This window comes from Stegostoma tigrinum, chromosome 41 (genome assembly GCF_030684315.1).
Source record: "Stegostoma tigrinum isolate sSteTig4 chromosome 41, sSteTig4.hap1, whole genome shotgun sequence".
In the NCBI taxonomy this organism is placed as follows: Eukaryota; Metazoa; Chordata; class Chondrichthyes; order Orectolobiformes; family Stegostomatidae; genus Stegostoma; species Stegostoma tigrinum.
Window position 1 is genome coordinate 1,807,465 of NC_081394.1, and position 61,843 is coordinate 1,869,307.

At 47.8% G+C, this 61,843-nt stretch overlaps 1 protein-coding gene across 1 annotated transcript; it reads left to right on the plus strand.

Annotated features, from left to right (window-relative positions):
- Positions 1 to 11,330: 11,330 nt before the first annotated feature.
- Positions 11,331 to 60,270, plus strand: LOC125448425 (transcobalamin-1-like). The gene is made up of 9 exons (XM_048523749.2): positions 11,331 to 11,621; positions 15,529 to 15,720; positions 17,304 to 17,453; positions 19,272 to 19,427; positions 22,301 to 22,461; positions 53,817 to 54,003; positions 56,536 to 56,728; positions 57,941 to 58,059; positions 58,642 to 60,270. Exons 1-9 carry the CDS (start codon positions 11,558 to 11,560, stop codon positions 58,701 to 58,703), a joined length of 1,284 nt encoding a protein of 427 aa, XP_048379706.1. The 5' UTR covers positions 11,331 to 11,557; the 3' UTR covers positions 58,704 to 60,270.
- The last annotated feature ends 1,573 nt before the right edge of the window (positions 60,271 to 61,843 follow it).

Here is a 61,843-nt window from a genome sequence, read left to right on the forward strand (position 1 = left end):
GTCACCCTCTCCAGCCCCTTCACCTTCTCCCTATCTGTGTAACCTCCTCCAGCTCCTACACCACTCCCTCTTTCTGTATCCCTCTCCAGCCCCTACATGCCCTCCCCATCTTTGTAACCCCCTCCAGCTCCTACTCTCCCTCCCTATCCCTGTAAACCCCTGCAGCCCCTAGACCCCCTTCCTATCTATGTAGACCCCTCCAGCCCCTACACCCCCTCCCTATCTCTGTAACTCCCTCCAGCCCCTCCACCCCCTCCCTATCTCTGTAAACCCCTCCAGCCCCTACACCCCCTCCCTACCTCTGTAACCTCCTCCAGCCCCTACACCCTCTCCCTATCTCTGTCACCCCTCCAGCTCCTTCACCCCCTCCCTAATTCTCTTACGCCCTCCAGCCCCTACAACACCTCCCGATCTCTGTAATCTCCTCCAGCCCCTACACCCCCTCCCTATCTCTGTAACCTCTTCCATACCCTGCACCCCCTTCCTATCTCTGTAACCTCCTCCAGTCCCTCCACTCCCCCATCTCTGTCTTCACCTTCAGCCCCTACCCCCTCTGTACCTCTGTGACCTCCATCAGCCTCTAACCCCTTGTTACCTCTGTCACTCCCTCTAGCCCCTTCCCCCTTCCCTATCTCTGTCACCACCTCCAATTATAGCATCTTACTCATTCCCTGGTTCCCACCGCTGCCCGATTAGTGGCCATGATCTGTGGTTTTCTGTCCCTCAACCTCTCTACCTCTCTCTCCCTGTCTCTCTTTCTCCTCTTTAAAAGCCAAACTCTTTCAATGACCATTCATCCATCTGCCCCTCCCGTGTCTCTGCGGATGTGTGACCCATTTTCCTGAGATTTCTCCCCATCGCTAAGTCTCACTGAGTGAGTGATGCCGGAGAAATGCTGTCTCTAACTGAGGGTCTTGTCCTTTCTCTCAGATGCCCCTCGCAATATGAAGGTGTTGATCGCTCCATTGAATAGTAGGATGCACGAAGGTGACAACATCACCCTGAGCTGCACCGGTGACAGCAACCCCCCACCCACCTGGTACAAGTGGACACGGAGACAGGGAGAGGAGACTGAGGCTCTGGAATCGCCCGAGAGAGACCTGACCTTGTACGGAATCACTCACAAACAGGAGGGTGTGTATTCCTGCCAAGTGGGGAACACTGTCGGTGCCAACAGGTCAGAGGGTCACAGGATAGAGATTGGGAGTAAGTACACAGCCCCTAATATTCACCTCTGACCCCATGCCCTCACCCTGAGCATTCAGCGCAGATCTCCCTGCTAACACTGCAGTACTCCCAGGGCAGCCTGGTTCCTGATATGACCCAATGTGGGCAGAATGAATGGGGTCTCGGGAAGAGCTTCGTTTTTTGGCCATTTCTCAGTTGCCAAGCACCCAAAGTGATGGATGAGAGGTTGTGGATGGGGTACACTTGACACACAGTCTGCTGCTCTGACCTCCTTAGGTGAGGAAGGATTTCCTTATCTTCTAGTCAGCACAATGAAGGTTCACCAAACTCTATCCTGGAATATGGGGCTGAGCGGAGATGCTGTCAGTCATAGCATCATAGAATCTCTGCAGTGTGAAAACAGGCCATTCAGCCCATTGTGTCCAATCCTCCAAGGAGCAGCCAAGACACAGCCTCCCAGCATATCCCCATAACTTACCTTTCCCCTGGCTAACCTACCCAGCCCTCACATTCCTGCACAGTATGGAATAAGATGTGATCCCACTGCATTGCAGAGAATTCTGAAATAACCAAGGGGAGGAAATAATTACAATAACCCTGCTTCGAGGAAATGTACCAGGGTTACTCGTGGGCCAATAAGTCCCCTGGATCTGATGGGATGCATCCTCAGATATTAGAGAAGTAGTTACTGTTAGAACTCGCACTGATTTTTTATCTATTTTGTTTCTATTCTTTTATCAGTTTTGGTAGGAATTGTGACCTGGGAAGTATGAGCTGAATATGACCTGTGGAATTTGGGACAGCTTGTGGTAAAAGGAAGAGAACAGTCCAGCAAGGTTCTGTTTGTTTGTGAGGTCAGGCCTGGAGGCTAATTGCAGACTGATTCTTGATTAAAGAATTTTCAGCCGATACAATGACCCCAGGAAGAGCATTGTATTTAAACAGATAGCAGATGGTGGCTATTAACGAGGTCCTAAGCTGGGAATTGGTTCCAGCAAGTTTGGAAGAGGTCCAGTCAGACTATCAGGGCAGAAGCAAAACTGAAGCTGTTTTTGTTGATAATAAAATGTGAGGCTGGATGAACACAGCAGGCCAAGCAGCATCTCAGGAGCACAAAAGCTGACGTTTCGGGCCTAGACCCTTCATCAGAGAGGGGGATGGGGGGAGGGAACTGGAATAAATAGGGAGAGAGGGGGAGGCGGACCGAAGATGGAGAGTAAAGAAGATAGGTGGAGAGGGTGTAGGTGGGGAGGTAGGGAGGGGATAGGTCAGTCCAGGGAAGACGGACAGGTCAAGGAGGTGGGATGAGGTTTTTGTTGAACTGTGTTTTCTGTGGAGAGGGTCAGGGGTGAGCTTGGCTGCTAAAAAGGCAGCATGAAGCTGGAGAGCTCTCTGCCAAATCTGCAATGCCAGCTTTTGGAAGGCCAAAGCGTAAAAAACTGAGTTAGAAGTGTTGCTGCATTTGCCTGGGTGAACTGAGAAGGTCGTCCTGACTAGTGCTTTGAAACAGCAGCCTGTGAGCAGCACAACATGAGAATCATTTCAGTAATCTCACCAGTTTTAGTATCTTCTTACATCCATGAAACACATTCGTTTGTCTGTCTTTTGTATGAATAGGGTGTGAAAATAAATGTTTCACTGTTTGAAGCATAAATATTAATGAGATTACTGGGAGATAATTTGCTCTCTGCTAAAGTTATCATATACTTAATAAATAGTTAAGTCTTTTGGTTATGATATAAAATTTGTTTCTGAAAATTCATTATTTGCAAAGTCTGGGAATAGTTATTCAATTGTTTGGTTAGGAAACATTTCTAGCTGTAATCAACAGTTTAATTTTATCGTGTTGTGATTTCACTGGGAGAATGGCTGATGTCATTTGACTGTCACTGTGTCACACACCACAGAGATATTGGATACACTGGCAGTGCAGTGAAAAGTGTACAAACTCATCACTTCCAACAACTTCTCAGGATCAAAGACAGATCAGTACACAATCTGGTACAAATTAGGAAAATGAAAAAAAGAAGCTCTCGTAAAATCGGGATTCTAGTCCATATCAAGCCAGGTAGAAAGTCAGCTTAGGTAGAGATACTGTTCTTGCTCTTAATATACTTACAAAAAGCCTTGGGATTTTCCTTGAACCTGTCAGCCAGAAATATTTCTCTTTCATCCATTACCTAATTCTCTCAAACCTTATTGCAGGACCTCATCTCTTTTTCTTTCCCCCGAGTCAGTGGGAGTGAGCTGTACCACGAATGCTGGCTCTACACCCACCCCTTTCAGAATTCCCTGCAGCTACGCAACATACCATTCGAGAGTCCCATTTGTGGTCACAGAACCACCTGTCAGTTTCTCTCACAATCCTGTTCCGTCTCACTAAAGCTCACCCGGATATTTTCCTCCCGCACTGTGCAGCAGAGCCAACTGTGACACTATGAACATTGCTGTCACCGCTTTCCCGAGAGGCCGAACCCACACAACATTATCCAACACGGTCTATCTGTTTGAGAGGGAATGGTCACAGGGAACTCCTGCACTGCCTGACCATAGTCTTCCCGGTGATCACACAGCACTTTGCTGCCTGTCACATTCTCACTGCACCCCACCATCAACATTGCAGGAAATGTTACAGAGAAATGAAGCTTGAGTGTTCACCCACAGCGAGAAATTGAAAATGGACACAAATGATTCATTCCTTCTCTGTATTTTCTAGAGAGCCTGCATGCGAGCCTGATCCTGGGAATTCGAGCTGGGATATTCATTGTGGCTGCTGTTCTCACTGTTGCTGGTGTTTGGGTCTGTGAGCAACAAATGGTTAAAGGAAACTGAAAGGCCGTTTCAAGCTTTGTCACTGCGACCAAATCACATGCCCCCTTCGGCTAAGATACACTGAATCCAGTTCATGATGCTGCTTAGGATCATCTGAGAGCCAGAGAGTTATTACAGCACAGGCATAGGCCATTCAGCCCACTTAGGCCATGCCAGTTCTCTCTCTGTACAGCAATGCAGTCAGTCCCATTTCCCCAATCTCTCCACATTGTTCGAGGAGTTTATTTCCCTCAAATGTCCATCCAATTTCTGTTTGAAATCACTGAGCATCTCTCCTTCCACCTCGCCTCGTAGGCAGTGAGTTCCATTGTATAACAGTCCTTCCTCACAATCCCACTCTGTATATCTGACCCAGAATGTTCACTCTGCCTCTCCTGGACCTTGTATTACCGTGTGTGGGAACAACTTTCCTTTGTCTCCCTGATTAAACCTGTCGCTATTTCGTCCGCATCGGTCAGGCTCCCCTACCGATCTCCCTCGCCCTGAGGGGAACAGCCCCAGCCTCTCCACCTGAACCCTGTCCCTAAAATCCCTGCTCCCAGGAGCCATTCTGGTCAATCTCCTCCTTCCCCTTGAAGATTCTCACATCCTTCCTTAGGTGTGGTGACCAGAACTGGAATCTATCGTCTCTTTGTGAACGAACTCGAGCTTTATAAATGTTCAGCATAACTTCCCTGTTTTCTGAATGTTGTATGTTGTTCATGCAGTGAGGGATAGCAAGAAGCATGGCAGTTCAGAACAAGTTCACATCTATTAACAAAATGGGATCGAATACTCAGGCTGATCTGTAAATAAAAATCAAATAAACTCTACACTGATTCACAATTGTTGGCTCAAGGATTGCTTCACATGTTCTCACATTTCCCACTTTGTTTGAATTCCTGGGGAATATGCGGAATGGAAATTTCCAATGTAAACATGTCACATTGTAGTTACAACCTCCTGCCAGAGGTGGTGATGTAACAGTCCTGTCCTTCTCCTCAGATATAAGAGGAAATATTCCAGCTGAGTACATGAAATTGCTGAGACAGGTTTTAGAGGAATTTTCACACAGTGTTAAAGGTGTTCTCAAGATAGATCTCATTGAGCACATTCGCACTGGCAATACCATCACTCACTCAATATCACCCTCTGACAAAGTGGCGCATCCTCAATGCTGACTCTCCAATAGGTCGGCCCTCTCTCAGGACTGACACTCTGACAAAGTCTCATACTCCCTCCCCATCGCTTTGTAATGATTTTATGGCTTTATGAGGTATTTATTTTCTGTTTCCTTTTGAAGAGAGGTTTTAAGACAGAGGCCCTGAGCTGGCTTTTTAAACTCACAGCTTGTGAGGCCAATGGTTTTATTTTTAAAAGTTGGAACAATAGAAGCAGCCTGAATGGGTGAGACCAGGCTGTCACAAAAACGAGAATTTCAGTTTTATATTTCAGCAGTCATTGCTGGTGTCTCAGCAGGGTTTGGAAGGCACAATACATCTCTCCCTGCTACACTCACTCTCAGAGTTTTCTCTTGAAGCATTTTCCCTCCTCCCCGGCTGGAAATGCATGTGAGACAATCTGTTTTTTAGAACTGGTCTTTTGTTAAGCTTGAGTTTATGGGGTGTCAGTGTATTAGAGTGGTTACTGTTTAGTCGTAACTGAGGAAGGGTCACTCCAAATGAAACGTAAACTCTGATTTCTGATGCTACCAGACCTGCTGAGCTTTTCCAGTAAAATAAAATTAAATTATTCCAAGTTTCTCTTTCCTTTGCTTTATTTTGACTGGAGTGTTTGAATAAATTGTACTTCGCATCACACGTGGAACCCAGCACCTCACATTTATCTCTGAAATAAAAAAAAGTTAGGTTCTCGGCTACTACCTTAATATATTCATAATAAGCATGTCAGTTGCACAACATCCGGTTAAATAGCGAATGAAACATGAAATGTTCTTCATCATCCACTGAAAAATGGATCAGTCTGCTAGATTGGTACAAACCCTGATGAGGTTTAATTGTAATATATGTGTGGGAGTCCTCATTGAACTGAAATTGCAGGAATGCATGGTTCATGCCCAGCTTTGTGAAGGACAGCTCCGTTTGCCAACTTTGCATGTAAATCCTCGATGCAAGGGATTGAATATTTATCCAGCTTCGAGAAGCAGTTTACTGTTCATTTGAAATCCCCACAAAGATGAATTGACCTGCCGGGGCCTCACAGTCGGACTGGTGTTGCCCATTCGGCAAGCTGCACATCACTTCCCAGCTTCTTCATTTCTGTCCCTGTTTTCACCCAAAAGGCAAATGGCACAGGGAAGGGCTTGCAGAATCATGGAATTGCTTCCTGGTCAATAAGATAGGTGCCTTAGCTCCTTTTATCGTCCCTAGACTTGAAACTTCTAGGTATTTAATGAAGATTTCACGCGGACAGCCATTTTCTAATTGGAAAATGTTGCTCCAATCAAGGTGAATCATTCTCAACCAATTTTGCCCACCAGGCTCGGGCCCAATTATTTTACTACAATCAGTGGAAACTGAACCAGCTGCTTCTCATATGAGACATGATCCAAAGCTGTATCCTTAACCTGTAAAGGCTCCCCGATGTAGGTTCTCAGCCTGGCCAAGGTCTTACACTAACTTAAGGTTTGAAGCCCGGAGTGGATTTTGCTACAGACTGGTTCAGCGATCACTGACACAGCCCGGTCAGTATCAACCTCCATTAGAACCTGGTGACCATTTAACCTGATGTTCATTTTGATTGGCTCTGATTTGGATGTTGCTGAGCAATGTAACTGCTTCAAGCCGGGTATAGGTGGGTTTTTCAGGGTGTGCACTTTCCTGGATGCCAGCCTATGAGCTCTCTTACACAATTAAGGGCTAGTGGGACTCTATTACCGTCTCGATCCGCATTCCAGCAGCAACTACGATGACTTGCTGGCCCGGATCCTGAAGAAAGTTATAACCGTGTGGCCAAGGCTTGGTTTTGTTTCGGTGTTTTGCTGTGGACTGATCTAGAGTTCCTCTGTGAAGGATATGTCCTGAGTGAGGCTGTGCAATTGCCTTCACTCAAGTGGTGTTCCCGAAGCTCAGGTGGCCTGGCGAGGGTGTTCACTTCCATTGAATACCCTGTAACTCATATTCCCCAATTGCTGCATTTCCTCATGACAAAGCCAGTTGTTGAGCCTGTTTGAAGTCCAGTTGGGATTCTGCTGGCAGGTGCTTTTGCATGGTTACCTCATTAACCCCACAGATCAAACAGTCTCTCAGCATCTCATTAAGGGCTAAGACAGATGCCTCTGCGTGGAGCTGGATGAACACAGCAGGCCAAGCAGCATCTTAGGAGCCCATCTGTGGCATCTTATGCACCTAAGGTGCTGCTTGGCCTGCTGCGTTCATCCAGTTCCACACTTCATTATCTCCAGCATCTGCAGTTCCCATTATCTCAAATGCCTCTGCCAATCACATTAACCTCATCAAAAATCCCAACAGGTATTCCCCTGATTCTCAAACTGCCAAGTAAAAGCAATAATATCTCAGAAGTGGAAGAGACTTGTGGTTGTAATGGCCCTTGACCTAATCCATCAACTATTGAAAGATTTTAGTATCTGATGCCTCAGGAAACATCAGGCTCTGAATCACCAAAAAAGCTGCGGCTCCACAAACTGTCAGAATTACTCCCTGCTTTGCATTTTCCCCAATGTCACTAACCTAGAAAAAATGCATTCTTTCCACAAACTGCGCTCAAGTTTCTGACGACAGGATCAAATGAGTAATTCTTCCCAAATTACAGCATGATGCCAGAAATGCTTAACCCATCTCAAAGTTGAGAGTGAATTTCTTCAGGAGTGTGCTTTTCTCATGATGCCACTAGAATAACTCCACAGAGGCTGGTACCCTGTCACCAGGTCCCCCTTTTATTTACACGTGGAGAATCCTTGACACTGACCCAGCTCCCTCAGAGCCAGCTCTCAGAGTGAGCAGAAACTCGGACTCTCCTGTTTCTATCTCTCAGCCAGGGCTCCCTGATTGGACCAGATTAACATCCCCAACCAGGGAACTCATATTCTACAAGGCCCACCTGGTGGACCTTGTTGCAATCACTATATTTCTTCTCATGGAAATTTCCCCTGTAAACACGCTGTAATGACATCCTCCCACCAGTAGTGACACCCTCTGGTCATTGTTTTGGTTTTCTCAGACACTGGAAGTAAAACTATCCTGCTGTTTTCTATCAGGACCATTGTGGGATGGATGGTCCTCATGACCCCAACTGAGTGAAGTTCCCATCTTCTCCACCTCCCTTGAGGTGTGATGGCCTACGGGTTCAACTCATCCCCAGTCACCTCACCCTCAAACGAGAGAGCAGCCCTCTGCTCCTCGAAGTCTGTGACAATGTTACCATCCCCTTACAATGTTGTGAAGATGCAAGAAGTGGCTGAGTGAATGTTTCTGTGATCCTGCAAAGTGAGGATTCTGACCAAAGGTTTTGCTTGTCAATAGAGATCCCAATGTGACTGGGTGTCAAATGGTGTCTGATGTATGGTCCCTATGAGCTGACTTCAGAAGGGCAGGGGGTAACTTTTACGATATTGTAATCTTTTATAATCTGTTAGAATCTTTGTTGTTGTCCTATTGTTGCCCCCCGCAGTGCTCATAGTGGGGAGATTGGGAGTGTGTTGATGAACAACATGCTCAGTGCCCACTCCCTTTTAGGGAGAGTTGCAGTGGAGGTGTTGCCATGAAGCTCTGAGTTTGAGGACCTCCTCAGGCTTTCATGCCCACAGGAGGTGCCTGTATTGCGTGGCCAACCAATCAGATGCCAATTTGGAACTGCTCGATATACAGCGTGGTCACAACTCCACTGGGGCGGCACAGTGGCTGAGTGGTTCACACTGCAGCCTCACAGCTCCAGGGACCCAGGTTCGATTCCAGCCTCGGGTGACTGTCTGTGTGCAGTTTGAACATTCTCCCTGTGTCTGCGTGGGTTTCCTCCCACAGTCCAAAGATGTGCAGGCTAGGTGGATCGGCCATGCTAAATTGCCTGTAGTGTTCAGGGGTGTGTGGGTTATAGGGAGATGGGTCTGGGTGGGATGCTTCAAGGGGCAACGTGGACTTGTTGGGCCAAAGGGCCTGTTTCCACACTGTAAGGAATCTAAATATCTAAACATGCACCATCACAATTGTGCCCCATGGTTCCATAAACTGTCACAACCTGCCCAGAATCACACTGAGACTTGTCTGGTTGGCTGCAACTGCAGAAAATCTGAATTCACACGGTTTCATCACAAACAGAATATCATGCTACATTCTAACACCAGTAACTTTAACAAGAGAAAACAAAGGATTTGTAATTTACTTCTATGAAACTATAATTGTTTAAAAGCTTGAGGTATGCATAGACTCGTTCATAATTATCAGAGGCAGAAAGAAACGGTTGAACACATTTACAACAGGTGGAAAAATAACATTGACCGGAAAAAACCAAATTCTGAGCATCGAAAGAATGGGCAATAAGTTGGACAGTTATTTTCTCACAGTCCTTTAGATTTTAGCAAGGGTGACATTGTTGTCCATTGGTGACGGTCAATCTTCGATTCAGTGGTTGATCAGCTGGTCTTTTCTAGTCTTAGAATACTTTTAATTTTTAGATTGTATTGTTTTTCCTCCAGAGGAATGGAGGGAGAGATCACAGCCTTCTGTCTGCAGTCTCTGGAAGTTTCTCTCTCACAAACTCTTTCTGACACTGTTTAACAAATCAGAAGGCTGTGTCAACATCTTATTTGCTTTGAAAGTTTCTGTGAGCGGGTCCTATTTTGACACAGGCAAGCAAGCATCATTCCAATATGTCAGAGCATTAATAATGAGGGAACGTCACACCGTCGCAGGGCCTGTACTGACGGAATGCCGCACTGTTAGATGATCAACGCTAAGGGAGCGGGCACTGTTGGAGGATCAGTGCTGAGGGAGTGGGCACTGTCGGAGGGTCAGTGCTGAGGGAGTGGGCACTGTCGGAGGGTCAGTGCTGAGGGAGCAGGCACTGTCAGAGGGTCAGTGCTGAGGGAGTGGGCACTGTCAGAGGGACAGTGCTGAGGGAGCAGGCACTGTCGGAGGGTCAGTGAGGAGGAAGCAGGCAATGTCGGAGGGTCAGTGCTGAGGGAGTGGGCACTGTCGGAGGGTCAGTGCTGAGGGAGTGGGCACTGTTCGAGGGTCAGTGCTGAAGGAGCGCTGCACTGTCGGTGGGTCAGTGCTGAGGGAGCACCGCACTGTTGGAGGGTCAGTGCTGAGGGAGCCATACTGTCAGTGGGTCAGTGCTGAGGTAGTGGGCACTGTCAGAGGGTCACTGTTGAGGGAGCGCCGCACTGTCGGAGGGTCAGTGCTGAGGGAGTGGGCACTGTCGGAGGGTCAGTGCTGAGGGAGCGCCGCACTGTCGGAGGGTCAGTGCTGAGGGAGTGGGCACTGTTGGAGGGTCAGTGCTGAGGGAGTGGGCACTGTTGGAGGGTCAGTGCTGAGGGAGCGTTGCACTGTCGGTGGGTCAGTGCTGAGGGAGCACCGCACTGTTGGAGGGTCAGTGCTAAGGGAGTGGGCACTGTCAGTGGGTCAGTGCTGAGGTAGCGGGCACTGTCGGAGGGTCAGTGCTGAGGGAGTGGGCACTGTCAGAGGGTCAGTGCTGAGGTAGTGGGCACTGTCGGAGGATCAGTGCTGATTACATGCTGCATTTGCCAGAGTTTCTTCTTTCAGGATGAGATTTTGAACTTAAACCCAGTCTGTTTCATAAACCCTGGGCAGGCAGCGACGCCCACGTCCCACATGTGGATATTGAAGGGGAGAAGCAAACCTCTCGTGATCCCATCTCAAAGAAAACTGGCAGTGCATTTACACTGTCTGTGTCCAACGGTTTCTTCCCTGAAGGCGTACCGTGAGTCAAGGTGTCAGTGTCACTTTGGTGATTTGTTGGATCTTGCTTTGCACAAGTGAGCTGGATTACAGCAGTAAAAGCCCCGTTTGAAAAGCTGGGGATGTGGACCTCGATGCTGAAACAAAGCAGATCCTTTGTTCATAAATGCGTGTAAGGCTATTGCTGACTGTGAACCAAGGCTGGATGGTTACTTAGTCCCTCCTCTCTCTGTCTCTGGGCTCCATTCCGGTAAATCCACTGACACCTCTGTTAATTATTTCCTGAAGTGCCCTTGCCAAGTTGCGCTTCTGGTTTTGGGTGAATCGATTCATTCTTGCCCAACATTTGAACAAGACCTTCATTTTTTTTCTTTCATGTTCCACCTTTCACTAAGCAAACACATTGAGCAACGCTTCGGATCCGGTTTCACCAGGAGTTCAGCTCTCCCACCCTCCCTATCTCTCTCTCTCTGTCACTCGTTGCATTGACAACAGGTATTTGATTCACTTCGGGCTCTGCGCAGCAACATCTGGGACAAATCGTGTGGAATCGTACTGCGACCCCACCCCCCCCAACCCACCCCGTGCTTGTGGGAGGGAAAGATCCAACAGTAGACCCTGCACTTTTTCTGTTTTAGGGGACTGGCACCTGTCCCTGTACAATGCCCAGCCTGATGCCCTCGTTGCTGCTCCCCGGGTTGTTGCTGGCCTCTTTCGTTCATGGATGTAAGTCAAATGCTCTATGGTTCTCTCTCTCTCTCTCTCTCTGTTACTGTGTCACCCTTTCCTGCCTGTGACTGCTTGTGTCCTATCTCTCTGCCACCATCTCTCCCCCTCTGTTACCCCTCGGGCGGTTCCCTTTGCTCCGCCTGTCTCAGTCCCTTTCTCTGCTGCTTTCTCTGGACCTCTTGCTCACCCTCTGCGTTGCTCGCTCGCCTTGTCCTCGCTTCCTGTCACTTTGCCGCTCTCTTTGCCTCAGTCGGTTTCTCTGTGACTGACTCTCAACAATCTGTATCTCGCTCTGTCTTGCTCCGGATCTTTAGGGATATGTGTGAAAGGATGAGTGTACGTGAGTGTGCATGTCCAAGCAGCTGATGGCGTTGTGCAAACACACAGGCCATTTTTAACTATTGTGCGCATCATGCTCCTAGTGGATATTGAGGCTGTCTTCCTGTCCCACAGGCCCGACCAGTCCCCCTCCACCGACACCCTCATCCGCCTAGCCGAACTCGTCCTCACCCTCAACAACTTCTCTTTTGACTCCTCCCACTTCCTACAGACTAAGAGGGTGGCCATGGGCAACCGCATGGGCCCCAGCTATGCCTGCCTCTTTGTAGGTTACGTGGAACAGTCCCTCTTCTGCACCTACACAGGCCCCAAACCCCACCTCTTCCTCCGTTACATTGATGACTGTATCGGAGCCGCCTCTTGCTCCCCAGAGGAGCTCGAACAGTTCATCCACTTCACCAACACCTTCCACCCCAACCTTCAGTTCACCTGGGCCATCTCCAGCACATCCCTCACCTTCCTGGACCTCTCAGTCTCCATCTCAGGCAACCAGCTTGTAACTGATGTCCATTTCAAGCCCACCGACTCCCACAGCTACCTAGAATACACCTCCTCCCACCCACCCTCCTGCAAAAATTCCATCCCCTATTCCCAATTCCTCCGCCTCCGCCGCATCTGCTCCCACGACAAGACATTCCACTCCCGCACATCCCAGATGTCCAAGTTCTTCAAGGACCGCAACTTTCCCCCCACAGTGATCGAGAACGCCCTCGACCGCGTCTCCCGTATTTCCCGCTACACGTCCCTCACACCCCGCCCCCGCCACAACCGCCCAAAGAGGATCCCCCTCGTTCTCACACACCAGCCCACCAACCTCCGGATACAACGTATCATCCTCCAACACTTCCGCCATCTACAATCCGACCCCACCACCCAAGACATTTTTCCATCCCCACCCCTGTCGGCTTTCCAGAGAGACCACTCTCTCTTCCTGACTCCCTTGTTCGCTCCACACTGCCCTCCAACCCCACCACACCCGGCACCTTCCCCTGCAACCGCAGGAAGTGCTACACTTGCCCCCACACCTCCTCCCTCACCCCTATCCCAGGCCCCAAGATGACATTCCACATTTATCAGAGGTTCACCTGCACATCTGCCAATGTGGTATACTGCATCCACTGTACCCGGTGTGGCTTCCTCTACATTGGGGAAACCAAGCGGAGGCTTGGAGACCGCTTTGCAGAACACCTCCGCTCAGTTCGCAATCAACTACTGCACCTCCCAGTCGCAAACCATTTCCACTCCCCCTCCCATTCTTTAGATGACATGTCCATCATGGGCCTCCTGCAGTGCCACAATGATGCCACCCGAAGGTTGCAGGAACAGCAACTCATATTCCGCCTGGGAACCCTGCAGCTTAATGGTATCAATGTGGACTTCACCAGTTTCAAAATCTCCCCTTCCCCAACTGCATCCCTAAACCACCCCAGTTCGTCCCCTCCCCCCACTGCACCACACAACCAGCCCAGCTCTTCCCCTCCACCCACTGCATCCCAAAACCAGTCCAACCAGTCTCTGCTTCCCTAACCTGTTCTTCCTCTCACCCATCCCTTCCTCCCACCCCAAGCCGCACCCCCATCCACCTACTAACCTCATCCCACCTCCTTGACCTGTCCGTCTTCCCTGGACTGACCTATCCCCTCCCTACCTCCCCACCTATACTCTCCTCTCCACCTATTTTCTTTTCTCTCCATCTTCGGTCCGCCTCCCCCTCTCTCCCTATTTATTCCAGAACCCTCACCCCATCCCCCTCTCTGATGAAGGGTCTAGGTCCGAAACGTCAGCTTTTGTGCTCCTGAGATGCTGCTTGGCCTGCTGTGTTCATCCAGCCTCACATTTTGTTGTCTTGGATTCTCCAGCATCTGCAGTTCCCATTATCTCGGATATTGAGGCTGGGTGTTTTTGGATAGCAAGGTGAGCAACTGGCATTTGCTGCCACGAGGGGGCATCATTGTGCTGCCTTCTTCAACTGCTACGGTTCATGTAGGTCAACAGTACCCTTCGGGATGGAATTCCAGGATTTTGTGGAGGGGAACTTGCAGGGGGTGGTGTTCCCATGTCTCTGCTTGATGAAAGTTGTTTGGAGGTGCTGCCTGAGGATCTTTGGTGAATTCCTGCAGAGCATCTTGTCGATGGTACACACTGCTGTGACCGAGCGTGGGTGGGGGGGAGGGAGTGGGCTGTTTCTGGGTGTGGGGCCAATTGAGCAGGGGCTGCTCTGTCTTGGATGGTGTCGAGCTTCTTGAGTGTTGTTGGAGCTGCCCCCATCCAGGGCAAGTGGGGAATATTCCATCCACCCCCTGGCTTGTGTATTGTCGATGGTGGGACAGGCTTTGGGCTGGGGGGGGTGGTCAGGACGGGAGTTACTTGCTGCAGGATTCCCAGCCTCTGACCTGCTCTTGTAGCCGCTGTGTTTATGTGGTGGGTCAAGTTGAGTTTCTGGTCAACGGTAACCCCCAGGATGTGGATAGTGGGGGATTCAGCAGAAAGAGTGATATTTTGTTACCAGTCGAGCTATTTAATTGTCATTGGTTATAACCATTGTGAGAAAAAAGTGTGTGTGTTGAGCAAATTTTTTCATTTATCAGCCAATCCTGTCTGGCTGTATGCAATTATGGAGTGCACCAGGATTCGAGGAGTCACAAATCAAATGCCAAAGACTGGATAGACACTGATGAAGCAGCTGAACAAGGTTGTGAATAGAATGTTTTTCAGATCCCTGAGGAAATTCCGCACAGACATCCACAGACAGAAATAGGTGCCCTTCATCGGTATATGTGTGTGAGTGTGTTTGTCTCACAATCTATCCATACTTTTATCCAGGATTGGTTTCACTTATTGCACGGCTATGGGAAGGGAGGTAAGGGTTTGGTACAGAACTGTGGGGAGAGATTGGAGCAGTGAGATTAGTTTGGGGATTGATACAGGGCTGTGGGGAGAGTGTGGGGCAGTGGGACTAGTTTGGGGATAGATACAGGGCTATGGGGAGAGAGTGGGACAGTGGGATTAGTTTGGGGATTGATACAGGGCTGTGGGGAGAGTGTGGGGCAATGGATTAGTTTGGGATGATACAGGGCTATGGGGAGAGGGTGGGGCACTGGGACTAGTTTGAGGATTGACGCAGGGTTTTAGGGAGAGAGTGGGGCAGTGAGACTAGACTGGGGATAGATACAGGGCTACAGAGAGAGTGTGGGGCAGTGGGATTAGTTTGGGGATTGATACAGGGCTATGGGGAGAGAGTGGGGCAGTGGGACTAATTTGGGGATTGATACAGGGCTATGGGGAGAGTGTGGGGCAGTGAGACTGGATTGGGGATTGATACAGGACTATGGGGAGAGAGTGGGGCAGTAGGACTAGACTGGGATTAGATTCAGGGCTATGAGGAGAGAGTGGTGGGCAGTGCGGTGACTCCAGTGAGTCAGTGGTGCCGTCCCCATTGGTCAGGTGACCTCCTCGCACGCCACCCACACCACCCAACACCCAATGCTGACCCTTCTGCTCTCCACACTGTGAACGCTGAGGAATGATGTCCCTTCTCTCTCTCACTTTGTCTTTCCTTATTCAGACCCGCCCGAGTCTGAGAGGGAATCTATCAACTTCTTGCTGACTCTCATGCTTCACTCAGTGAACGCCAGCCAGGGGCCCCCAAACCCCAGTGTGGGCATTGCCTTACGACTGGCAAGAGACCACCACCTGCCCACAGAAGAACTGCTCCTGGAGCAGCTGAAGATGGCTGCAGTCAAGAAACTGAAGCACGGTATGTACTGGGGAGCATGGGAATGGGAGGGTGGGGCATTGGGTGGGGGGGGTGTGCAACTTCACTGTGCACTGCTCTATGGGAATCGTCCAGTCCACTGGGCCCATCTGCTCTAGGCTCGTGTTTGTTCTCCCTACCAACACGCCTCCTACGCCCTCTTCATCCCACCCTGCCACCGAATCAGCCTTGTCCATTCTCCCCTTTGAGCATTTATTGCCCATCCCTAATTGGCCAGAGAGCAGTTAAGAGTCAAACACTTTGCTGTGGGTGTGGAGTCACGTGTAGGCCAGACCAGGTAAGGATCCTTCCCTAAAGGGGAGTAGTGAACCAGGTGGGCTTTTCCCCTGACAATGGTTTCATGGTCATCACTAGATTCTTAAATCCAGGGGTTTTTTTAGGCTGAATTCAAATGGCCCTGATCAGATTCAAACCCAGACTCTCAGAACGCTGCTTAGCTTTCTAAATTAATGGGTTGGCAACATTACCACCAGCCCATCACCTCACAAGGGTGTTGAAGGGTAGATCATAGAATACAGTGCAGAAAGAGGCCATTGGGCCCAATGAGTCTGTGCTGACCCGCCAAAGGACATCCCACACAAGCCCTAGCATTGTGAGGCAGCAGTACTAACCACTGAGACTCCCCACAGTATCCTCAGAATCCCACATTTCCCACAACTAACCCACCCTAACCCGCATATCCCTCAGCACTATGGGTAATTTAGCACAGACAATCCACCCAAACCTGCCCATCCCTGGGCATTATGGGTAATTTAGCACGGCCAACCCACCCTAACCTGCACATCCCAGTGCACTATGGGTAATTTAGCACGGCCAACCCACCCTAACCTGCACATCCCAGTGCACTATGGGTAATTTACCATGGCCAATCCACCTTAACCTGCACATCCCAGTGCACTATGGGTAATTTAGCACGGCCAATGCACCCTAACCTGCACATCTTTGGACTGTGGGAGGAAACTGGCGCACGCGGAGGAAACCCACGCAGACACAGGGAGAATGTGCAAACTCCACACAGACAGTCGCCCAAGGACGGAATTGAACCTGAACCCCTGGTGCTGTGAGGCAGCTGCACTGATCACTGAGCCACCGTGTTGCGATTGCTATACATCCTGAGTAAGACCACAACTCAGAGCAGGAAGAAATCCAACTGGCGAGTCAGCAGTGACGGGTCTATCCCCAGGAGAGGAGGGGAATGGGGAGAGGTATGTGGACCTGCCTCCCACAGACAATGTTCCAGGTCAGCCATATTGATGTATGTAGAAGGGGAGGGCGAAATTGGATGGGCAGTGAGAAGCAAATGGATCTGGTGATGGGTGAGATGAAGAACGTAGAGAAGAGGCACGGGGATATAGGATGGGCCGTAAGACCGTAAGACATAGGGGTGGAAGTAAGGACATTTGGCCCATCGAGTCCACTCCGCCATTTAATCATGGCTGACGAACATTTCAACTCCACTCCCCTGCACTCTCCCCATATCCCTTAATTCGTTGTGAGATCGAGAATTTATCAACCTCTGCCTTGAAGACATTTAACTCATATGTTTACTCTCCTTTACCAAACAGGTGATGATTTATCCTCGGGTTTGGTTGCTCTTTACACCTTGGCCATTGCTGCATCTTGCAACGATCCCACGGACATCTCCTACGAAGGGGACAAGGTTAACCTGTTGGAGACACTGCAGGAGAAATTAACCAAGGAAATCGAACACATCAGTAAATATCACTGAGTATTGACAGGCTGAGAGCCTACACACTTCAACTTCCTACACAAAATTAGCATTGAGCGCTTTCTCTCTATAAGACCATAAGACATAGGAGTGGAAGTAAGGCCATTCGGCCCATCACGTCCTCTCCGCCATTTAAATCACGGCTGATGGGCATTTCAACACCTCTTCTCTGCACTCTCCCCATAGCCCTTGATTCCTTGTGAGATTAAGAATTTATCGATCTCTGCCTTGAAGACATTTAATGTCCCAGCCTCCACTGCACTCTGCGGCAATGAATTCCACAAGCCCACCACTCTCTGGCTGAAGAAATGTCTCCTCATTTCCGTTCTAAATTTACCCCCTCTGATTCTAAGGCTGTGCCCACGGGTCCTAGCCTCCCCGCCTAACAGAAACAACTTCCTAGCGTCCACCCTTTCTAAGCCATACATTATCTTATAAGTTTCTATTAGATCTCCCCTCAACCTTCTAAACTTTAATGAATACAATCCCAGGATCCTCAGCCATTCATCGTACGTTAAATCTACCATTCCAGGGATCATCCATGTGAATCTCCGCTGGACATGCTCCAGGGCTAGTATGTCCTTCCTGAGATGCGGGGCTCAGAATTGGACACAGTATTCTAAATGGGCCCTGACTAGAGCTTCATAAAGTCTCAGAAGCACATCGCTACTTTTATATTCCAACCCTCTTGAGATAAACGACAACATTACATTCACTTTCTTAATTATGGACTCTACCTGCAAGTTAACTTTTAGAGAATCCTGGACCAACACTCGCAGATCCCTTTCTACTTCTGCTTTATGAATTTTCTCACCATTTACAAAATAGTCCATGCCTGTATTCTTTTTTCCAAAGTGCAAAACTTAGCATTTGCCCACGTTGAATTTTATCAGCCATTTCCTGGACCACTCTGCTAAACTGTCTAAATCTTTCTGCAGCTTCCCCACCTCCTCACTACTACCTGCCTGCCCACCTATCTTTGTATTATCAGCAAACTGTCCCCACTACCACTCCCAGGAAAGGGACAGCACAGGATTAGATGCTACACTGTTAATGGTGACCCCTGCTACAAGCTTGTAAACTATCCTGAGCTCCTCCTACATTATTGAATCCCTGCAGCACAGAAAGAGCCTGTTCACTCCATTGGGTCAACACTGACCCTCCTAACAGCATCCCATGTGGGTATAGTCCCCCACCTTATCCCTGTAATCCTGCGTTTCCTGTGGCTAATCCATACAGCCTGCATATCCCTAGGTATTACGTAGAGTTTAGCATGACCAATCTACCCTAACATGCATATCTTTGGACTGTGGGAGGAAACTGGAACACTGGTGGAAATTCACACAGACACAGGGAGAACATGCAAATGGCAATCAGTCAAGGGTAGAATTGAACCCAGGGACTCAGCATTGTGAGGCTACCACATCTCTCTGATTTTCCAGTTAATCATTCCCTAAATTGTACCCAATACAAGCACTTTCAGGGTTGGATGGAGTGTTGTGAACTATCTCTGTCCCTTTCATGCTTGCTCTCTGCCTCTCCCTCTTTCTTTTTCTGTCAGTGTCTCCATCTAAATACCCATCTTCTGCTCTGCAACTGTCTGCCCATCTCTGTTTTCTTGTCTTTCTATCCTTCTCTTTTTGTCTCACAATTTGCATCTCTCTGTCTCCTCCTCTCACTCACTCTCTGTCTTTCCCTCCGTCTGTCTCTGTCACTGTCTCTTTGTTCTCTCTGCCTGTCTCTTTCTGTCTCTCTCTCTCGCTATCTCTACATCAGTAACTATTGCTCATATTGTGTTGTTTAGGAAGCACTACATTCCCTCTCACTAACTATTACCAAGTTAGCCTGGACGTGCTCACTCTCTGCGTGATGAACAGAAATGTTTCGCAATGTTCGGTCCAGGCCCTCACTGATGCAGTATTGAACGACAAATTCACACACGCCTCTGAATTCTCAGTTGGTAAGAATACTCCCTGTTGACCCCAGTCTCTGATTATCTCCTGATATCACTTGAGGCCCGTCTCTGATTGTGTCTCGTTTGCAGACAAAGGGACAACAGGTAAGTTGGAGGCAAGGAGTATTCCAGGACTTTATGGGAGGCTATGGAATAAATTACAGGGCTCATAACAGAGATATTTGTATCATCGATACCCATGGGTTGAGTTCCTGAAGATTGGAGGGAGGTTAATATTATGACAATATTTAAGAAAGGTTGGAGGGAAATGCCCAGAAATGATAGACCACTGAGTCCACCATATACGGTAGGTACGTTGTTAGGGGGAATTCTGAGATGCAGGATCTATAGGCATTTGGAGAAGCAAGGACTCATTTGGGATAGTCAGCGTGGTTTTGTGTGTGGGAAGTTATGTCTCACGAGTTTGTTGGAATTTTTTGAACGGGTGACCAAGAAAGTTGATGAGGGCAGTGTGGTAGGTATCGTTTACATGGACTTTAGCAAGGCCTTTGACAAGGTACTGTAGAGTGGGATGTTAAGTAGGGTTAAATCTCACAGTATCCAGGGAGAGCTAGCCAACTGGATGCAAAACTGGCTTGATGGTAGAAGACAGAGGGTAGCTGTGTGCTCCTGAGATGCTGCTTTTGTGCTCCTGAGATGCTGCTTGGCCTGCTGTGTTCATCCAGCTCCACACTTTGTTATGCTGGAAAAGCTCAGCAGGTTCGGCAGCATCTGTGAAGGAACAAACAAAGTTAACGTTTCTGTCCAGTGACCCTTCAGGGTCGCCGGACCTAAAACATTAACTCTGACATTTTCTTCACAGATGCTGCCGAACCTGCTGAGCTTTTCCAGCAACTTTGTTTTTGTTCCTGATTTATAGCATCCGCAGTTCTTTCGGTTTTTATTAAGAGTGCAGGAAAGATTTATTAGGATGTTATCTGAACTGGAAGGTTTGAGGTATATGCAGAGATTGGATTGGCTGGAACCTTTCTCTCTGGAGTGTAGGAGACTGAGTGCTGACCTTATAGAGATCTATAAAATCATGTGGGACATGGACATGGTAGATAGCCAACGGCTTTTCCCCATGGTAGGGAAGTCTGAAACCAGAGGGCATCGGTTTAAGGTTTGAGTGGAGAGATAGAAAAGGGGCCAAAGGGGCAGTGTCCAGGCAAATGGGACTTGGTTAATTGTGAAAACTGGGTAGCATGGACGTGTTGGGCCGAAGGGCCTGTTTCCATGCTCTCAACTTTATGAAAAAAAAGACCGAAGGAACTGCGGATGCTGTAAATCAGGAACTATAAAAAACATTCAGCAGGCCTGGCAGCATCCGTGAAGAGAAAATCAGAGTTAACATTTCGGGTCTGGTGACCCTTCGTCAGAACTGATGGTAGCTGGGAAAACACCAGTTTATATGCAGAAAATAGGGAGGGGTGTGAGATAGGGAGTAAATGATAGGATAGAGCCCAAAGAGAGAGAAGAGCAGTGGGTACATAAGGGAGTGGATAACAATCTGACTAGGAAGGTGAGTAGTTGTTAATGGGGATTGTTAGTGGTGAACATTAGGTACTAACAAATTACAGGCTACGTGATAACAAGGCCTGGCGTGTGTCATGTAGAGGGTTGGGACTTGGGAGAGTTTAGGTCCCAAAATTATTGAACTTGGTATTGAACCCGGAGGGCTGTAGGGCGTCCAAGTGGAAAATGAGGTGCTGTTCCTCCAGCTTGTGCTGAGCTTCGCAGGAACACTCTAGCAAGCCAGAGACGGAGATATTGGCAGGGAGCAGGGTGGTGCATTGAAGTGGCAGGCAACAGGTAGTTCAGGGCCATTTTTGCGAGCAGAATGTAGATGTTCTGCAAAGCGGTCACCAAGTCTACGCTTCATTTCCCCAACGTAGAGGAGACCAGATTCTGGGAAGTGCAGGCGAAGTGTTGCTTCATATGGAAGGTATGGTTGGGCCCTTGGATACTGGGGAGGGAGGAGGTAAATGGGCAGGTGTTGCACCTTCGCTGGTTACAGGGCAAGGCGCCATGGGGATATTGGGGCGACGGGGGGGGTGTTTGGAAGTTGGGCGTGAAGTAAGAGTGCTACAGGGTGCTCCAGAGGGAATGGTCCCTGTGGAAGGTGGGCAACAGAGGGGAGGGGAATATGTCTGGTGGTGGCATCTTGTTGGAGGTGGCGGAAATGGCATCTGATGATCTTCTGGATGTGGATGCTGGTGGGATGGCAGGTGGACGAGGGGATCCTTATCGCTGCTGTGGGAGGAAAGGGAATGAGTGAAGGAGGAAATGCAGGAGATGGGTTGGAACAGGTTGAGGGCCTCATTGACAATGGAGCTGGAGAATCCTTGGGTGATGAAGAAGGCGGCCATGTCGGAGGTTTCCTTGTCGAAGTTAGCCTCATCGGAACATATGTGACTGAGACTCAGGGTCTGAGAGAACAGGATGGAGTCTTTACAGGAAGTTGTTCCTGTAAACTTTATGACTCTGTGGCTCCAATTGTCTCGCGCTCCTGGTTTCACACACGCAAATGCAGACAGGTAAACATACAATTACATATGAACTTGCCTGGACATGAATACAGGCGTACAAAGAACAATACAGAGATATTCAGCCATGCCTGTGTCAATACATTTGGATCCACATTCAGATACAAACATACAAACGCACTTACAAATGTGCACGAACAAAGTCACATGTAAATATACATTTATACAGTCACAGAACTGATATAGAGACACTTGCACAGAAATGTATGCAAGCATCCAAACCAATAGATACAGACAGCGAGGCATGCAAAGGACCCTACCTGTAAGGGTTCAGGAGACTGGCAATGAGAGTGGATGGAGCTGGATGTGATTTCTCTCTCACTTCCTTTGTAGATACGGGAGCTGTAGCTGCACTGGGTTTCAGGTGTTTGAAAGACAAGCTGAACGGAATGGGCACCGAAAAAGCACTGCACAAGGTCCTCGATCAGATACTGAACCGAACAACGGATGATGGTCTCATCGGCAACCTGTACAGTACAGGCCTGGCAATGCAGGTAAATTACACAAACACTAACACAGATGCACACTATCTGACACACTCTCTCTCTCACTCACACACACACACACACACACACAGTTGTTCTGTGTGTTACTGTACACTGTTCCAATCCCGATACACACTGGGAGTTACTGTACACTGTTCCTATCCCGATACACACTGGGAGTTACTGTACACTGTTCAAATCCCGATATACACTGGGAGTTACTGTACACTGTTCCTATCCCGATACACACTGGGAGTTACTGTACACTGTTCCAATCCCGATACACACTGGAAGTTACTGTACACTGTTCCAATCCCGATACACTCTGGGAGTTACTGTACACTGTTCCAATCCCGATACACACTGGGAGTTACTGTACACTGTTCCTATCCCGATACACACTGGGAGTTACTGTACACTGTTCCAATCCCGATACACACTGGAAGTTACTGTACACTGTTCCAATCCCGATACACTCTGGGAGTTACTGTACACTGTTCCAATCCCGATACACACTGGGAGTTACTGTACACTGTTCCAATCCTGATACACACTGCGAGTTACTGTACACTGTTCCAATCCCGATATACACTGGGAGTTACTGTACACTGTTCCAATCCTGATATACACTGGGAGTTACTGTACACTGTTCCAATCCCGATACACACTGGGAGTTACTGTACACTGTTCCAATCCTGATATACACTGGGAGTTACTGTACACTGTTCCAATCCCAATACACACTGGGAGTTACTGTACACTGTTCCAATCCCGATACACACTGGAAGTTACTGTACACTGTTCCAATCCCGATATACACTGGGAGTTACTGTACACTGTTCCAATCCCGATACACACTGGGAGTTACTGTACACTGTTCCAATCCTGATACACACTGGGAGTTACTGTACACTGTTCCAATCCCGATATACACTGGGAGTTACTGTACACTGTTCCAATCCCGATACACACTGGGAGTTACTGTACACTGTTCCAATCCCGATATACACTGGGAGTTACTGTAAACTGTTTCAATCCCGATACACACTGGGAGTTACTGTACACTGTTCCAATCCCGATACACACTGGGAGTTACTGTACACTGTTCCAATCCTGATATACACTGGGAGTTACTGTACACTGTTCCAATCCCGATACACACTGGGAGTTACTGTACACTGTTCCAATCCCGATATACACTGGGAGTTACTGTACACTGTTCCAATCCCGATACACACTGGGAGTTACTTTACACTGTTCCAATCCTGATATACACTGGGAGTTACTGTACACTGTTCCAATCCCGATACACACTGGGAGTTACTGTACACTGTTCCAATCCCGATACACTCTGGGAGTTACTGTACACTGTTCCAATCCCCATATACACTGGGAGTTACTGTACACTGTTCCAATCCCGATACACACTGGGAGTTACTGTACACTGTTCCAATCCCGATACACACTGGGAGTTACTGTACACTGTTCCAATCCCGATACACACTGGGAGTTACTGTACACTGTTCCAATCCCGATACACACTGGGAGTTACTGTACACTGTTCCAATCCCGATACACACTGGGAGTTACTGTACACTGTTCCAATCCCGATATACACTGGGAGTTACTGTACACTGTTCCAATCCTGATACACACTGGGAGTTACTGTACACTGTTCCAATCCCGATACACACTGTGAGTTACTGTACACTGTTCCAATCCCGATACACACTGGGAGTTACTGTACACTGTTCCAATCCTGATACACACTGGGAGTTACTGTACACTGTTCCAATCCTGATATACACTGGGAGTTACTGTACACTGTTCAAATCCCGATATACACTGGGAGTTACTGTACACTGTTCCAATCCCGATATACACTGGGAGTTACTGTACACTGTTCCAATCCTGATACACACTGGGAGTTACTGTACACTGTTCCAATCCCGATACACACTGGGAGTTATTGTACACTGTTCCAATCCCGATACACACTGGGAGTTACTGTACACTGTTCCAATCCCGATACACACTGGGAGTTACTGTACACTGTTCCAATCCCGATATACACTGGGAGTTACTGTACACTGTTCCAATCCCGATACACACTGGGAGTTACTGTACACTGTTCGAATCCCGATACACACTGGGAGTTACTGTACACTGTTCCAATCCCGATACACACTGGGAGTTACTGTACACTGTTCCAATCCTGATATACACTGGGAGTTACTGTACACTGTTCCAATCCCGATATACACTGGGAGATACTGTACACTGTTCCAATCCCGATACACACTGGGAGTTACTGTACACTGTTCCAATCCCGATACACACTGGGAGTTACTGTACACTGTTCCAATCCTGATACACTCTGGGAGTTACTGTACACTGTTCCAATCCCGATACACACTGGGAGTTACTGAACACTGTTCCAATCCCGATATTCACTGGGAGTTACTGAACACTGTTCCAATCCCGATATACACTGGGAGTTACTGAACACTGTTCCAATCCCGATACACACTGGGAGTTACTGTACACTGTTCAAATCCCGATACACACTGGGAGTTACTGTACACTGTTCCAATCCTGATACACACTGGGAGTTACTGTACACTGTTCCAATCCCGATACACACTGGGAGTTACTGTACACTGTTCCAATCCTGATATACACTGGGAGTTACTGTACACTGTTCCAATCCCGATACACTCTGGGAGTTACTGTACACTGTTCCAATCCCGATACACACTGGGAGTTACTGTACACTGTTCCAATCCTGATACACACTGGGAGTTACTGTACACTGTTCCAATCCCGATGCACACTGGGAGTTACTGTACACTGTTCCAATCCTGATATACACTGGGAGTTACTGTACACTGTTCCAATCCCGATACACACTGGGAGTTACTGTACACTGTTCCAATCCGGATACACACTGCGAGTTACTGTACACTGTTCCAATCCTGATACACACTGGGAGTTACTGTACACTGTTCCAATCCCGGTACGCACTGGGAGTTACTGTACACTGTTCCAATCCTGATACGCACTGGGAGTTACTGTACACTGTTCCAATCCCGATACGCACTGGGAGTTACTGTACACTGTTCCAATCCCGATATACACTGGGAGTTACTGTACACTGTTCCAATCCCGATACACACTGGGAGTTACTGTACACTGTTCCAATCCCGATACACACTGGGAGTTACTGTACACTGTTCCAATCCCGATACACACTGGGAGTTACTGTACACTGTTCCAATCCCGATACACACTGGGAGTTACTGCACACTGTTCCAATCCCGATACACACTGGGAGTTACTGTACACTGTTCCAATCCCGATACACACTGGGAGTTACTGTACACTGTTCCAATCCTGATACACACTGGGAGTTACTGTACACTGTTCCAATCCCGATACACACTGGGAGTTACTGTACACTGTTCCAATCCCGATACACACTGGGAGTTACTGTACACTGTTCCAATCTTGATACACACTGGGAGTTACTGTACACTGTTCCAATCTTGATACACACTGGGAGTTACTGTACACTGTTCCAATCCCGATACACACTGGGAGTTACTGTACACTGTTCCAATCCCGATACACACTGGGAGTTACTGTACACTGTTCCAATCCCGATACACACTGGGAGTTACTGTACACTGTTCCAATCCCGATACACACTGGGAGTTACTGTACACTGTTCCAATCCCGATACACACTGGGAGTTACTGTACACTGTTCCAATCCCGATATGCACTGGGAGTTACTGTACACTGTTCCAATCCCCATATACACTGGGAGTTACTGTACACTGTTCCAATCCCGATACACACTGGGAGTTACTGTACACTGTTCCAATCCTGATACACACTGGGAGTTACTGTACACTGTTCCAATCCCGATACGCACTGGGAGTTACTGTACTCTGTTCCAATCCCGATACGCACTGGGAGTTACTGTACACTGTTCAAATCCCGATATGCACTGGGAGTTACTGTACACTGTTCCAATCCCGATATACACTGGGAGTTACTGTACACTGTTCAAATCGCGATACGCACTGGGTGTTACTGTACACTGTTCCAATCCCGATACGCACTGGGAGTTACTGTACACTGTTCCAATCCTGATACGCACTGGGAGTTACTGTACACTGTTCCAATCCTGATACGCACTGGGAGTTACTGTACACTGTTCCAATCCCGATACGCACTGGGAGTTACTGCACACTGTTCCAATCCCGATATGCACTGGGAGTTACTGTACACTGTTCCAATCCCGATATACACTGGGAGTTACTGTACACTGTTCCAATCCCGATATACACTGGGAGTTACTGTACTCTGTTCCAATCCCGATACACACTGGGAGTTACTGTACACTGTTCCAATCCCGATATACACTGGGAGTTACTGTACACTGTTCCAATCTCGATACACACTGGGAGTTACTGTACACTGTTCCAATCCCGATACACACTGGGAGTTACTGTACACTGTTCCAATCCCGATACACACTGGGAGTTACTGTACACTGTTCCAATCCCGATAGACACTGGGAGTTACTGTACACTGTTCCAATCCCGATACACACTGGGAGTTACTGAACACTGTTCCAATCCCGATACACACTGGGTGTTACTGTACACTGTTCAAATCCCGATACACACTGGGAGTTACTGTACACTGTTCCAATCCCCATATACATTGGGAGTTACTGTACACTGTTCCAATCCTGATATACACTGGGAGTTACTGTACACTGTTCCAATCCCGATATACACTGGGAGTTACTGTACACTGTTGAAATCCCGATATACACTGGGAGTTACTGTACACTGTTCCAATCCCGATACACACTGGGAGTTACTGTACACTGTTCCAATCCCGATACACACAGGGAGTTACTGTACACTGTTCCAATCCCGATACACACTGGGAGTTACTGTACACTGTTCCAATCCCGATACACACTGGGAGTTACTGTACACTGTTCAAATCCCGATATACACTGGGAGTTACTGTACACTGTTCCAATCCGGATACACACTGGGAGTTACTGTACACTGTTCCAATCCTGATATACACTGGGAGTTACTGTACACTGTTCAAATCCCGATATACACTGGGAGTTACTGTACACTGTTCCAATCCCGATACACACTGGGAGTTACTGTACACTGTTCAAATCCCGATACACACTGGGAGTTACTGTACACTGTTCCAATCCCGATACACACTGGGAGTTACTGTACACTGTTCCAATCCCGATACACACTGGGAGTTACTGTACACTGTTCCAATCCCGATACACTCTGGGAGTTACTGTACACTGTTCCAATCCCGATATACTCTGGGAGTTACTGTACACTGTTCCAATCCCGATACACACTGGGAGTTACTGTACACTGTTCCAATCCCGATACACACTGGGAGTTATTGTACACTGTTCCAATCCTAATATACACTGGGAGTTACTGTACACTGTTCCAATCCCGATACACACTGGGAGTTACTGTACACTGTTCCAATCCCGATATACTCTGGGAGTTACTGTACACTGTTCCAATCCAGATATACACTGGGTGTTACTGTACACTGTTCAAATCCCTATACACACTGGGAGTTACTGTACACTGTTCCAATCCCGATACACACTGGGAGTTACTGTACACTGTTCCAATCTTGATACACACTGGGAGTTACTGTACACTGTTCCAATCCCGATACACACTGGGAGTTACTGTACACTGTTCCAATCCCGATACACACTGGGAGTTACTGTACACTGTTCCAATCCCGATACACACTGGGAGTTACTGTACACTGTTCCAATGCCGATACACACTGGGAGTTACTGAACACTGTTCCAATCCCGATACACACTGGGAGTTACTGTACACTGTTCCAATCCTGATACACACTGGGAGTTACTGTACACTGTTCCAATCCTGATATACACTGGGAGTTACTGTACACTGTTCGAATCCCGATACACACTGGGAGTTACTGTACACTGTTCCAATCCCGATACACAGTGGGAGTTACTGTACACTGTTCCAATCCTGATACACACTGGGAGTTACTGTACACTGTTCCAATCCTGATACACACTGGGAGTTACTGTACACTGTTCCAATCCCGATACACTCTGGGAGTTACTGTACACTGTTCCAATCCCGATACACACTGGGAGTTACTGTACACTGTTCAAATCCCGATATACACTGGGAGTTACTGTACACTGTTCCAATCCTGATACACACTGGGAGTTACTGTACACTGTTCAAATCCCGATATACACTGGGAGTTACTGTACACTGTTCCAATCCCGATACACACTGGGAGTTACTGTACACTGTTCCAATCCCGATACACACTGGGAGTTACTGTACACTGTTCCAATCCCGATATACACTGGGAGTTACTGTACACTGTTCCAATCCCGATACACACTGGGAGTTGCTGTACACTGTTCCAATCCCGATATACACTGGGAGTTACTATACGCTGTTCCAATCCCGATACACACTGGGGGTTACTGTACGCTGTTCCAATCCCGATACACACTGGGAGTTACTGTACACTGTTCCAATCCCGATACACACTGGGAGTTACTGAACACTGTTCCAATCCCGATACACACTGGGTGTTACTGTACACTGTTCAAATCCCGATACACACTGGGAGTTACTGTACACTGTTCCAATCCCCATATACATTGGGAGTTACTGTACACTGTTCCAACCCTGATATACACTGGGAGTTACTGTACACTGTTCCAATCCCGATATACACTGGGAGTTACTGTACACTGTTCCAATCCCGATACACACTGGGAGTTACTGTACACTGTTCCAATCCCGATACACACTGGGAGTTACTGTACACTGTTCCAATCCCGATATACACTGGGAGTTACTGTACACTGTTCCAATCCCGATACACACTGGGAGTTACTGAACACTGTTCCAATCCCGATACACACTGGGTGTTACTGTACACTGTTCAAATCCCGATACACACTGGGAGTTACTGTACACTGTTCCAATCCCCATATACATTGGGAGTTACTGTACACTGTTCCAATCCTGATATACACTGGGAGTTACTGTACACTGTTCCAATCCCGATATACACTGGGAGTTACTGTACACTGTTGAAATCCCGATATACACTGGGAGTTACTGTACACTGTTCCAATCCCGATACACACTGGGAGTTACTGTACACTGTTCCAATCCCGATACACACTGGGAGTTACTGTACACTGTTCCAATCCCGATACACACTGGGAGTTACTGTACACTGTTCAAATCCCGATATACACTGGGAGTTACTGTACACTGTTCCAATCCGGATACACACTGGGAGTTACTGTACACTGTTCCAATCCTGATATACACTGGGAGTTACTGTACACTGTTCAAATCCCGATATACACTGGGAGTTACTGTACACTGTTCCAATCCCGATACACACTGGGAGTTACTGTACACTGTTCCAATCCCGATACACAGTGGGAGTTACTGTACACTGTTCCAATCCCGATACACTCTGGGAGTTACTGTACACTGTTCCAATCCCGATACACTCTGGGAGTTACTGTACACTGTTCCAATCCCGATATACACTGGGAGTTACTGTACACTGTTCAAATCCCGATACACACTGGGAGTTACTGTACACTGTTCCACTCCCGATACACACTGGGAGTTACTGTACACTGTTCCAATCCCGATACACACTGGGAGTTACTGTACACTGTTCCAATCCCGACACACACTGGGAGTTACTGTACACTGTTCCAATCCCGATACACACTGGGAGTTACTGTACACTGTTCCAATCCTGATACACACTGGGAGTTACTGTACACTGTTCCAATCCTAATATACACTGGGAGTTACTGTACACTGTTCCAATCCAGATATACACTGGGAGTTACTGTACACTGTTCCAATCCCGATACACACTGGGAGTTACTGTACACTGTTCCAATCCCGATATACACTGGGAGTTACTGTACACTGTTCCAATCTCGATACACACTGGGAGTTACTGTACACTGTTCCAATCCCGATACACACTGGGAGTTACTGTACACTGTTCCAATCCCGATACACACTGGGAGTTACTGTACACTGTTCCAATCCCGATAGACACTGGGAGTTACTGTACACTGTTCCAATCCCGATACACACTGGGAGTTACTGAACACTGTTCCAATCCCGATACACACTGGGTGTTACTGTACACTGTTCAAATCCCGATACACACTGGGAGTTACTGTACACTGTTCCAATCCCCATATACATTGGGAGTTACTGTACACTGTTCCAATCCTGATATACACTGGGAGTTACTGTACACTGTTCCAATCCCGATATACACTGGGAGTTACTGTACACTGTTGAAATCCCGATATACACTGGGAGTTACTGTACACTGTTCCAATCCCGATACACACTGGGAGTTACTGTACACTGTTCCAATCCCGATACACACAGGGAGTTACTGTACACTGTTCCAATCCCGATACACACTGGGAGTTACTGTACACTGTTCCAATCCCGATACACACTGGGAGTTACTGTACACTGTTCAAATCCCGATATACACTGGGAGTTACTGTACACTGTTCCAATCCGGATACACACTGGGAGTTACTGTACACTGTTCCAATCCTGATATACACTGGGAGTTACTGTACACTGTTCAAATCCCGATATACACTGGGAGTTACTGTACACTGTTCCAATCCCGATACACACTGGGAGTTACTGTACACTGTTCAAATCCCGATACACACTGGGAGTTACTGTACACTGTTCCAATCCCGATACACACTGGGAGTTACTGTACACTGTTCCAATCCCGATACACACTGGGAGTTACTGTACACTGTTCCAATCCCGATACACTCTGGGAGTTACTGTACACTGTTCCAATCCCGATATACTCTGGGAGTTACTGTACACTGTTCCAATCCCGATACACACTGGGAGTTACTGTACACTGTTCCAATCCCGATACACACTGGGAGTTATTGTACACTGTTCCAATCCTAATATACACTGGGAGTTACTGTACACTGTTCCAATCCCGATACACACTGGGAGTTACTGTACACTGTTCCAATCCCGATATACTCTGGGAGTTACTGTACACTGTTCCAATCCAGATATACACTGGGTGTTACTGTACACTGTTCAAATCCCGATACACACTGGGAGTTACTGTACACTGTTCCAATCCCGATACACACTGGGAGTTACTGTACACTGTTCCAATCTTGATACACACTGGGAGTTACTGTACACTGTTCCAATCCCGATACACACTGGGAGTTACTGTACACTGTTCCAATCCCGATACACACTGGGAGTTACTGTACACTGTTCCAATCCCGATACACACTGGGAGTTACTGTACACTGTTCCAATGCCGATACACACTGGGAGTTACTGAACACTGTTCCAATCCCGATACACACTGGGAGTTACTGTACACTGTTCCAATCCTGATACACACTGGGAGTTACTGTACACTGTTCCAATCCTGATATACACTGGGAGTTACTGTACACTGTTCGAATCCCGATACACACTGGGAGTTACTGTACACTGTTCCAATCCCGATACACAGTGGGAGTTACTGTACACTGTTCCAATCCTGATACACACTGGGAGTTACTGTACACTGTTCCAATCCTGATACACACTGGGAGTTACTGTACACTGTTCCAATCCCGATACACTCTGGGAGTTACTGTACACTGTTCCAATCCCGATACACACTGGGAGTTACTGCACACTGTTCAAATCCCGATATACACTGGGAGTTACTGTACACTGTTCCAATCCTGATACACACTGGGAGTTACTGTACACTGTTCAAATCCCGATATACACTGGGAGTTACTGTACACTGTTCCAATCCCGATACACACTGGGAGTTACTGTACACTGTTCCAATCCCGATACACACTGGGAGTTACTGTACACTGTTCCAATCCCGATATACACTGGGAGTTACTGTACACTGTTCCAATCCCGATACACACTGGGAGTTGCTGTACACTGTTCCAATCCCGATATACACTGGGAGTTACTATACGCTGTTCCAATCCCGATACACACTGGGGGTTACTGTACGCTGTTCCAATCCCGATACACACTGGGAGTTACTGTACACTGTTCCAATCCCGATACACACTGGGAGTTACTGAACACTGTTCCAATCCCGATACACACTGGGTGTTACTGTACACTGTTCAAATCCCGATACACACTGGGAGTTACTGTACACTGTTCCAATCCCCATATACATTGGGAGTTACTGTACACTGTTCCAATCCTGATATACACTGGGAGTTACTGTACACTGTTCCAATCCCGATATACACTGGGAGTTACTGTACACTGTTCCAATCCCGATACACACTGGGAGTTACTGTACACTGTTCCAATCCCGATACACACTGGGAGTTACTGTACACTGTTCCAATCCCGATATACACTGGGAGTTACTGTACACTGTTCCAATCCCGATACACACTGGGAGTTACTGAACACTGTTCCAATCCCGATACACACTGGGTGTTACTGTACACTGTTCAAATCCCGATACACACTGGGAGTTACTGTACACTGTTCCAATCCCCATATACATTGGGAGTTACTGTACACTGTTCCAATCCTGATATACACTGGGAGTTACTGTACACTGTTCCAATCCCGATATACACTGGGAGTTACTGTACACTGTTGAAATCCCGATATACACTGGGAGTTACTGTACACTGTTCCAATCCCGATACACACTGGGAGTTACTGTACACTGTTCCAATCCCGATACACACTGGGAGTTACTGTACACTGTTCCAATCCCGATACACACTGGGAGTTACTGTACACTGTTCAAATCCCGATATACACTGGGAGTTACTGTACACTGTTCCAATCCGGATACACACTGGGAGTTACTGTACACTGTTCCAATCCTGATATACACTGGGAGTTACTGTACACTGTTCAAATCCCGATATACACTGGGAGTTACTGTACACTGTTCCAATCCCGATACACACTGGGAGTTACTGTACACTGTTCCAATCCCGATACACAGTGGGAGTTACTGTACACTGTTCCAATCCCGATACACTCTGGGAGTTACTGTACACTGTTCCAATCCCGATACACTCTGGGAGTTACTGTACACTGTTCCAATCCCGATATACACTGGGAGTTACTGTACACTGTTCAAATCCCGATACACACTGGGAGTTACTGTACACTGTTCCACTCCCGATACACACTGGGAGTTACTGTACACTGTTCCAATCCCGATACACACTGGGAGTTACTGTACACTGTTCCAATCCCGACACACACTGGGAGTTACTGTACACTGTTCCAATCCCGATACACACTGGGAGTTACTGTACACTGTTCCAATCCTGATACACACTGGGAGTTACTGTACACTGTTCCAATCCTAATATACACTGGGAGTTACTGTACACTGTTCCAATCCAGATATACACTGGGAGTTACTGTACACTGTTCCAATCCCGATACACACTGGGAGTTACTGTACACTGTTCCAATCCCGATATACACTGGGAGTTACTGTACACTGTTCCAATCCCGATACACACTGGGAGTTACTGTACACTGTTCCAATCCTAATATACACTGGGAGTTACTGTACACTGTTCCAATCCAGATATACACTGGGAGTTACTGTACACTGTTCCAATCCCGATACACACTGGGAGTTACTGTACACTGTTCCAATCCCGATACAAACTGGGAGTTATTGTACACTGTTCCAATCCTAATATACACTGGGAGTTACTGTACACTGTTCCAACCTCGATATACTCTGGGAGTTACTGTACACTGTTCAAATCCCGATATACTCTGGGAGTTACTGTACACTGTTCCAATCCCGATACACACTGGGAGTTACTGTACACTGTTCCAATCCCGATACACACTGGACGTTATTGTACACTGTTCCAATCCTAATATACACTGGGAGTTACTGTACACTGTTCCAATCCCGATACACACTGGGAGTTACTGTACACTGTTCCAATCCCGATATTCTCTGGGAGTTACTGTACACTGTTCCAATCCAGATATACACTGGGTGTTACTGTACACTGTTCAAATCCCGATACACACTGGGAGTTACTGTACACTGTTCCAATCCCGATACACACTGGGAGTTACTGTACACTGTTCCAATCCCGATATACACTGGGAGTTACTGTACACTGTTCCAATCCCGATATACACTGGGAGTTACTGTACTCTGTTCCAATCCCGATACACACTGGGAGTTACTGTTCACTGTTCCAATCCCGATATACACTGGGAGTTACTGTACACTGTTCCAATCCCGATACACACTGGGAGTTACTGTACACTGTTCCAATCCTGATACACACTGGGAGTTACTGTACACTGTTCCAATCCCGATACACACTGGGAGTTACTGTACACTGTTCCAATCCCGATATACACTGGGAGTTACTGTTCACTGTTCCAATCCCGATACACACTGGGAGTTACTGAACACTGTTCCAATCCCGATACACACTGGGAGTTACTGTACACTGTTCCAATCCCGATACACACTGGGAGTTACTGTACACTGTTCCAATCCCGATATACACTGGGAGTTACTGTACACTGTTCCAATCCCGATACACACTGGGAGTTACTGTACTCTGTTCCAATCCCGATACTCACTGGGAGTTACTGTACACTGTTCCAATCCCGATATACACTGGGAGTTACTGTACACTGTTCCAATCCTGATATACTCTGGGAGTTACTGTACACTGTTCCACTCCGGATACACACTGGGAGTTACTGTACACTGTTCCAATCCCGATACACACTGGGAGTTATGTACACTGTTCCAATCCCGATACACACTGGGAGTTACTGTACACTGTTCCAATCCCGATACACTCTGGGAGTTACTGTACACTGTTCCAATCCCGATACACACTGGGAGTTACTGTACACTGTTCCAATCCCGATACACACTGGGAGTTACTCTACACTGTTCCAATCCCGATACACACTGGGAGTTACTGTACACTGTTCCAATCCCGATACACACTGGGAGTTACTGTACACTGTTCCAATCCCGATACACACTGGGAGTTACTCTACACTGTTCCAATCCCAATACACACTGGGAGTTACTGTACACTGTTCCAATCCCGATACACACTGGGAGTTACTGTACACTGTTCCAATCCCGATACACACTGGGAGTTACTGTACACTGTTCCAATCCCGATACACACTGGGAGTTACTGTACACTGTTCCAATCCTGATACACACTGGGAGTTACTGTACACTGTTCCAATCCCGATACACACTGGGAGTTACTGTACACTGTTCCAATCCCGATATACACTGGGAGTTACTGTACACTGTTCCAATCCCGATACACACTGGGAGTTACTGTACACTGTTCCAATCCCGATACACACTGGGAGTTACTGTACACTGTTCCAATCCCGATATACACTGGGAGTTACTGTACACTGTTCCAATCCCGATATACACTGGGAGTTACTGTACACTGTTCCAATCCCGATATACACTAGGAGTTACTGTACACTGTTCCAATCCCGATATACATTGGGAGTTACTGTACACTGTTCCAATCCCGATATACACTGGGAGTTACTGTACACTTCCAATCCCGATACACACTGGGAGTTACTGTACACTGTTCCAATCCCGATATACACTGGGAGTTAATGTACACTGTTCCAATCCCGATACACACTGGGAGTTACTGTACACTGTTCCAATCCCGATACACACCGGGAGTTACTGTACACTGTTCCAATCCCGATATACACCGGGAGTTACTGTACACTGTTCCAATCCCGATATACACTGGGAGTTAATGTACACTGTTCCAATCCCGATACACACTGGGAGTTACTGTACACTGTTCCAATCCCGATACACACTGGGAGTTACTGTACACTGTTCCAATCCCGATATACACTGGGAGTTACTGTACACTGTTCCAATCCCGATACACACTGGGAGTTACTGTACACTGTTCCTATCCGGATATACACTGGGAGTTACTGTACACTGTTCCAATCCCGATACACACTGGGAGTTACTGTACACTGTTCCAATCCTGATACACACTGGGAGTTACTGTACACTGTTCCAATCCCGATATACACTGGGAGTTACTGTACACTGCTCCAATCCCGATACACACTGGGAGTTACTGTACACTGTTCCAATCCTGATACACACTGGGAGTTACTGTACACTGTTCCAATCCCGATATACACTGGGAGTTACTGTACACTGTTCCAATCCCGATACACACTGGGAGTTACTGTACACTGTTCCAATCCCGAAACACACTGGGAGTTACTGTACACTGTTCCAATCCCGATATACACTGGGAGTTACTGTACACTGTTCCAATCCCGATATACACTGGGAGTTACTGTACACTGTTCCAATCCCGATATACACTAGGAGTTACTGTACACTGTTCCAATCCCGATATACATTGGGAGTTACTGTACACTGTTCCAATCCCTGTATACACTGGGAGTTACTGTACACTTCCAATTCCGATACACACTGGGAGTTACTGTACACTGTTCCAATCCCGATATACACTGGGAGTTAATGTACACTGTTCCAATCCCGTTACACACTGGGAGTTACTGTACACTGTTCCAATCCCTATATACACTGGGAGTTACTGTACACTTCCAATTCCGATACACACTGGGAGTTACTGTACACTGTTCCAATCCCGATATACACTGGGAGTTAATGTACACTGTTCCAATCCCGATACACACTGGGAGTTACTGTACACTGTTCCAATCCCGATACACACCGGGAGTTACTGTACACTGTTCCAATCCCGATATACACCGGGAGTTACTGTACACTGTTCCAATCCCGATATACACTGGGAGTTAATGTACACTGTTCCAATCCCGATACACACTGGGAGTTACTGTACACTGTTCCAATCCCGATACACACTGGGAGTTACTGTACACTGTTCCAATCCCGATATACACTGGGAGTTACTGTACACTGTTCCAATCCCGATACACACTGGGAGTTACTGTACACTGTTCCTATCCGGATATACACTGGGAGTTACTGTACACTGTTCCAATCCCGATACACACTGGGAGTTACTGTACACTGTTCCAATCCTGATACACACTGGGAGTTACTGTACACTGTTCCAATCCCGATATACACTGGGAGTTACTGTACACTGTTCCAATCCCGATACACACTGGGAGTTACTGTACACTGTTCCAATCCCGATACACACTGGGAGTTACTGTACACTGTTCCAATCCTGATACACACTGGGAGTTACTGTACACTGTTCCAATCCTGATATACACTGGGAGTTACTGTACACTGTTCCAATCCTGATACACACTGGGAGTTACTGTACACTGTTCCAATCCTGATATACACTGGGAGTTACTGTACACTGTTCCAATCCCGATACACACTGGGAGTTACTGTACACTGTTCCAATCCCGATACACACTGGGAGTTACTGTACACTGTTCCAATCCCGATATACACCGGGAGTTACTGTACACTGTTCCAATCCCGATACACACTGGGAGTTACTGTACACTGTTCCAATCCCGATACACACTCGGAGTTACTGTACACTGTTCCAATCCCGATACACACTGGGAGTTACTGTACACTGTTCCAATCCCGATACACACTGGGAGTTACTGTACACTGTTCCAATCCCGATACACACTGGGAGTTACTGTACACTGTTCCAATCCCGATACACACTGGGAGTTACTGTACACTGTTCCAATCCCGATAGACACTGGGAGTTACTGTACACTGTTCCAATCCCGATACACACTGGGAGTTACTGTACACTGTTCCATCCCGATACACACTGCGAGTTACTGTACACTGTTCCAATCCCGATACACACTGGGAGTTACTGTACACTGTTCCAATCCCGATACACACTGGGAGTTACTGAACACTGTTACAATCCCGATACACACTGGGAGTTACTGTACACTGTTCCAATCCCGATACACACTGGGAGTTACTGTACACTGTTCCAATCCCGATACACACTGGGAGTTACTGTACACTGTTCCAATCCCGATACACACTGGGAGTTACTGTACACTGTTCCAATCCTGATATACACTGGGAGTTACTGTACACTGTTCCAATCCCGATACACACTGGGAGTTACTGTACACTGTTCCAATCCCGATACACACTGGGAGTTACTGTGCACTGTTCCAATCCCGATACACACTGGGAGTTACTGTACACTGTTTCAATCCCGATACACACTGGGAGTTACTGTACACTGTCCCAATCCCGATACACACTGGGAGTTACTGTACACTGTTCCAATCCCGATATACACTGGGAGTTACTGTACACTGTTCCAATCCCGATACACACTGTGAGTTACTGTACACTGTTCCAATCCCGATAAACACTGGGAGTTACTGTACACTGTTCCAATTCGGATATACACTGGGAGTTACTGTACACTGTTCCAATCCCGATATACACTGGGAGTTACTGTACACTGTTCCAATCCCGATACACACTGGGAGTTACTGTACACTGTTCCAATCCCGATACACACTGTGAGTTACTGTACACTGTTCGAATCCCGATATACACTGGGAGTTACTGTACACTGTTCCAATCCCGATACACACTGGGAGTTACTGTACACTGTTCCAATCCCGATACACACTGGGAGTTACTGTACACTGTCTCAAACCCGATACACACTGGGAGTTACTGTACACTGTTCCAATCCCGATATACACTGGGAGTTACTGTACACTGTTCCAATCCCGATACACACTGGGAGTTACTGTACACTGTTGCAAACCTGATACACACTGGGAGTTACTGTACACTGTTCCAATCCCGATATACACTGGGAGTTACTGTACACTGTTCCAATCCCGATACACACTGGGAGTTACTGTACACTGTTCCAATCCCGATACACACTGGGAGTTACTGTACACTGTTCCAATCCCGATAGACACTGGGAGTTACTGTACACTGTTCCAATCCCGATACACACTGGGAGTTACTGTACACTGTTCCAATCCCGATACACACTGGGAGTTACTGTACACTGTTCCAATCCCCATATACACTGGGAGTTACTGTACACTGTTCCAATCCCGATATACACTGGGAGTTACTGTACACTGTCTCAAACCCGATACACACTGGGAGTTACTGTACACTGTTCCAATCCCGATATACACTGGGAGTTACTGTACACTGTTCCAATCCCGATACACACTGGGAGTTACTGTACACTGTTACAATCCCGATACACACTGGGAGTTACTGTACACTGTTCCAATCCTGATACACACTGGGAGTTACTGTACACTGTTCCAATCCTGATACACACTGGGAGTTACGGCACACTGTTCCAATCCTGATATACACTGGGAGTTACTGTACACTGTTCCAATCCCGATACACACTGGGAGTTACGGTACACTGTTCCAATCCCGATACACACTGGGAGTTACTGTACACTGTTCCAATCCCGATACACACTGGGAGTTACTGTACACTGTTCCAATCCCGATACACACTGGGAGTTACTCTACACTGTTCCAATCCCGATATACACTGGCAGTTACTGTACACTGTTCCAATCCTGATACACACTGGGAGTTACTGTACACTGTTCCAATCCCGATATACACTGGGAGTTACTGTACACTGTTCCAATCCCGATACACACTGGGAGTTACTGTACACTGTTCCAATCCCGATATACTCTGGGAGTTACTGTACACTGTTCCAATCCCGATATACACTGGGAGTTACTGTACACTGTTCCAATCCCGATATACACTAGGAGTACTGTACACTGTTCCAATCCCGATATACATTGGGAGTTACTGTACACTGTTCCAATCCCGATACACACTGGGAGTTACTGTACACTGTTCCAATCCCGATACACTCTGGGAGTTACTGTACACTGTTCCAATCCCGATATACACTGGGAGTTACTGTACACTGTTCCAATCCCGATATACACTAGGAGTACTGTACACTGTTCCAATCCCGATATACATTGGGAGTTACTGTACACTGTTCCAATCCCGATACACACTGGGAGTTACTGTACACTGTTCCAATCCCGATACACACTGGGAGTTACTGTACACTGTTCCAATCCCGATACACACTGGGAGTTACTGTACACTGTTCCAATCCCGAAACACACTGGGAGTTACTGTACACTGTTCCAATCCCGATACACACTGGGAGTTACTCTACACTGTTCCGATCCCGATACACACTGGGAGTTACTGTACACTGTTCCGATCCCGATATACACTGGGAGTTACTGTACACTGTTCCAATCCCGATATACACTGGGAGTTACTGTACACTGTTCCAATCCCGATATACACTGTGAGTTACTGTACACTTACAATCCCGACACACACTGGGAGTTACTGTACACTGTTCCAATCCCGACACACACTGGGAGTTACTGTACACTGTTCCAATCCTGATACACACTGGGAGTTACTGTACACTTTCAATCCTGATACACACTGGGAGTTACTGTACACTGTTCCAATCCCGATATACACTGGGAGTTACTGTACACTGTTCCAATCCCGATATACACTGGGAGTTACTGTACACTGTTCCAATCCTGATATACACTGGGAGTTACTGTACACTGTTCCGATCCCGATATACACTGGGAGTTACTGTACACTGTTCCGATCCCGATATACACTGGGAGTTACTGTACACTGTTCCAATCCCGATATACACTGGGAGTTACTGTACACTGTTCCAATCCCGATATACACTGGGAGTTACTGTACACTGTTCCAATCCCGATACACTCTGGGAGTTACTGTACACTTACAATCCTGATATACACTGGGAGTTACTGTACACTGTTCCAATCCTGATATACACTGGGAGTTACTGTACACTGTTCCAATCCCGATATACACTGGGAGTTACTGTACACTGTTCCAATCCCAATATACTCTGGGAGTTACTGTACACTGTTCCAATCCCGACACACACTGGGAGTTACTGTACACTGTTCCAATCCCGACACACACTGGGAGTTACTGTACACTGTTCCAATCCTGATACACACTGGGAGTTACTGTACACTTTCAATCCTGATACACACTGGGAGTTACTGTACACTGTTCCAATCCCGATATACACTGGGAGTTACTGTACACTGTTCCAATCCCGATACACACTGGGAGTTACACTACACTGTTCCAATCCCGATACACACTGGGAGTTACTGTACACTGTTCCAATCCCGATACACACTGGGAGTTACTGTACACTGTTCCAATCCCGATACACACTGGGAGTTACTGTACACTGTTCCAATCCCGATACACACTGGGAGTTACTGTACACTGTTCCAATCCTGACATACACTGGGAGTTACTGTACACTGTTCCAATCCCGATCCACACTGGGAGTTACTGTACACTGTTCCAATCCCGATCCACACTGGGAGTTACTGTACACTGTTCCAATCCCGATATACACTGGGAGTTACTGTACACTGTTCCAATCCCGATACACTCTGGGTGTTACTGTACACTGTTCCAATCCCGATACACACTGGGAGTTACTGTACACTGTTCCAATCCCGATATACACTGGGAGTTACTGTACACTGTTCCAATCCCGATACACACTGGGAGTTACTGTACACTGTTCCAATCCCGATACACACTGGGAGTTACTGTACACTGTTCCATCCCGATACACACTGCGAGTTACTGTACACTGTTCCAATCCCGATACACACTGGGAGTTACTGTACACTGTTCCAATCCCGATACACACTGGGAGTTACTGAACACTGTTACAATCCCGATACACACTGGGAGTTACTGTACACTGTTCCAATCCCGATACACACTGGGAGTTACTCTACACTGTTCCAATCCCAATACACACTGGGAGTTACTGTACACTGTTCCAATCCCGATACACACTGGGAGTTACTGTACACTGTTCCAATCCTGATATACACTGGGAGTTACTGTACACTGTTCCAATCCCGATACACACTGGGAGTTACTGTACACTGTTTCAATCCCGATACACACTGGGAGTTACTGTACACTGTCCCAATCCCGATACACACTGGGAGTTACTGTACACTGTTCCAATCCCGATATACACTGGGAGTTACTGTACACTGTTCCAATCCCGATACACACTGTGAGTTACTGTACACTGTTCCAATCCCGATATACACTGGGAGTTACTGTACACTGTTCCAATTCGGATATACACTGGGAGTTACTGTACACTGTTCCAATCCCGATATACACTGGGAGTTACTGTACACTGTTCCAATCCCGATACACACTGGGAGTTACTGTACACTGTTCCAATCCCGATACACACTGTGAGTTACTGTACACTGTTCGAATCCCGATATACACTGGGAGTTACTGTACACTGTTGCAACCCTGATACACACTGGGAGTTACTGTACACTGTTCCAATCCCGATATACACTGGGAGTTACTGTACACTGTTCCAATCCCGATACACACTGGGAGTTACTGTACACTGTTCCAATCCCGATACACACTGGGAGTTACTGTACACTGTTCCAATCCCGATACACACTGGGAGTTACTGTACACTGTTCCAATCCCGATACACACTGGGAGTTACTGTACACTGTTCCAATCCCGATACACACTGGGAGTTACTGTACACTGTTCCAATCCCCATATACACTGGGAGTTACTGTACACTGTTCCAATCCCGATATACACTGGGAGTTACTGTACACTGTCTCAAACCCGATATACACTGGGAGTTACTGTACACTGTTCCAATCCCGATACACACTGGGAGTTACTGTACACTGTTCCAATCCCGATACACACTGGGAGTTACTGTACACTGTTCCAATCCCGATACACACTGGGAGTTACTGTACACTGTTCCAATCCCGATACACACTGGGAGTTACTGTACACTGTTCCAATCCCCATATACACTGGGAGTTACTGTACACTGTTCCAAACCCGATATACACTGGGAGTTACTGTACACTGTCTCAAACCCGATACACACTGGGAGTTACTGTACACTGTTCCAATCCCGATATACACTGGGAGTTACTGTACACTGTTCCAATCCCGATACACACTGGGAGTTACTGTACACTGTTACAATCCCGATACACACTGGGAGTTACTGTACACTGTTCCAATCCTGATACACACTGGGAGTTACTGTACACTGTTCCAATCCTGATACACACTGGGAGTTACGGCACACTGTTCCAATCCTGATATACACTGGGAGTTACTGTACACTGTTCCAATCCCGATACACACTGGGAGTTACGGTACACTGTTCCAATCCCGATACACACTGGGAGTTACTGTACACTGTTCCAATCCCGATACACACTGGGAGTTACTGTACACTGTTCCAATCCCGATACACACTGGGAGTTACTCTACACTGTTCCAATCCCGATATACACTGGCAGTTACTGTACACTGTTCCAATCCCGATACACACTGGGAATTACTGTACACTGTTCCAATCCCGATATACACTGGGAGTTACTGTACACTGTTCCAATCCCGATACACACTGGGAGTTACTGTACACTGTTCCAATCCCGATATACTCTGGGAGTTACTGTACACTGTTCCAATCCCGATATACACTGGGAGTCACTGTACACTGTTCCAATCCCGATATACACTAGGAGTACTGTACACTGTTCCAATCCCGATATACATTGGGAGTTACTGTACACTGTTCCAATCCCGATACACACTGGGAGTTACTGTACACTGTTCCAATCCCGATACACTCTGGGAGTTACTGTACACTGTTCCAATCCCGATACACACTGGGAGTTACTGTACACTGTTCCAATCCCGATATACACTGGGATTTACTGTACACTGTTCCAATCCCGATATACACTAGGAGTACTGTACACTGTTCCAATCCCGATATACATTGGGAGTTACTGTACACTGTTCCAATCCCGATACACACTGGGAGTTACTGTACACTGTTCCAATCCCGATACACACTGGGAGTTACTGTACACTGTTCCAATCCCGATACACACTGGGAGTTACTGTACACTGTTCCAATCCCGAAACACACTGGGAGTTACTGTACACTGTTCCAATCCCGATACACACTGGGAGTTACTCTACACTGTTCCGATCCCGATATACACTGGGAGTTACTGTACACTGTTCCGATCCCGATATACACTGGGAGTTACTGTACACTGTTCCAATCCCGATATACACTGGGAGTTACTGTACACTGTTCCAATCCCGATATACACTGTGAGTTACTGTACACTTACAATCCCGATATACACTGGGAGTTACTGTACACTGTTCCAATCCCGATATACACTGGGAGTTACTGTACACTGTTCCAATCCTGATATACACTGGGAGTTACTGTACACTGTTCCGATCCCGATATACACTGGGAGTTACTGTACACTGTTCCGATCCCGATATACACTGGGAGTTACTGTACACTGTTCCAATCCCGATATACACTGGGAGTTACTGTACACTGTTCCAATCCCGATATACACTGGGAGTTACTGTACACTGTTCCAATCCCGATACACTCTGGGAGTTACTGTACACTTACAATCCTGATATACACTGGGAGTTACTGTACACTGTTCCAATCCTGATATACACTGGGAGTTACTGTACACTGTTCCAATCCTGATATACACTGGGAGTTACTGTACACTGTTCCAATCCCGATATACACTGGGAGTTACTGTACACTGTTCCAATCCCAATATACTCTGGGAGTTACTGTACACTGTTCCAATCCCGACACACACTGGGAGTTACTGTACACTGTTCCAATCCCGACACACACTGGGAGTTACTGTACACTGTTCCAATCCTGATACACACTGGGAGTTACTGTACACTTTCAATCCTGATACACACTGGGAGTTACTGTACACTGTTCCAATCCCGATATACACTGGGAGTTACTGTACACTGTTCCAATCCCGATACACACTGGGAGTTACACTACACTGTTCCAATCCCGATACACACTGGGAGTTACTGTACACTGTTCCAATCCCGATACACACTGGGAGTTACTGTACACTGTTCCAATCCCGATATACACTGGGAGTTACTGTACACTGTTCCAATCCCGATACACACTGGGAGTTACTGTACACTGTTCCAATCCTGATACACACTGGGAGTTACTGTACACTTTCAATCCTGATACACACTGGGAGTTACTGTACACTGTTCCAATCCCGATATACACTGGGAGTTACTGTACACTGTTCCAATCCCGATACACACTGGGAGTTACTGTACACTGTTCCATCCCGATACACACTGCGAGTTACTGTACACTGTTCCAATCCCGATACACACTGGGAGTTACTGTACACTGTTCCAATCCCGATACACACTGGGAGTTACTGAACACTGTTACAATCCCGATACACACTGGGAGTTACTGTACACTGTTCCAATCCCGATACACACTGGGAGTTACTCTACACTGTTCCAATCCCAATACACACTGGGAGTTACTGTACACTGTTCCAATCCCGATACACACTGGGAGTTACTGTACACTGTTCCAATCCTGATATACACTGGGAGTTACTGTACACTGTTCCAATCCCGATACACACTGGGAGTTACTGTACACTGTTTCAATCCCGATACACACTGGGAGTTACTGTACACTGTCCCAATCCCGATACACACTGGGAGTTACTGTACACTGTTCCAATCCCGATATACACTGGGAGTTACTGTACACTGTTCCAATCCCGATACACACTGTGAGTTACTGTACACTGTTCCAATCCCGATATACACTGGGAGTTACTGTACACTGTTCCAATTCGGATATACACTGGGAGTTACTGTACACTGTTCCAATCCCGATATACACTGGGAGTTACTGTACACTGTTCCAATCCCGATACACACTGGGAGTTACTGTACACTGTTCCAATCCCGATACACACTGTGAGTTACTGTACACTGTTCGAATCCCGATATACACTGGGAGTTACTGTACACTGTTGCAACCCTGATACACACTGGGAGTTACTGTACACTGTTCCAATCCCGATATACACTGGGAGTTACTGTACACTGTTCCAATCCCGATACACACTGGGAGTTACTGTACACTGTTCCAATCCCGATACACACTGGGAGTTACTGTACACTGTTCCAATCCCGATACACACTGGGAGTTACTGTACACTGTTCCAATCCCGATACACACTGGGAGTTACTGTACACTGTTCCAATCCCGATACACACTGGGAGTTACTGTACACTGTTCCAATCCCCATATACACTGGGAGTTACTGTACACTGTTCCAATCCCGATATACACTGGGAGTTACTGTACACTGTCTCAAACCCGATATACACTGGGAGTTACTGTACACTGTTCCAATCCCGATACACACTGGGAGTTACTGTACACTGTTCCAATCCCGATACACACTGGGAGTTACTGTACACTGTTCCAATCCCGATACACACTGGGAGTTACTGTACACTGTTCCAATCCCGATACACACTGGGAGTTACTGTACACTGTTCCAATCCCGATACACACTGGGAGTTACTGTACACTGTTCCAATCCCCATATACACTGGGAGTTACTGTACACTGTTCCAAACCCGATATACACTGGGAGTTACTGTACACTGTCTCAAACCCGATACACACTGGGAGTTACTGTACACTGTTCCAATCCCGATATACACTGGGAGTTACTGTACACTGTTCCAATCCCGATACACACTGGGAGTTACTGTACACTGTTACAATCCCGATACACACTGGGAGTTACTGTACACTGTTCCAATCCTGATACACACTGGGAGTTACTGTACACTGTTCCAATCCTGATACACACTGGGAGTTACGGCACACTGTTCCAATCCTGATATACACTGGGAGTTACTGTACACTGTTCCAATCCCGATACACACTGGGAGTTACGGTACACTGTTCCAATCCCGATACACACTGGGAGTTACTGTACACTGTTCCAATCCCGATACACACTGGGAGTTACTGTACACTGTTCCAATCCCGATACACACTGGGAGTTACTCTACACTGTTCCAATCCCGATATACACTGGCAGTTACTGTACACTGTTCCAATCCCGATACACACTGGGAATTACTGTACACTGTTCCAATCCCGATATACACTGGGAGTTACTGTACACTGTTCCAATCCCGATACACACTGGGAGTTACTGTACACTGTTCCAATCCCGATATACTCTGGGAGTTACTGTACACTGTTCCAATCCCGATATACACTGGGAGTCACTGTACACTGTTCCAATCCCGATATACACTAGGAGTACTGTACACTGTTCCAATCCCGATATACATTGGGAGTTACTGTACACTGTTCCAATCCCGATACACACTGGGAGTTACTGTACACTGTTCCAATCCCGATACACTCTGGGAGTTACTGTACACTGTTCCAATCCCGATACACACTGGGAGTTACTGTACACTGTTCCAATCCCGATATACACTGGGAGTTACTGTACACTGTTCCAATCCCGATATACACTAGGAGTACTGTACACTGTTCCAATCCCGATATACATTGGGAGTTACTGTACACTGTTCCAATCCCGATACACACTGGGAGTTACTGTACACTGTTCCAATCCCGATACACACTGGGAGTTACTGTACACTGTTCCAATCCCGATACACACTGGGAGTTACTGTACACTGTTCCAATCCCGAAACACACTGGGAGTTACTGTACACTGTTCCAATCCCGATACACACTGGGAGTTACTCTACACTGTTCCGATCCCGATATACACTGGGAGTTACTGTACACTGTTCCGATCCCGATATACACTGGGAGTTACTGTACACTGTTCCAATCCCGATATACACTGGGAGTTACTGTACACTGTTCCAATCCCGATATACACTGTGAGTTACTGTACACTTACAATCCCGATATACACTGGGAGTTACTGTACACTGTTCCAATCCCGATATACACTGGGAGTTACTGTACACTGTTCCAATCCTGATATACACTGGGAGTTACTGTACACTGTTCCGATCCCGATATACACTGGGAGTTACTGTACACTGTTCCGATCCCGATATACACTGGGAGTTACTGTACACTGTTCCAATCCCGATATACACTGGGAGTTACTGTACACTGTTCCAATCCCGATATACACTGGGAGTTACTGTACACTGTTCCAATCCCGATACACTCTGGGAGTTACTGTACACTTACAATCCTGATATACACTGGGAGTTACTGTACACTGTTCCAATCCTGATATACACTGGGAGTTACTGTACACTGTTCCAATCCTGATATACACTGGGAGTTACTGTACACTGTTCCAATCCCGATATACACTGGGAGTTACTGTACACTGTTCCAATCCCAATATACTCTGGGAGTTACTGTACACTGTTCCAATCCCGACACACACTGGGAGTTACTGTACACTGTTCCAATCCCGACACACACTGGGAGTTACTGTACACTGTTCCAATCCTGATACACACTGGGAGTTACTGTACACTTTCAATCCTGATACACACTGGGAGTTACTGTACACTGTTCCAATCCCGATATACACTGGGAGTTACTGTACACTGTTCCAATCCCGATACACACTGGGAGTTACACTACACTGTTCCAATCCCGATACACACTGGGAGTTACTGTACACTGTTCCAATCCCGATACACACTGGGAGTTACTGTACACTGTTCCAATCCCGATATACACTGGGAGTTACTGTACACTGTTCCAATCCCGATACACACTGGGAGTTACTGTACACTGTTCCAATCCCGATACACACTGGGAGTTACTGTACACTGTTCCAATCCCGATACACACTGGGAGTTACTGTACACTGTTCCAATCCTGATATACACTGGGAGTTACTGTATACTGTTCCAATCCCGATCCACACTGGGAGTTACTGTACACTGTTCCAATCCCGATCCACACTGGGAGTTACTGTACACTGTTCCAATCCCGATATACACTGGGAGTTACTGTACACTGTTCCAATCCCGATACACACTGGGAGTTACTGTACACTGTTCCAATCCCGATACACACTGGGAGTTACTGTACACTGTTCCAATCCCGATATACACTGGGAGTTACTGTACACTGTTCCAATCCCGATACACACTGGGAGTTACTGTACACTGTTCCAATCCCGATGCACACTGGGAGTTACTGTACACTGTTCCAATCCCGATCCACACTGGGAGTTACTGTACACTGTTCCAATCCCGATACACACTGGGAGTTACTTTACACTGTTCCAATCCCGATCCACACTGGGAGTTACTGTACACTGTTCCAATCCCGATACACACTGGGAGTTACTGTACACTGTTCCAATCCCGATCCACACTGGGAGTTACTGTACACTGTTCCAATCCCGATCCACACTGGGAGTTACTGTACACTGTTCCAATCCCGATACACACTGGGAGTTACTTTACACTGTTCCAATCCCGATACACACTGGGAGTTACTGTACACTGTTCCAATCCTGATACACACTGGGAGTTACTGTACACTGTTCCAATCCTGATATACACTGGGAGTTAGTGTACACTGTTCCAATCCCGATACACTCTGGGAGTTACTGTACACTGTTCCAATCCCGATACACACTGGGAGTTACTGAACACTGTTCCAATCCCGATACACACTGGGAGTTACTGTACACTGTTCCAATCCCGATACACACTGGGAGTTACTGTACACTGTTCCAATCCCGATACACACTGGGAGTTACTGTACACTGTTCCAATCCCGATACACACTGGGAGTTACTGTACACTGTTCCAATCCCGATACACACTGGGAGTTACTGTACACTGTTCCAATCCCGATACACACTGGGAGTTACTGTACACTGTTCCAATCCCGATACACTCTGGGAGTTACTGTACACTGTTCCAATCCCGATACACACTGGGAGTTACTGTACACTGTTCCAATGGCGATCCACACTGGGAGTTACTGTACACTGTTCCAATCCTGATACACACTGGGAGTTACTGTACACTGTTCCAATCCTGATATACTCTGGGAGTTACTGTACACTGTTCCAATCCCGATACACACTGGGAGTTACTGTACACTGTTCCAATCCCGATACACACTGGGAGTTACTGTACACTGTTCCAATCCCGATACACACTGGGAGTTACTGTACACTGTTCCAATCCAGATACACACTGGGAGTTACTGTACACTGTTCCAATCCCGATACACACTGTGAGTTACTGTACACTGTTCCAATCCCGATACACTCTGGGAGTTACTGTACACTGTTCCAATCCCGATATGCACTGGGAGTTACTGTACACTGTTCCAATCCCGATACACACTGGGAGTTACTGTACACTGTTCCAATCCCGATATACTCTGGGAGTTACTGTACACTGTTCCAATTCCGATACACACTGGGAGTTACTGTACACTGTTCCAATCCCGATACACACTGGGAGTTACTGTACACTGTTCCAATCCCGATACACACTGGGAGTTACTGTACACTGTTCCAATCCCGATATACACTGGGAGTTACTGTACACTGTTCCAATCCCGATACGCACTGGGAGTTACTGTACACTGTTCCAATCCCGATACGCACTGGGAGTTACTGTCCACTGTTCCAATCCCGATACGCACTGGGAGTTACTGTACACTCTTCCAATCCCGATACGCACTGGGAGTTACTGTACACTGTTCCAATCCCGATACGCACTGGGAGTTACTGTACACTGTTCCAATCCCGATACGCACTGGGAGTTACTGTACACTGTTCCAACCCCGATACGCACTGGGAGTTACTGTACACTGTTCCAATCCCGATACGCACTGGGAGTTACTGTACACTGTTCCAATCCCGATACACACTGGGAGTTACTGTACACTGTTCCAATCCCGATACGCACTGGGAGTTACTGTACACTGTTCCAATCCCGATACGCACTGGGAGTTACTGTACACTGTTCCAATCCCGATACACACTGGGAGTTACTGTACACTGTTCCAATCCCGATACACACTCGGAGTTACTGTACACTGTTCCAATCCCGATACACACTGGGAGTTACTGTACACTGTTCCTATCCTGATACACACTGGGAGTTACTGTACACTGTTCCAATCCTGATATACACTGGGAGTTACTGTACACTGTTCCAATCCCGATACACTCTGGGAGTTACTGTACACTGTTCCAATCCCGATACACACTGGGAGTTACTGTACACTGTTCCAATCCCGATACACACTGGGAGTTACTGTACACTGTTCCAATCCCGATACACACTGGGAGTTACTGTACACTGTTCCAATCCCGATACACACTGGGAGTTACTGTACACTGTTCCAATCCCGATACACACTGGGAGTTAGTGTACACTGTTGCAATCCCGATACACACTGGGAGTTAGTGTACACTGTTCCAATCCCGATACACACTGGGAGTTACTGTACACTGTTCCAATCCGGATATACACTGGGAGTTACTGTACACTGTTCCAATCCCGATACACACTGGGAGTTACTGTACACTGTTCCAATCCCGATACACACTGGGAGTTAGTGTACACTGTTGCAATCCCGATACACACTGGGAGTTAGTGTACACTGTTGCAATCCTGATATACACTCGGAGTTACTGTACACTGTTCCAATTCTGATATACACTGGGAGTTACTGTACACTGTTCCAATCCCGATATACACTAGGAGTTACTCTCCCTTGTTCCAATCCCCATATCACTGTGCATGTTACATATTGGAGTTAATACGTCAGAACGGGATGTTTTGAAATTGTTCTGAGTGAATAAACAAAAATTAAAAGATGCTGTGAGTCTGTCGGAGCCTGTTGGGCTGAATGAAGGCCATCACTGAGAAATTATAGAGATTGATAAAGACTGAAACCTATTACATCTCACCGCTGCTGTCCAACATACAGCCTCAACGTTAAATATTAAATAAATTTTCTAAATTTCCTTAAGGTACCTGTGTTTTCTATTCCCTCAGCAATGACCCTCCCACCGTGTCCACTCCCGCAGCGCTGACCCTCCGACCATGTCCACTCCCTCAGCGCTGACCCTCCGATCGTGTCCACTCCCTCAGCGCTGACCCTCCGACCGTGTCCACTCCCTCAGTGCTGACCCTCCGACCGTGTCCACTCCCTCAGCGCTGACCCTCCGATCGTGTCCACTCCCTCAGTGCTGACCCTCCGACCGTGTCCACTCCCTCAGCGCTGACCCTCCGACCGTGTCCACTCCCTCAGTGCTGACCCTCCCACCGTGTCCACTCCCGCAGCGCTGACCCTCCGACCGTGTCCACTCCCTCAGTGCTGACCATCTGACAGTGCCCACTCCCTAAGCACTGACCCTCTGACAGTGACATCTTGGCAGTCCAATCTCACTTTTGTGCAGAGCCCTGGCTAAAATTCATCTGCAGATTGGTTCCCCTGTGCTGTGTGAACAAACAGCATTGTAAATAACATTTACCCATCACCAGCAGTCCTGAATATACCCATTTGGGCTGCCGAGGAGTACTGGTCTTTGACTGAATCACAGAATTAGCAAACCCTTTGGCACAATTCTTCTGCGAGGCCCACATTTGCCAACTGGAGATGGTGCAGTTTATGATAGTCCTCTTTTCCTGTGCTTGCTGTGTCTGGTGCCAATTTCCTGCCCTTCCCCAGGCCCTGTGCACCATGCCTAACTACATAACCATCCCATATCCCTCTGCAATGCCTCAGTTGAACCTGCCTCCCATACATTTCCAGGCAGTGGAACGCACACCCTCACTGAGTGAGAGAAGCTCTTTCTTTTACACTCCAATCTCTCTCTTGCTTCAATGGTGTATCATTTGAGTTGGGGTGAAAATAATTAATACGTGGGGCAGCTGGAGAAACGAGGCTAGGACAGGGACAGGAGGAGACATTGAAAAGTAGAGATGTCGTGTAAGGGGGTGGGGTGGGAGGAGAGGGAAGAGGTGTAAAACTGTTGCTGGAGAGATGTTGCGAATGTCGTCCTGGGCACAGACCCTCTTTCTCCACTTCACCAACACCTTCTGTCTGTCCCAGGCCCTCTCCGCCAACTCAGAGCTGGTCCCTCCTGGCCGCTGGAACAAGACCAAGTCCCTGTACAGGATCCTCGAAGGGATTCGCGAAGGCTCCTTTTCCAATCCTCAGGCCGCGTCGCAAGTTGTCCCGTCGCTGGAGGGCCGGACCTACCTGGATGTGATTAAGCTAAACTGCACGGCCGACGGCAGTGAGTCTCCAGTCAGACAGGGAGCAGACGCATGGCTATCGTCTGAAAGCCCAGCGCATGGAATAAAGTTTGCACCCAAGACCAGTAATTGCTGACGGCAGTCAGCCTTGTCATGCAATTATCAGACAGTGCACAGCCAGATCCCATGAGCAGTGAAACAGTGATGGCACCCCAGGCTGCCAGTTCTAGTGGTCAGTTATGAGATGAATAGGGCTCTGCTTGGAATACTTCCTCCCTCCTCTTCCTCCAAAAGTGGCCACACTACCTACCCCATCAAGCGAGAGGCCCTCGGCGTAATATCTTAGGTGATACGTGGCATAGCAGAGAGTGTAGTAAGCCCTCAGCACTGACCCTCCGACAGTGCCTACTCCCTTAGCACTGACCCTCCGACAGTGCCTACTCCCTTAGCACTGACCCTCCGACAGTGCCTGCTCCCTCAGCACTGACCCTCTGACAGTGCCCACTCCCTCAGCACTGACCCTCTGACAGTGCCCACTCCCTCAGCACTGACCCTCCGACAGTGTGGCTCTCCCTCAGCACTGACCCTCCGACAGTGCCCACTCCCTCAGCACTGACCCTCTGACAGTGCCCACTCCCTCAGCACTGACCATCCGACAGTGCCCACTCCCTCAGCGCTGACCCTCCAACAGTGCCCACTCCCTCAGCACTGACCCTCTGACAGTGTGGCGCTCCCTCAGCACTGACCCTCCGACAGTGCGGCACTCCATCAGCACTGACCCTCCGACAGTGCCCACTCCCTCAGCACTGACCCTCCGACAGTGCCCACTCCCTCAGCACTGACCCTCCGACAGTGCCCACTCCCTCAGCACTGACCCTCTGACAGTGCCCACTCCCTCAGCACTGACCCTCTGACAGTGCCCACTCCCTCAGCACTGACCCTCTGACAGTGCAGTGCTCCCTCAGCACTGACCCTCCAACAGTGCGCCGCTCCCTCAGCACTGACCATCTGACAGTGTCTGCTCCCTCAGCACTGACCCTCCGACGGTACCCGCTCCCTCAGCACTGACCCTCTGACAGAGCCCGCTCCCTCAGCGCTGATCTTATATCGCATGGAAAACTCTGCTGCCTTGACCTTTTGAGGACATAGAGACACAAAGGTTTGCGACCATCTGTGTGTGAAGAATTCTTCTAATTTCTGTATTCACTGGGTGAGGCTTTCTTTTTCACCGAGAGGTTGAGCAGTCGATCTGATCGTGGTGTGGACAATTCCGAAGGGCATCGACAGAGTTGATAAAAAAAAACGATTGTTCACCTTTTGTCTAATGGTCAACAACGAAGGAGCCATAATCCGGTGGTGAATGGCAAGAGTTATGGACGGGATGCGAGGGAAGGTTCTCTCACCCACAGGGTGGTTAGGCTGGGGGGGTCTGGAAAGCTCTGTCTGGGCTGGTGCTTGAGGTAAGACCCCTCACAACATTTAGGGGTGTCTCTGTGGTTCAGCGGTTCGCACTGCTGCCTCACCGCGCCAGGGACCCGGGCTCGATCCTGCTCTTGGGCGACTGTCTGTGTGGAGTTTGCACATTCACCCCATGTCTGCATGGGTTTCCTCCAGGTGCTCCGGTTTCCTCCCACAGTCCAGAGGTTTGATGGATTGGCCGTGTTAAATTACCCCATTGTGTTCAGGGATGCGCAGCTTTAGTAGGTTATAAGGGGATGTGTCTGGGTGGGGTGCTCCAAGGGGCAGTGTGGACTTGTTGTGCCAAAGGGCCTGTTTCCACACTGTAGGGATTCTATGATCTAAAAGATACTCTGGACAGGAACTTGGAAAGTCGTAAAATTCAAGGTTTTGGGCCGAGAGGGACGAGCATAGATTGAGATTGGTTTCTGCCAGTGCAGACTTGATGGGCTGATGGGCCTGTCCTCAACTCTGTGATTGGATCCTCACACAGTCGGGGGGGGTTAAACCTGTTGGAAGATAATGTGAGGGTGACCAAAGGTGCCCAGGAACTGAGGTCATTTCTTGGGATGGTAAGCTATTACAGCAAGTTCATACTTGACCCTGCACCCAGCCTAACATCTTTGCGTCAACTCATTAACAAAAAAAGGTCAGCTGATGAAATGGTTGCATAGACAAGCATTAGTCTCCAGTGAGGTGAAGAAACAGCTGTCATCACCTAGGTTGGCACATTTGATCCCAAGCGAGATCTTGTATTGACATCTCATGGCACTGGGGTAGTATTTGCTCACAGGTGGCCCAATGGAGAGGAGTGTCCATCCGGGGCTTGGCTAATAGACACTGTAGATATGTCCGGGTTGATGAAGAAGGTTTGGTGGACGTACTTGCAGTCAGGAAGTTCCAGCAATACCTTTATAGACCAAAGTTTGTGATAACCATGGATCACAATCCCCTAGTTAGTTTGAGAACATGGTCAGCATGCACTGGTTAAACCGAGCGGTCTGTTTCCATGCTGTATGACTCTAGGACTCCATTTCGGCACTGGTTTTGAAGTTTTGCCTAGTCTGGCCTCTGGGGTTCCTCACTCCTGTGCCGTTCTGCCCCTTTTTCTGTAGATAACCTGACATTCCCAGTGGTGAGTACAACATCACCTCCCACCATCCAGGCTGTCCCCATCAGGGTGGAATACAACATTGTGGATGGGCTTAGCCATACCTTCAACGATTCCGTGACTGTTTCTGTGCCGGGAGGAAGTGTCCTGATCCGGGTTCTGGAGAAGGCCCGGGATCTGTATCCCAATCGATTCAGGTAGGTCCTGCTGTGGAAAAGGTGCTTGCCTGACCAGCTTGTGTGGGCTTTTCCTGGATTATATTGGGAAGTAGGGGGAGACTGATCTCCCAATGGGAGAACTTGCCCATTGGTGGTCGCCTGAGGCTCTGGGTGTGCTCACCCTCTGCCTCTGAATCTGCCCCAGTCGGGAATTTCTAGGCCTGCTGTCCTTGGTCAGAGGGGATTGGATTGCCAATCGAATTTCATCCCAATACTAAGGTCCTGAAGGCAGACTCACACTCGGCCCCCTTTTCATCTCAGTCTGTATCAATCTCATCTCCCTCTCTCTTTCTCTCCCATCTGTTTGTCTCTATCTCTCTCCTCTGTCTGTCTTATGTCTCATTTTCTTTCCTTCTGTCTCTCATCTCTTTTTCTGTCTCCTGTCTCTTATCTCTCTCTCTTTGCCTCCTTCTCTCTGTCTCTCTCATCTCTTTATCTGTCTCCTTCTCCCTGCCTCTCTCGTTCCTATATCTTCCTCTTCCTCTGTATCTTTCTGTTTCGCTCCCTCTCCATCTCCCTTCTTCTGTCACCCTCTCTGTCTCTCTCTCTCCCACTCTCTGTCTCTCACTCCGTCTCCCTTTCTATGTTTCTCTGTTATTTCTCTATCTCTTTTTCTGTCTCTCTCTATGTTTCTCCTCATCTGTCTCTTTCTCTCTCTCGGTGTCTCTCTCATCTCTTCGTTTCTTTCTCATTCTCTCTTCACTGCGCCTCTCTCCATTTTGTCTGTCACCCCACCTGTCACTTTTCTCTTTCTTTCTGTGCCTTTTTTCTCTTCCTGTCTTTCCCTCTGCCTCACGTTCTCTCTCTCTGTCTTTCTCTATTTCATCTCTCCCTCTCTCTAATTTTGTTTTCGATCTCCTTCTGACACGAGCTGTTTCTCTTCCCCTCCCTTTGCCTCTTCCTGTCTCAATGTTCGTGATTGTTATTTTTTTCTGACCTCCCTCACATTTTATCGTTCTCCATTTATGCTATTAGCTGCATTTATTGTTGGTTTGTGCGTCTGATCGAAGTAGGCAGTGTTTTTACCTGATGAGCCGTACCATGACTAACATTTCATAAGGAGGGAAAGTGAGAGAGTGTGTGAGAGAGATTGAGAATGAGAAGACGGAAAGACAGGGCAATAGATGATATTTTTTCCACCTTGTTGCTTCTGATTGTCAGTTTGAATGATACCCCATTCTCTGTTTAAAGCTATACTGTCACACAGACACTGTGGGGACCATCTCTGACCACCGTTCGGACCCTAACAGCTTCCAGTCAAAACAGAACCTACTGGCAGCTCCTGAGTGGATCACAGCCACTGGATCAAGGTAAGAACTGCAAATAACAAAATCCGCAATGGCTGCAAAAAAAAAACAAAACCTCAGCAGGTCTGGCAGCATCCGTGGAGAGAAATCGGAGTTAACGTTTCGGGTCCAGTGACCCATCCTCAGAAACAAACTCCACCCGTTAGTTAGTATACAATACATTATGGATCCAGTGACATTACACCAGCGTTACTGTACTCTGGAATATCGTTCAGGAAACCATTGTCGATTGTTGGAAACTTCGCTCAGTAATGTCCTTCAGGGACTAAACCTGCCATCCTTACCTGGACTGGCTGACATGTGACTCCAGACCCACAGCTATATGGTTGAGTCTGAACCGCCCTCTGGGGCAATTAGGGATGGTCAATAAGCGCTGCCCTGATCCCGGAAATAAATGCCATTTTTAAAATCAGGAACATATCAGCATTCCGCATTGTGAATATCTTTCTCTCTCGCTCCCAACCTTTCTCTCTCTCTCCCCTTCGCTATCTCTCCGTCTCTCTCCCGTCCTCTATCAGCTGTTCCCAATACAGCTCTTCAATGTGAAGAGAGATCCTTGAAATTGTTAACCCTTTTGCTTGGCAGGTATCGGCGATTACAAGCCCAAAGACGGTGAGCGTATCTTTGCAAATTACAGCCGCTACTGATCAGGATCTGGGTGGCAGTTTGAGATGGGAAATTGACAACGATGGAGCAATCCGAAGGAATCTGCCCCTTTTCTGCCACGACGTCCTCCCGCAGTATCCCAGGTTATCTCCGAGCTATTTGGAGATCACAGCTGGCCACCTTTCTCCTCGCACAGAGCTCGTTCTGGCATGAACTTCACCGTCTCTCAAAAAAAACGAAAAACACCGTCTTTCTAGACTCTCCGATGATTAACTCCGAACGCACACGGTGCTTCGCTCTGGCCTCCGTGGCCCCTCGTGTCTATCCTCGCGATTCTTCACCTCATCCAAACCCCTGTTACCCTCTTTCAGAATGTGCACCACTCCCCATTCACCCCTCCACGCCCTCCCTACCTCTGTAACCTCCTCCAGCCCCTACACCCCCTCCTTATCTCTGTAACCCCCTCCAGCCCCTACACCCCCTCCTTATCTCTGTAACCCCCTCCAGCCCCTGCACCCCTCCCCATCTCTGTAACCCCTTGCAACCTCTACACCCCCTCCCTATCTCTGTAACCCCCACCAGACCATACACCCTTCCCTATCTCTGTAACCCCCTCCAGCCCCTACAGCCCCTCCTTATCTCTGTAACCCCCTCCAGCCCCTGCACCCCTCCCCATCTCTGTAACCCCTTGCAACCTCTACACCCCCTCCCTATCTCTGTCACCTCCTCCAGGCCCTACACCCCCTCCCTATCTCTGTAACCCCCTCCAGCCCCTACACCCCCTCCCTATCTCTGTAACCCCCTCCAGCCCCTACACCCCCTCCCTATCTCTGTAACCCCCACCAGACCATACACCCTTCCCTATCTCTGTAACCCCCTCCAGCCCCTACACCCCCTCCCTATCTCTGTAACCTCCTCCAACCCCTACACCCCCTCCCTATTTCTGTAACCCCCTCCAACCCCTGCACCCTTCCCTATCTCTGTAACCCCCTCCAGCCCCTACACCCCCTCCCTATCTCTGTAACCCCCTCCAGCCCCTACACCCCCTCCCTATCTCTGTAACCCCCACCAGAGCATACACCCTTCCCTATCTCTGTAACCCCCTCCAGCCCCTACACCCCCTGCCTATCTCTGTAAACCCCACCAGCCCCTGCACCCCTCCCGATCTCTGTGCTCTCCTACAAACCCAGCCTTTCAAGCACCTCGCAATTCTCATCACATCCTCAATGGGAGCCAAGCCCTTATTTACCTGAAGCCCTGAGCTCAGTAAGTCCCTCATCAAACATCTCTGACCCTCCCCACTTCTGTCTGTCTCTCCTCCTTTTAGCTGTTACATAAAACTGACTCAAGAAACGGTCCAGCCATGACATTCTGTCGATCATGTGGACTGTCTGAATGTTCTGTATAATTTGGGATACCTCCTCAGTTATTTAGCTACTTTTGCAATTGTATTATCACTGCTGCTTTCGCTGGCGAATAATTGTATTTTTACAAAGTTTTCACATTCCCTCCAGATATCCACATTCAGATAAAGAAAATATTGTGCTATTCCTGGATGCTGGCCACTTTGTTCATCTTCTCAACATAATAAAGCCCCCCTGCTGCAAATTCACTCTCATGGCCTGTCTTTTGGAATATTTGCTCGACTGGGTCTTCAGTGGTCATCCTCAAATTGAAATGGGTCATGGCAGAAATGAAAGGGTTTGGGATAAACTCCCTCAGGTTTGATTCTTCTCTCACCCCATAGCATTGCAACAGTGCCATTGGGCCCATCAAGTCCACACTGACCCTCTGAAGTGCATCCCACCCAGACGCACATTGCGCACCCACCCCCAACCTATCCCTGTAACCCTCTGTTTCCCGTGGCACTTCCACCCAGCCTGCACACCCCTGGGCAATTTAGCACGGCCAATCCACCCTAACCTGCACATCCCTGGGCACTATGGGCAATTTAGCACGGCCAATCCACCCTAACCTGCACATCCCTGGGCACTATGGGTAATTTAGCATGGCCAATCCCACCCTAACGTGCACATCCCTGGGCACTATGGGCAATTTAGCATGGCCAATCCACCCTAACGTGCACATCCCTGGGCACTATGGGTAATTTAACATGGCCAATCCACCCTAACCTGCACATCCCTGGGCACTATGGGTAATTTAGCATGGCCAATCCACCCTAACCTGCACATCCCTGGGCACTATGGGTAATTTAGCATGGCCAATCCATCCTAACCTGCATATCTTTGGCCCGTGGGAGGAATCCGGAGCGACGGAGGAAACCCACGCAGACACGGGGAGAACGTAGAAGCTCCCTAAAGACAGTTGCCTGAGGGTGGGATCGAACCCAGCTCCCTGGTTCTGTGAGGCAGCAGTGCTAACCACTGGGCTTAATGTTGGAGAAATCCAGAACTAGAGGGTCACAGTCTAAGACATTCAGGACTGAGAGCTGTGAACTCAGAGAGTTGTGAACCTGTGGAATTCTCTCCCACAGGAAGCTGCCAGGGCCAGTTGGATAGATATATTCAAGAGGAATCTGGGCCTGGCTCTTGAGGCCAAAGGGACGAAGGGGTATGGAGAGGAAGTGGGAGTGGGATACTGAGATTGCATGATCAACCATGATCGTATTGAATGGTAGTGCAGGCTTGAAGGGCCGAATGGACTGCTCCTGCACCTATTTCTCCATGTTTCCTCAATCAAAGCTTTGCAAATTGGAACCACTCTGAAGAAGAGAATAGATTAATAGACGCAGTGTGTTCTGGAAAATGATAGAAACCTCTGGCAATGAGAAAGCAGGAGGCACTGCTCACAAGGACAGTCTGCTTCCAACCTTTTGTTTCGAGGACAATCCCACAGCAGGAGATCAAAGAACAGCTCCCACTTAGAAAGGTCCGGAACCAGGCACTGTGAGGTTGTTAATCCCAAAGGGTAGACAGTAAGGGTTTACTTATTAGTCATCATTTCAAAGGAAGGAGCATGATCCATTTCACTGCAGTTATTCACCTCCTCTGTCCCAGATTGTTCCAACCCTGCATTGTTACAACTCCCTCCCAGGTTTGAGAAGGTCATGTCATCAGCAAGAACATTGCCAAAGCAGTGACAAACAACCTCAGAGGAGAGATTGGCTTGGCGACAGAGGATAGAATCCCTACAGGGTGCCATTGGGTCCACACTACATCTC

Coding starts and splice junctions, on each gene's coding strand:
- LOC125448425 (XM_048523749.2), top strand. CDS start 11,558: ATGCCCAGCCTGATGCCCTCGTTGCTGCTCCCCGGGTTGTTGCTGGCC. Junction 54,004..56,535: donor AAACTGCACGGCCGACGGCA/GTGAGTCTCCAG, acceptor CTTTTTCTGTAG/ATAACCTGACATTCCCAGTG. Junction 58,060..58,641: donor ATCACAGCCACTGGATCAAG/GTAAGAACTGCA, acceptor TTTGCTTGGCAG/GTATCGGCGATTACAAGCCC.